At 40.0% G+C, this 72,089-nt stretch overlaps 2 long non-coding RNA genes and 1 pseudogene across 5 annotated transcripts; 1 reads left to right on the forward strand and 2 right to left on the reverse strand.

Annotated features, from left to right (window-relative positions):
• Window positions 1-23,854: 23,854 nt before the first annotated feature.
• LOC141637867 (uncharacterized) lies at window positions 23,855-28,171 on the reverse strand. 2 transcript variants are annotated; one of them, XR_012541933.1, is made up of 4 exons: window positions 27,639-28,171; window positions 27,434-27,478; window positions 26,285-26,437; window positions 23,855-24,233 (listed from the first exon to the last, which is right to left on the reverse strand). It is a non-coding gene; the product is annotated as an uncharacterized LOC141637867 (long non-coding RNA). The 2 variants fall into 2 exon arrangements; XR_012541932.1 differs by having other exon boundaries at window positions 27,434-28,171.
• A 1,409-nt stretch (window positions 28,172-29,580) lies between these two features.
• On the forward strand, window positions 29,581-32,713 carry LOC141637873 (potassium transporter 5-like; annotated as a pseudogene).
• A 10,493-nt stretch (window positions 32,714-43,206) lies between these two features.
• On the reverse strand, window positions 43,207-47,074 carry LOC141637881 (uncharacterized). 3 transcript variants are annotated; one of them, XR_012541936.1, is made up of 5 exons: window positions 46,151-47,074; window positions 45,714-45,764; window positions 45,285-45,351; window positions 44,116-45,053; window positions 43,207-43,867 (listed from the first exon to the last, which is right to left on the reverse strand). It is a non-coding gene; the product is annotated as an uncharacterized LOC141637881 (long non-coding RNA). The 3 variants fall into 3 exon arrangements; XR_012541935.1 differs by having other exon boundaries at window positions 44,116-45,351; XR_012541937.1 differs by having other exon boundaries at window positions 44,116-45,487.
• Between the last annotated feature and the right edge of the window lie 25,015 nt (window positions 47,075-72,089).

The raw sequence follows: 72,089 nt of genomic DNA on the forward strand, positions 1-72,089 counted from the left end.
AAGTTCGCCAGTTGTTCTGGTTCTGAATTTTTCGAACATCATTTCTCCTTCGGCAGGGAGTATAGGATTGTTATTCCTAAAGAGGGTCAGGCCGTCTGTTGCCCTCCCCCGGGTTGTATCGGCGTATACATGAGACACCTGGAGTATGGGCTCCGGTTTCCCCTGAATGCATACGTTGCTTTGCCATAATTAAAGCAATGAACGCGCGTGGCACACCGCATCCGTTGGCCATTAGGACGATTGTTGGCTTTGTGTGGCTATGCCGATTTAAGGGGAGGCCCCAACGGTGAACCTATTCCGCCGACTTCATCACCTTCGATTTGAATGTCCAAGGTGGCAAGGGGTGGTATAACATACAGACCGAGCCAGGTTATATCACCGTCTCTAAGCTTACTTCCTGCAAGGACTGGAAGGCACGGTGGGTATATGTTGAGGTTCCAGGGGATTATCCACTGCCCCGGTCCTTCCAAAGCTGCGTCAATTTGCGGTGTGAGAGTCGGGGGGAGCGTGAGAAATATGTCTCCCGGAATAAGCTTAAGATGGACGCCTTTAGGGTCCATCTCAATGAGGACGAAAGGCAGGCGATGAAGCTGTTTGAGGTTGAGAAGGATGGGACGCCGAAGGGATGGATGCCCCCGACGCAGATCATTCTTCAGGATGAGCTGCTCTGCCACGTCGGCCTCATACCGGCCCTCGAACAGGGTGAGTGGGGTCGGTGTGAGGCCCATCTTTGCTTTTTATGTTTCCGTACCTTGGCCTTGGTTTATCTTCTTTCGTTTAACTTTTGCCTCGTTTCTTTTACAGACCGTTTTGGCCCGGATCTGTCTGCGGATATCCTCAAGAGGATGGGACTTGACAAGGACAAGAAAGTTGTTGATTTGCATCCTAAGGCCCAGACACGTGATCGCAGACCGGCGCCAAACGACCTCATGGATCAGCAGTTGAAGTCCCTAGATGTGACGGCGGCCCAGGCGAAGGTTGCCAGTAAAGTGCCGCGCCGTAAACCAAAGGCAATATCTATGGCGGCGACGGCGTCAACTCCGGCTCCGTCTTCGATCCCTGTGGTCCAAAAGGAGAAGGTGGTGGTCGTCGACATTACCGATGAGGAGGTCACCGTTGCCGAGGAATCTCCTCTTTTACGTAAGAGGAAAGAGACACGTCTGCTGCCGCTGCCATTGCCATCGCTACCGAGGCCGGCAAAGAAATGGGTCCTCCAACCAAGAAGGCCAAGCCCGGTACAGATCTAACTTGTGGCTCGATTTAGCATTTGGTTCATTAGGCGTTCGATGACGGGCTCTCGGCATATCAATGAACGTTGACATGGATGCTTTCTCCGAATTTTTTGTAGATCAACCGCCGCCGTCTCACCGGTCCCTGCGAACGGCGTATTGAGAAGCGACTGCGCGCAGACGGGTGATAAAGATGCCGCCGTCGTCTCCTCCTCCCGAAGCCTCCCCCGCCCAGATTAGGAAGATCTTTGGCGAAGTGGGTGATATGGCGGTGCTCATATTATGGAGCAAGAAAAGGTCATGGTCGAAGCTGCCCCACAGCTTGAGCGGCTCAGGCTTGAGCTCGCTGCTGCGAAGAAGGAAGCCGAGAGGGCCAAGGTCGAGGCTGAAAAGGCGGTCCTTGCTGAGCGAAAACTTAGGGAGGACGCTGAAAAGGCGGTCCTTGCTGAGAGAGCCAAGGTTGAGGCTGCGGAGGCTGATGCCGCTAAGCTGCTGGAGGAGCGTGACAAGCTTCAGGCTGCCTTCGACTTCACTGTTAAGAAGAGGGAGGAATGAAAGTCCCTGTATACGGCCCAGGCGAAGGCGCATCGGAACACGAGGGCTATCATCGCCCAGAGGGAGTTGGACATTGAGACGCTCCAAAGCGTCGTCCTCCCTAACATGTGCGCCCAATACCGGGACCTGGCCGAAGAGGCCGCCAGGGAAGTGATCGGAGAGCTCTTTCCTGAAGGCTCCTTCCCGTGGCAAAAATATGACGAGCTGTTTGATGATAAGCTTGATGCTAAGGCGAAGGCCGCGGAGGCGAAGGCTGCGGAGGAGGCAGAGGTGAAGAAGGAGAGAGAGGAGGCTACGGAGAAGGCGGCCCATTTGAAAAGGTGAAGGCGGCCGGGAGGAAGCCGAGAGGGCAAAGGCGGTGGTGAAGCCGCCAAGTCACACGGGTCGCCCACCAAAGATGATGTTGCGATGTCGCCGGTGGCGAGCAAAGAATGAGCATAGGGAGACGGGCGGTCGTCACGAGTTCACCCAAAGATCTCGGATAGCTTCAATGTTCGGGGGCCAATTATTAAGCCTTTCCTCCCCGCCATCTTTTGGCACTTCATGTCTTATGTCCGTACCCTTTTCTTTTGTTCCTTCTTTTTTTGTAAACTTTGGTAGGTAGTGTTTAGGCTATCCCTATGGGGACGGCCGTCGACTTCTTCCTTGTATTACCTGTAAACATTTTTAATAAGAGTTTGTTTATTTTGCCTCTGGCTTGGCCGAGGTCTTTTTCTCATTTTTGTCTGAGTTGTCTTCCTTCGTTATTAATTGAGCGCTTTTTCTTTCGTTTCTACCTTCGGCTTTGGCCGAGGCAGTTTAGAATGCGTATCTCAACTGTACTTAACGTTTTTTTAAACATGTTGGCGTGTCGGTCGCTTCCTCCACCGCCCGAGGCAGTCAGATTTGCGTTTCCCAACCGCCGTTGTGAACATGTTAGCGTATCGGTCGTTGTGTCCCCGTCACTCTCGGTCTGGCCGAGGCAATCGGGGTTCTGCGCGACAAAGCGTTCAGATATCAGAGACGTGTTGATCGCTTCCTCTTTCACTCTCGGTCTAGCCGAGGCGTCCGATTTGCATTTCTCAACCGTACTTATACGTTCCTAATCATGTTGGTCGTTGTGGCGAGTAACAACTACTGTGGGGCAAGTCGCGTTTCCCTCGTCACCCCCGGCTTTAGCCGAGGTGATCGAGTTTACGTTTTGACTGCTGTTGTAAATATCTTGGTATGACTATGGGAGGGACACTTCATTTTGATAGAAAACTTGGAACATTCCTTATTAGATATAATCAAGCGTTGGAATGCCCACAACGGTCTCGGACACCTCCGCCGTTATACGAAGTATTTTCTAAGATTGTCGGTGTTCCAGTGGCTCATTAGAGGCACTCCCTCCATGTCTGTCAGCCGGTATGTACCCGGCCTCATTTCTTCAACCACCTTGTAGGGTCCTTCCCAGTTGGCCGTCATTTTGCCATGGATGTTTCCTTTGTTGGTGGCGGCTGACTTTCTTAGGACTAGATCTCCTACTCTTAAGTCTCTTTTGTGGACCCTACGGTTGTATGCTCTTCTCATTCGATTTTGATATACTGCCAAGTTAAGCCGTGCCGTGTCTCGGCTTTCTTCGACCAGGTCTAGGGAGACTCTCAGGCCTTCCTCATTCTCGACTGAGTCAAAGGTTTGCCTTATGAATGTCGGCACCGATGCTTCAATTGGCAGGACGGCTTCAGACCCATAGACTACGTGGAATGGACTGTACCCCGTTGCTTCTTTCTCCGTGGTTCTAAGGGACCATAGGACGCCGGGTAGTTCATCAGCCCACCTTCCCTTCAGATCTTCAACTTTCTTTTTCAGCCCGTTTAGGATTGTTTTATTAGTTGCCTCCGCCTACCCGTTGCTCTGAGGGTGGCAGACGGAGGAGTATGCAAACTTGATACCGAGCTCTTCTAGCCAGTTCATCACCATGTCACTCCAAAACTCTCGGTCGTGGTCAAATACCATGACTTGGGGTAACCCAAAGCGAGTTATGATGTTCTCCCAGATTACCTTTCTTACGGCCGCCGTGGTCTTGGCAGGTACCGTGACAGCTTCGACCTATTTGGTGAAGTAATCAACGGCGACGATTAGGTACTTCCTTCCTCCGGAGGCCGTCGGAAATGGCCCTAATAAATCCATCCCCCATTGTGCAAATGGTAGGGGGCTAAGTACTGGTTGTAAGTCCCGGGAAGGTGCGTGTATCACCGGAGCATGCATCTGACAATTTTTACACTTCTTGGTCTTAGCTCTGGAATCCTCAAGCATGGTAGGCCAGAAGTAGCCGGCTCGGAGAGCTTTGTGGGCTAGTGTTCTTGCCCCCATGTGATGTCCACAGATGCCTTCGTGAATTTTCACAAGATGAGCTCGCGTCATTTACCGGGCCGACACATTTCAGAAGTGGCCTTATTACGGACCTTTTATACAATTCTCCTTCAAACACGAAGTACCTTGCGGCGATCCTTCTTATCTTCTGGGAGAGACTGCGGTCCTCTGGTAACTCATTTGTTATCTTGTATTTCATTATCGGAGTCATCCACGTCGTCTCGTCTTCTATATCGCCCACCATGCCGACGGTCTCAGTGATGCTTTTAGCATTCCTGATATCTACCAAAGACACGGTTGGTGACATTCTTGATGGTTGAACTGGCAAGTTTTGAGAGAGCGTCGGCTCGGTTGTTCTCGGACCTGGGGATACATTGTATTTGGAAAGTTTTCAATTTTGCAGTGTGAGCTTTTACCCTTTCCAGGTATCTCACCATTCCGTCGTCTCGAGCCTCAAACTCTCCTCTGATTTGATTGGTCACTAGGAGTGAATCTGTCTTCAACACAATGTGTTCCGCCCGGCGACTCTAGCTAGCTCGACTCCGATTATCACCGCCTCGTATTCAGATTCGTTGTTTGAGGCCGAGAAGGTAAACTTCAAGGCATACTCAAACTCGTCCCCGTTTGGGCTGATGATAAGGATGCCGGCTCCTGAGCTGTTTGCCGTAGAGGACCCGTCGGTGTATACTTCCCATACACCGGGGTGTGATTCTTCTTGGTATGTGCACTCGGCTAGGAAGTCTGCAAGTGCTTGTCCCTTTATCGAGGGCCTCGACCTGTATTGAATGCCGAAGCCGGATAGCTCTACTGCCCATTTGATGAGCGTGCCGGATTGTTCAAATTTTTCCAATGCTTTCTCCAATGGATGGTCGGTTAAGACCGTCACGGGATGTGCGTCGAAGTAAGGTTTCAGTTTCCTTGCGGCAACGACGACAGCAAAGGCTATTTTTTCAATCAGTGGGTAATTTCTTTCGGCGGGCAACAATGTATGGCTGACAAAGTAGATTGGGTGCTGCAGCTTGTCTTCTTCTCTGACGATTACGGCACTGACCGTGGCCGAGGTAACTGCTATGTATAGATATAGCGTCTCCCCCAGCATCGGCCTGGATAGGGTAGGGAGAGTTTGAAGATGAGCTTTCAGTTGACTGAAAGCTGTGCTCTGTTCCTCCCCCTAGCTGAAGTCTTTATTCCCCTTCAACACTTTGAAGAATGGGGTGCTCTTGTTACCGACCGAGAGATGAAACGGGCGAGAGCCGCCATCCTCCCGGTCAACATCATAACCTCTTTTCGATTCCTCGGCTCCGGTAGGTCCATTATTGCTTGGACTTTCTCTGGATTGGCATTAATTCCCCTGGCACTGACAAGCACGCCGAGGAACTTACCTGCCCGGACACCGAAGTTGCATTTCATTGGGTTAAGTTTCATCTTGTATTTCCTTAGTGAACAAAACGTTTCGCTCAAGTCGGCCAAGTGCTCGCCGTCAGACTTGCTTTTTACAATAGCATCGTCGACGTAAGCATCGATGTTTCGCCCTTTTTGATCTTGAAACACTTTGTCCACCAGCCTAGTGTAAGTTGCGCCAGCGTTTTTCAAACCGAACGGCATCATTTTATACATGTATGTGCCGTGTATGGTGATGAATGCGCACTTAGGCATGTCTTCTTCGGCCATGAATACCTGATGGTACCCTGAGAAGGCGTCGAGCAGGCTCAGCATAGTGTAGCCTGCCGTTGCGTCTATTAAACTATCTATTCGAGGCAAGGGATAACAATCTTTAGGACATGCTTTATTAAGATTTGTAAAATCCACACACATCCTCCACCCCCCGATGACTTCCTCACCATTACAACATTTGCTAGCCACTCGGGGTAAGTACAAGGCATGATAAAGCCTGCCTCTAATAGTTTGTCTACCTCGGCCTTGATGGCCTCATCTTTCTCGGCCGAGGAGTTCCTCATCTTATGCTTGACAGGGCGAGCGTTGGAGAGCACGTTCAGCTTGTGAACGATCACCTCTCGGCTCACGCCTGGCATCGCGGCACGAGTACGCGAAGACGTCTTTGTTCTTTCTCAACAGTCTAGGAGGTCGGCTCGAACTTTGGCTCCCGAGGACATCGACACCGATTACGGTGCGCCCTGGGTCAATTTCTACTTGTTCGGTCTCGGCCCCCTCGACCATGCTGACGTTGTTGGTGCTCATCGGATCACCCTCCTGTCGTAAGGATGGGCTCTTCCCCTTCTCTGATTTCTTCGCCACTTTGAGGGATTGCATGTTACACCCTCTAGCAGATATTTGGACATTGACAGTTTCCTCTCTTTCGTCCTTTGAGACGAGCTTTTGCGCTTCCCCCCGGTCCGAGACATACATCAATGTCAGGGCTCGGATGGACATCACAGCATCGGCCTCACTCAAGGTGACTCGACCTATGAGGACGTTGTAGGCGGACGAACTGTCAATGACCACGAACTCAGAAAAAACATTCTTGGCCGCATCGGCTTGGCCAAACATCACCGGCAGTCTAATAGACCCCAGGGGTACCAGGCCGGCCCCGGAGAAGCTGTACAGTGGGTTGGTGCAGGGGCTCAGGTCCTCAATCTTCAGACCGAGATTGAGAAAGCATTCCCTGAACATGATGTTCGTATAGGCGCCTGTATCAATTAGGCACCTCTTGACCAAGTGGTTGGCTATGTCTAGGTGGACTACCAACGGGTCGCTGTGAGGGGCTACGACTCCTTCGTAGTCCTTCTTTCCGATGGTTATATCGGGGACGGTGTGAGCGGGGATCGCTGTGGTGGGCACAAAGTTAATGGCTTGGTAAAGCTCATTTAGGTGCCGTTTGTGCCCATTAGCCGACCCGCCGTTCTCGTTTCCTCCGATTACAACCTGGATCACTCCCATTCTCTCGGAATATTGATTTCTGTTCGCCCCGTCGGAGCTGGATTCTGGGTTCCCAGCTACGTACTTGTTGAGGGCCCCCTTCCGGATCAGCTCCTCGATGGCGTTCTTCAGATGCCGACAGTCGTCGGTCTTATGGCCGGGCTGGCCGTGGTAATCGCAGAATTGGCTTGTGTCGCCCTCCGCCCTCGTCTTGGGGGGTCTTGGCCATTTCTGCCCTTCACTCTTGCTCAGGGCAAAGACCTCGGCCGGTGATTTGACCAGGGGGGTGAGACCGTGATACCGCTTCTGGGTGTATGGTCCGAACTCCCCTCGGCGCCCGCCGAGCTCATTTCTGTTAGATTTTTCAGCCGTGACCGACACGTCACGACGACCTTCATCTTCGTTGTCTCGGCGGCTCCTCCTCTCTGGGTGCCCAGCTTCGCTGTGGCCTAACCAGGTCTTGTGGTAGTCCTCCACCTTTATGGCTTGGTCGGCCATCCTTCTGGCGGAGTCCAGGTTGAGGTCCCCGCACTTGATCAGCTCGTTTTTGAGCTCGCCTTTCGGCAGGCCTTTCATCAGTGCGAAGGCCGCCAATTCACTGTTTAGCTCACGGATCTGCTGAGCTTTTGCGTCGAATCTCTTCACGTAGCTCCGGAGGGACTCGTCTTCCCCCTGTCGGATAGTGAGGAGATCGGATGTCTCCACGGCCCTCCTCTTGTTGCAGGAATACTGGGCTACGAAGTTGTCTCTTAGGTCGGCATAGCAGTATACCGAATCGTTAGGCAGCCCCTTGTACCAACTCTGGGCCATTCCATGAAGGGTTGTTGGGAAGACTCGGCACCAGACCTCATCAGGCTGCTCCCATACGGACATGTAAGACTCGAAAGCCTCGGCGTGGTCGGTTGGGTCACTGTCCCCTTTGTACGATAGGGGCGGCAGCTTCAGTTTGGTCGGTACGGAGACTTCGAGGACATAGGCACTGAGGGGCTGTCTAAACACGTGCCGAATGACACGCGGCGATCGGCTCCTCACCGTCCTAGTCCGGCTTCTCTCCCTGTGGCGGGAAGGGCTTCTTGTTGTCCGACTTTGGAGAGTCGGACTTCTTTCTTCATTTCTTCGGGGGTGGCCTCGTTGTTGCCGCGGCGACGCTGTCCTCCCGCGAGGTGGGGAAGGACTTTGGTCTGCCACTGACACCACGGGCACCGCCGGCGTCCTTGCATGCTCAGCTCCTTGTATTGCTCCGGTCAAGTTGATTGGAGTCACTTTATTGGCCCTGGTCATCTGCGGGTGTGCTGCCGTCACCGTCGTTGCGGCGGGGGTGATCGGCGTATTACCCATCAGGTCCAGGAACAGCTTCAGTTTGGCTGCATCGACCACATGTGCCATGACAGTGACGTGGCCGGCAGGCAGCGGTGTTTCTGGTAGTATTGGCATCCCGTACGCCGGTTGAATGACTCGGCCGGTGGGGGACTGCCCAATCTCAGAATTATGGACTGTGTCATCCTGATAGAATGCAGTTTCGTTGGTCACAACTATTTCTTGTTGCTTTGACATCTTCTTAGCTTGTTGGGTGGGTTTTTGTTTTGTGTTTTTTTTTTTTTTTGTAAGGGATTTGACTAGCTTCTAGTGTCTTTCCCCACAGACGGCGCCAATTGTTCCGGGTATAATTCCAGAGCAGATTAGTTACCACGTAAGCTTGTGGAATGATGACTTTGCTTGACTCTTCCTTTCGGCCTCTCCTGAAACAATGAACAAACTGAGGGCTCGGCTTGGTACCGAGCGAACTCACTCCGACGCTCAAGTCAGTAAACTTAAAGGGATTAAGTTGTGTGTTCTTGGCAAAGTATATTGTAGAGAGATAAGGGAGTTTATACCAGATTAATTGTGGATTATTAGATTATTTTCGGATCCATTTCTCGTTGAGAGAAGTGGAGTATTTATAGACTTTCACCTTTTGTCACGTAGTGGCCAAGTGGCTAGCAGGTGGAAAGACTGTTCTACCCTCGGCCGAGGGACCCATGGCAGGCCGGCGGGCCCTGTTGACTCCATGCCGAGGGGTCTTGGATGTGAGTACGCGGATGTGTATCCCGGCTGGCTAGTTGCCTAGCCGAGACCCAAGTGACAGGCCGACAGGCTGCGTCGGTTAGGCTGTCCAAGGTGCTGACTTGCTGTGGATATCTTTGACCTTGCTCAATATGTTGACTCGGTCAGCGGGTGCAGAATATGCCCCATCACAATTTACTTCATATTATCAAAATGCCATATTATAACATACATCATGCTTTTCATTCATTTCAACATGCGAATCACACATCTTTCATCTGCTACTCCATATTTCCAATTTTCTACATTCAACATCCAACGATTCATTACACATGCCACTATGTACACATACAAACCAAAAGACAACACATACGACCCTGACACATACCCCATGTGACCGGTTCAAAATTGTAGGGCGAGTTCGCGGCTTTAGAACGTCTCCCAAGCCTTTTCATTAGCTCCTACAACTTCTACCCTGGGTTCATTTTAATTGACTCCCTATGTTCATTAGGTTCATTAGTTACAGGTTTCAGGATCGTCTATCTGATACCACTTTGTGACACCCCCATACTCCAAGTACCTTACCAGGACCACTCAGGTATAAGAACGTCACCATCTCGGTTTCCCGAGGCAATGATAATCAAATGACAATAACGAAACATAATTTAAATAGTAATAAAGTTTAAGTGATTACAAATCCAAATCCAAACTGATAAAAGGTACAGTACATGTTCTCAAAAACCAAATGTCTAAACAACTAAAACGTGATAGTGGAAGACTCTAATCAGCTCGTGGTGATACATCACAGCTAGCCCCAAAAGCCTCTAGTCAAACCTGCTCAACAACTGCTCACCATCCCCGAATGGATCACCACAGTTTTTAAAACAATAAACGGGATCAGTACTAATCACACAATACAATCACAGTAAGACAAGTAACAAAACAGCTCAACCGTCACATCAACCCAAACACCATAATCAACTCTTCATCACTGACTACACACTAAAGTGTGTAGCCCTGCCAGAGTACCCATCGCAACAGGTACTCTACACCGCCAGTGGGGGACCGCAGCCGTTCCCACCTAAGCCCCGCTCATCTCCATTGAGCGATAAACCAAAGTCCATTAATGTGCACATCCCTTCTGTGGTGGGTTCCACAGAAGGCGAATCATGGGCGTGAAGCCACTCCCGCAAGTGACTCCACTCAGCCAGGGACGCACCCTGAAGATCACAGACATATACAATCAACAACCATCAACAACGATAATATTCAACAACCGTCACAATACTAACATTATACTTTAACAACAATTACAATCAAATCACCAACCACATCATGTGACTAATACTGAGTAGGGAAAACCCTACCTGGAATGCAAAACACAAATGAGACGATCTTAGCAAACTGCCTCAAAACCTTTCCTCTACGAATCCTCCTCCTATCACATAATCATACAATTACTACATACACAACTAATCATAAAACCCACAATCCCATAAATTAGGGTTTAAACAATCTTAACCAAATGCTATAAATTGGTTTGTAGGACTTACCCTTGACGCAAGAATCACAAAGACACAAAGAACAATGAAATCCGACCTCTCAAGCTCCGGGATTTGCCAATAATGCGGATGAAGAGAACAACGTAGTTTCAATGTCCCTTATGAGTGTATTAGGTTTATAAAAGTGTTTAATAAAGATAATGACATAATATATATACTAATCCGTATTATTAACAAAACCCGTCAAAACATAACCCGTCAACCGAGCTACTCGATCGAGTAACTAACGTACTCGATCGAGTGCCAAGGCTACTCGATCGAGTACCCTACAGACAGAATACTATTTCGTAACTCAAAACACCCTTACTCGACAGACTAAGGCCCACTCGATAGAGTACCCAGAGACTCATAAAACCGTAGTTCTACAGTTACACTTATAACTCACTCAATTTACAATGAGTTGTGTTAAAATTTGAAAAATTCAAAATAATATTTCTCAAAATTTGTCGTACACATGCTTCAAAATTTCAAATTTGTCGTAAAACGCAAAATTTGACGTAAACTTGCTTCAAAATTTGAAATTTCAAAATAATATCCATCAAAACCGCTTTATTTTTGTTAAAGTTACACTTTTTTTTGTTAAAGTTACACTTTTAAAACAGTAAAAGTGTCATAAAATTTCCATAAACTTTCTCTCAAAAAAAAAAATTGTATAAACTTGAAGTATAAAAAGACAAAAGATAGTGTTAATTGTGTAGAATAATCAATTAGTGAATGTATAATCAAAGCTAGAGAGAGAAGTGAAATTAATTAGTGTAAAGAAAACTAATTAGTGTTAAGTGTGTTTCTTGCTTTCAATCTCAACCATCTATAGTGGAAGATCTAAGGGATGTAGTGAGGACTTAGGGACTCGAATATTAAGGTGGTGGACTTATAAGAACTTGACTCTCTCTCTCTCTCTCTCTCTCTCTATATATATATATATATATATATATATATATATATATGTATGTACTGTACCGAAATAGTATCTAATTTGTCAACTGGTAGCTAATTGTTTTGTTTATTTAACATGTCCATTGTATTGGCCGATGTTTGTGATAGCTATTGCGCCAACAATCATAGCAAGCTAATTAAGCTATGTTTTCGGGGACGTTCTCCATCATACAACAATCTTTGGCTCTAGAATGCTTCCCTCATGTCACTGTAGTTCACACATCGGACAAGGTTGAAGGACAACTTTACATTCCAGAAGTAAACTATCTCATCGTGGCCGCTAGTGTCATTGTGACATTGGCCTTTCGAACTCCTGAAAAGATTGGAAATGCGTAAGGTATGTCTTATGCACACTATCTCCCATCTCCTGACTTTTAGATTTCATACACATTTTGGTATATAATCGAACATGATTCATCATTGTGGTCTATTTGTTTAAGATATGGTCAATGTAATTTAATTTGTAATGCGGGAATTGCGGTTGTGGTTGTGTTTGCCGAGGGAATTACATCATCATTTATGATTCTTGTTATGCTAATAATATGGAAAACAAACATATTTTTAGTAATAGCCTACATCTGCAGCATCATGCCCGTAGAGATTACCTACTTGAGTTCAGTGATATACAAATTCCCTCACGGCGGATTCTTCCCTGTTGCCTTTGCATGCTTCTTGTTGTGCATAATGCTTACTAGGTTGAAAGCTCGTGCGTTACATGGGGTATTTAATTTAGTTATAATGAAAAAAATATTATAAGACTTTAATTTTTACATATAATTATTTGTTTACATACGATTACAATATTCCTTTCATTGAAAATAGAAGATAAATACATACATACCTACCGTTTATTATTTATGCGAGAAAAACAAATAATAACTAAATTTCGCTATTGTAGATATAATAATAAAAACTCTAATAAGAGACCTCTAAGACAATACTTAAGAGACTCAAACGATTTTAGGTTGTTGACACGTAAGTTTAAAGATGACTCATATTTATAATCATAGGAATATAGGATCACCCCAATTCGACTCTTTATACTTCATATAATAACCATATCTATATTATTTTTCAATGTTGGACAAATAACATACCAAAAAATATACCATCTTTTTCGTACTTAGTACTATACTATGTCCGTACGTTTTTTTTTTATCATAATTAAAATATGTGCAAATAATAGAAAAATATACTCTAATGGTACCATTTTTTATTTTATATTTGGGAATATAGAAACATGACTTGAATATAAATTAGGAAATATATACTATATACTATATACTATATACTATATACTATATACTATATACTATATACTATATACTATATACTATATACTATATACTATATATTATAATAATTAAAAGATTCTCCATTTTATTCTTTACATCAAAAATTATTATTTATGAAACTTTCCTAAATTGATTTTTGATGATGTGGACAACTTAGAATCGCTCGAAAAAAAATCCTCTTTTATTAATATATATAGATTTAGAACTATGTCTACCGCAAAAGGTATGACTATGAGGCCGAGAATAAACTTTCCCCGTAAAAATTAAGCGAGATTACTTGCAAGACTATTTCTATCGCATTCCGGGAATGGCCATCTTCTACTCAGACCTAGGAATTTCTACCATCTTTGAGCATTATGTTCAGAATGTTCCGGCTTTGCAATCGGTGGTTGTCTTTGCCATGGTCAAGACATTGTCGGTGAGTACGGTACCAATTGAGGAACGATTCTCGCTCAATAGAGTCAACTCTCCAGAACTATATGTCTTCTATTGCGTTGTTAGGTTTGGGTACATGGATTCTCTAAATGACGATGAGCCATTCGAGAAGCTCCTAGTGGAAATTTTACAAACTTTGTGAAGGATGACTCGATCCGTGCAAAACGACCAAGTGATGTTAATGTCGACCATGTTGTAGAAGTAATTGAGGAGCCACACGAGGACTACATGGACAGTAGGGTAATACGATTCTATTCTACAAGCTCTTCCCAACAGCTATCTGAGCCACACCAACGGCTATCCAAGCCACACCAACGGACACATCTTTGTATATTGGGCAATAATTGATATGACCATTATTTACGCACATTTAGTCCCCGACTTGAACCTATTTTGCATACTAATATAACATTCCATAGCCATTTTATCCGTCAAATGCTTCCTATTTTGCTTTCCTAGTACATTTCGTATGTTTTGTAGGAAAGAAGACAATTAGGCAGAAATTCCCGTCTCTCATGCACATTTAGAAGCTTTTTGACGATATTAGATGGACTAGTATGAAGAGGAGGTAAGAATGATGACCAAGGATGTAGGAATAAAGAGTATATAGAAGGATCATAGGGTTAAAAGTAAGAATGACGAGAGGGAAGGCATTACAAGAAGAAATTGCTCGAAACCCAAACTAAGAGTTGCTCTTTTGGCTCTCAAAGAATGCTAGATGAAACGGCGTCCAAAAATTAAGTGATCTAGGCTTTTGAATCACTGCAATAGGAGTCCGGATGAGAAAATGATGTCCGTTTTACAATCCGAGCTCAAACAAAGAAGTTGTCCGCCAATCCGCTCGTCCCGAGACCCAATCCTCTCGTCTCCTATAGGACGGGCATCTCCCCTTCAAGACGCTCGGATTTTTTGACAGACAAGAATGAAGAAAAACACTGCCTTAAGATCCGAGCGTCCCGTGCTTGATTCGCTCGTCTCACCCTGCTACTGGACGAGCGTCCCGACCCTTTGGACGCTCGGATTCCTGCACAGTCCCAGCACGTCTTTTCTTGCTCCACTAAAGATGCGCATATTTTTGAAAGACTAGCTAAAAGGAGACCCGCATCTTTTCTTGAGAGGAGCGATTCCTCAAGGACTTAATCGTCATTTAAGCCTTTAGTAACCCTAATTTGTGCACCTAATCCCTACTATAAATACCCCATTTGTAATAATCAAAGGGACCAAGCTCTCTTAGTAGGAAACTCTCTTAGATTAGATTAGGAGTAGATTAGAATAGATTAATCTCAATCTTTCCACAAAATTACACATTAATCTTTCCTTAATTATTGTTCAAGTTTATTATTGGGTAATTGAAGATTATTGGGTTATTATTGGAGGATTGGCAACCCTTCATCAATCAATCAAGTTCTCTTCTTTTATTCTTTGCTTTATTATTTGGATCATCTCAAGTTTGGTATAATTCCTTTACTCTTTGCCCTTTTTATTGTTTATTTCCTTAAGCTCTTATCATGTTTACCATGATAATAAGTGAGTAGTCTCTTAACTAGGATTAGTGGGTAATTAAGGGAGGTAAACATGGGATTAATCACGCTTAATCTAATATGTTTCCATGATTAAATTTGCTTGCTTGTTGTGATGTCAACCTATGCACATGTTATGTTTGATGAAATGCTAAGCCTATGAATCCTTGCATTTACAACCATCTCTTATCTACTCAACAAGACTTGTAAGATATAAACCAACTCGAGTCTTGTTAGACCATGCATAGAAGTTGAATAGGAGGAAAGTAAGTCGACTTGTAGGTGTTGTACAATCTACTCGATTCGGCTCCGGGACCCAACTCTTCCTATGAACCGTAAGACATAAACCAACTCGGTTCCTTTACAACATTAATTGCTTGCAACTTTGTAAACATGTTTGTATGATCAACACCACGAATCCCCTATGACCCCATGACATCCTAGTGCTTTTAGTCATTTGTTTACATTTCTTAGTTCATTGTTTGCTTTACTTTGTTACTTTCATTAGTTTAGAATACAATTACAAACCCCATCAATTGTGACACTAGCATAAATTGAGATAGATAGACTTAGAACCCAAAACACACCGTCCCTTGGATCGACCCCGACTTACCACTAACTAGTTGTTTGTTGGGAATTATAAATGTGTTTGATTGGGAGACCCAACGACAATCTACCCATCAAAATGGTGCCGTTGCCGGGAAGGTGCTATGTGATTAAGTTCATACTTGTTTGTCTATTTTTATTTTGCTTTCACCTTGGGGAACTTGTTCCTCAAGGATTGTTCTTACCGTTTTTGTGTAGTTTTCATGCTTGTAGTTGTTTCCTTGTCTTAGCTATGATGACTCAAGACTTGACATATGGAGTATGTGGTGGATCTTTTAAGTATGACTATGGGTATGGGGAGCTTGACAATCAAGTCAACACAAACCTACCTTATTATTTGCACAATGAAAATCCTAACCACTACCCCAAATTTTCCCACCAAAATCACCACATCCAATATCCACAACAACCACCCACTCTATAATGGATTTCAATTGTCACAATACAACTACTTTCACACCTACCCACAACAAGAAGATGAACCCATTTAAAATGTGATTCTCCAAATGATGGGAGATCAACAAAACTTCTTCAAACAAATGCTAGAGGAAAGCCAAAAGAGGGACAATGTTCTTCAAGGCATTGTTACCCAAAGTGAAGAATTGGAGATTCCAATTGCCCAAATGAAAGAATCCCAAGAAATCACTCCCCACCATTCTTTAGACATTGATCATGAATGTGAATTCGAATTAGTAACTTTTGACATGGAAAATGAAAAGTGGGAAGAGCCAACCTCATTGAGCCCTTGTGATTATGAAAGTGTGATGTTTGATGAAGAAGGCATGAGGTTGAGTAAGCCAAATACTCTTAGCCTTTGTGAGTATGAGGGTGTGTCTTTTGATGTGAACATTGGGATGTTGGAGAAAGAATTGCTTGAAGCGCCCACTTATGATTCATACGAAGATAACGATGATGACAAGACCATAAAAGAGGCTTATGAAGAATACGTGTTTTACAAGGACCTTTGGAATAGGGGAGAGGAATGGACTTGTGACATCACCTAGCTTGAGGAGCCTATCCTTGAGACATTCGAGATATCTTATCATGAAGATGAATGTCCTTTCCCTATTTCCCATGAAGACTACTTGACACCTACCATGGAGCCAATGATTATTGGAGAGGATATGGTGGACCTTTTTCAAAAGGTCAAAGTATCATACAGAGGGTACTTGGTGGAAAAGCTCAAAGAGAAACTTGCACGTGAAGCTACTTGTGGAGATTTGGCACCCACAATCTCAACTCTTAAGGTATCCGATCATCAATGTTATGAGAATTCTCCTTCTACCTTGGAAGGATTGAATAATCAAAGTGCTATCATCATCACCAAAATTGAAGAAGAAGTTGGTGAGTGGAAGTCTCCGGACGAATATGAGCCACACTTCATACCTTATGTTGACAAGAATCATGGGCCTATCGGTTTGAAGCATTGCAAAGGCTAAAATGCTAAGGGTAAGGTGAAGAAGAGAATGGATGACAAGCTCCCTTGGCCAAGCTTCATATTTAATTGGAACAAACCGTATTCATGCTTGTTTGAAGATTGTGCTCAAGCATTTGACCGGTTATTGAGAGCATTGAGCAACATGGACAATATCAATAATCATGGCAACAAGGAATGGGTTTGGTGGAGTCCTCCCTCAAACCACCATTTGTAAGATACCCAATTCTTTGACTTTGCATTACATTTACACTTGCATTTAATTATATACATATACTTTTAGCTTGCATTTGTATTATATTTCATATTACATTTATATTAGCTAGTTCATATAGTATAGTTGCATTATAATATGATTAGATTAGTTTACATTGTAATATATCTCACATGATTAGATTAGTTTGCATTGTATTATATCTCACATGATTCATGTAGTTATTTGCATATAGATTAGAATTCATGCATAGTCACTAATGGCCAAACCTATTCATTTCTACACTAGAAATAGTGTTTAAATCGGTTTGGGGAGGTTTGATCATAGGTGACTTAAGCATTAAGCATGCATCATATAATATAGTTTAGATTGCATTCATTTGTTATATATGTCATATAGAATTGCATTTAGTTAGAGCATGCATTCATTCATATCATATTGCATTTGTACTTTATTTCAAAAAATCAAAAAATTCCAAAAACATGTATTTCTTTTCCATTCCTACTCCTACATGTACATTGAGGACAATGTCCAAAATAAAATGGAGGATGGGAATTTATATTCCAAAAATGATAAAAATTGAAATTGTTTTTGAAAAATACAAAAAAATGTCTTTTTATTTCATAAATCATAAAAACCATAAAAATTTGAAAAATTCAAAAATCAAAAACATGTTCATTTTCTTTTTAGTGTAGTCTTGTATATATTGTGTTTGTTCATCCTTGTTCACATTGATCGACTACGCCACATCCGAGACATGAGGATATTGAAGACCGCATGGTATGATCTTTCCAATCTCCTTTTTCCTCTTTATGTTAATGACTATGTGGCTTTATTTTGATTGATGCGGTAAAAACAATGTGAATTTAGGATTGCATTTAGATTATTTGGCATACTAGTTGGTAGAAGCATATGCATTAGGATGTATAAATGTTAGTTGCATCATGGCATGTAGTTTGCATGTTAGAAAAATTTTGTGAAACCGTCTATTTGGGAAGCTTGACAAGTGTACATAGGCCCTAGTAGATGCTTTTTCTTCTTAAGACTTTGCTTGTTAGAATACTTGTAAAACACCCTAGGATACGTCATGCTAGTATCCTTTGACCCATGGATTAAGGCCTAGTCAAGAATACCTTGTTGTGTGATAACTCCTTGGCTACCGTTTATTCCAAGGTGACCCTTGAAACCATGCAACCATCATTCATCCATGTTCTACCACATTTTGTCATCAAAAAAGGAATGGGCACAAAAATTATTCAAATTTGAGTTCAAGAAATGAAATGAAAAGACAAAAAATTTGCAAAATGCATCAAATGAAAAGAGGAGCAAAAACAGACTCCTAATGCTTCAAATATAAGCACCCTCGCTACAAATGGGGTAGCTTTGAAAATGTTCAAAAGAAAATGCAAAAAGTTGAAAATTGTCAAGTATTGAAATGCCAAACATCAAAGAAATGGCAAAAAGAAAGTGTTCTCAAAGGTCAAATGCCACAAGAAATTGGGGGGAAAAACAAACAACAACAAAGCAAACTCCCAAATGAAACTCAAATACTATCGATCCCTTTATCCATCGTATCCATTTTTGTACATAGTAGAGAGGGGACGACCCTTCTTCTTGTCTAGGCAAGAGGGGGAATTCCGCGATCCTCCAGTGTTTCTAACACCATAGGGAGTCTATTCTTGACAAAAGCATTAACGATTGAGGACGAAGGTACCCTAGCTTGACACAACTTGGAGGTGATTTGTTGGTATCCTTCTAGGCTTAGTAGTTTGAAGAAACCATATCTATGAAGGAGTGTGTACCCTTGAATTGCTTCCCTTGTAGATAATTTCCGCCACTTAAATGAGGAAAGTGGCTATTCTTTTGTAGATGCATCCATTACTTGATTTTGTGTGCTTTAATGTTTGGATGTGTCGCCATTTTGGCAAGACCCACCTTGCCTTGAAAGAAGGCATCCTACCTCATGGTTCTCTTGTTGTGAGTTGAAGGGGCGGAGTGAGACCCGCTAATTATCTCATATCGGTTATATTAGTAGGTTAGCTTAAATAAAGGTCTAGTTTTTGTCACCTCTTTACTCGGGACGAGTAAAGGTTCGGTTTGGGGATATTTGATGTGACCATTATTTGCGCACATTTAATCCCCGACTTGAACCTATTTTGCATACTAATATAACATTTCATAGCCATTTTATCCGTCAAATGCTTCCTATTTTGCTTTCCTAGTACATTTCGTATGTTTTGTAGGAAAGAAGACAATTAGGCGGAAATTCCCGTCTCTCATGCATATTTAGAAGATTTTTGACGATATTAGATGGACTAGTATGAAGAAGAGGCAAGAATGATGACCAAGGATGTAGGAATAAAGGGTATATAGAAGGATCATAGGGTTAAAAGTAAGAATGACGAGAGGGAAGGCATTACAAGAAGAAATTGCTCGAAACCCAAACCAAGAGTTGCTCCTTTGGCTCTAAAAGTATGCTAGATGAAACGGCATCGAAAAATTAAGTGATCTAGGCTTTTGAATCACTCCAATAGGAGTCCGGATGAGAAAATAACGTCTGTTTTACAATCCGAGCTCAAACAAAGAAGCTGTCCGCCAATCCGCTCGTCCCGAGACCCAATCCGCTCGTCTGCTACAGGACGAGCATCTCCCATTCAAGACGCTCGGATTGTTTGACAGAAAAGAATGAAGAAAAACACTGCCTTAAGATCCGAGCGTCCCGTGCTTGATCCGCTCGTCTCACCCTGCTACTGGACGAGCGTCCCGACCCTTTGGACGCTCGGATTCCTGCACAGTCCCAGCACGTCTTTTCTTGCTCCACTAAAGATGCGCATATTTTTGAAAGACTAGCTAAAAGGAGACCCGCATCTTTTCTTGAGAGGAGCGATTCCTCAAGGACTTAATCGTTATTTAAGCCCTTAGTAACCCTAATTTGTGCACCTAATCCCTACTATAAATACCCCATTTGTAACAATCAAAGGGAACAAGCTCTCTTAGTAGGAAACTCTCTTAGATTAGATTAGGAGTAGATTAGAATAGATTAATCTCAATCTTTCCACAAAATTACACATTAATCTTTCCTTAATTATTGTTCAAGTTTATTATTCAAGTTTATTATTGAGTAATTGAAGATTATTGGGTTATTATTGGAGGATTGACAACTCTTCATCAATCAATCAAGTTCTCTTCTTTTATTCTTTTCTTTATTATTTGGATCATCTCAAGTTTGGTATAATTCCTTTACTCTTTGCCCTTTTTATTGTTTATTTTCTTAAGCTCTTATCATGTTTATACTTGTTATAATGATTGACACCATTAATGACATGTTTACCATGATAATAAGTGAGTAGTCTCTTAACTAGAATTAGTGGGTAATTAAGGGAGGTAAACATGGGATTAATCACGCTTAATCTAATATGTTTCCATGATTAAATTTGCTTGCTTGTTGTGATGTCAACCTATGCACATGTTATGTTTGATGAAATGCTAAGCCTATGAATCCTTGCATTTACAACCATCTCTTATCTACTCAACAAGACTTGTAAGATATAAACCAACTCGAGTCTTGTTAGACCATGGATAGAAGTTGAATAGGAGGAAAGTAAGTCGACTTGTAGGTGTTGTACAATCTAATCGATTCGGCTCCGGGACCCAACTCTTCCTACGAACCGTAAGACATAAACCAACTTGGTTCTTTTACAACATTAATTGCTTACAACTTTGTAAACATGTTTGTATGATAAACACCATGAATCCCCTATGACCCCATGACATCCTAGTGCTTTTAGTCATTTGTTTACATTTCTTAGTTCATTGTTTGCTTTACTTTGTTACTTTCATTAGTTTAGAATACAACTACAAACCCCATCAATTGTGACACTAGCATACATTGAGATAGATAGACTTAGAACTCAAAGCACACCGTCCCATGGATCGACCCCGACTTACCACTAACTAGTTGTTTGTTGGGAATTATAAATGTGTTTAATTGGGAGACCCAACGACAATCTACCCATCAATAATCTTCCTTGCCTTTCATTTAGCTACCTCTTAAATTTTTCTCTATGAACTATTGCCTTCTTAAATCTCCAACTCTCTCTTCATTTCCTCCTTATTGCTCAGATCACTTGCACCACCAAACCATAATTTTCTCTCTTTAATTTCTCAATAAAATTAAAATGAAAAAAAAAACGAAAATACAAGCAATAATGAACAAGACGATTTTAGTAAGATAAAAGGGAAGATTGGTCATGGCTTTAAGGTTTCTTCTTCTTCTTCTTCTTCTTCTTCTTCTTCTTCTTCTTCTTCTCTTTTCTTCTCGTTCTTTATATTTCTCGTTACGTTTCACATTTGTTCATTGTTTTTGTTCAAACTATCTCTAGTTTTTAGTTAATCCGATCTATAGAGGTTAATATAGAGTTAAAAACCAGTTTGTTCCCGTAACATAATGACTCGAAATATGAATGTCGCAAATTCATAACAATAATAATTTTATTTAAAAACAAGTTTTTTCAAAATCCTATAGTCGATCTTCTAAAAATATATGACAAGTTGTAAAACACAACATTAACATGTTAGTCGATTGTTATCGTAGATAATAAAGGACCCCAATATAATATGGAGAATATATTCAAGGATAAAAAAAATAGATAAAATACACTAAATTTATGAAAGAAGGGGAAAAATTGATGTACAATTTCTTTATATACGTGTAGTGATTCCCCCTACAAAAGATAGTTAAAAGAAAACTCCATGAGAGGTGTGAAGCAATGGTAGTTGATAAATGGGTATGATAGAATACATGAAAAAAATCGAATGGAAATGATATTAATGTCAATGGTGATTGAAATACATAAAAAATAAAATACAATGGAAAACATAGGTCATAACTTAATATAATCCAGTATATGTTCACTCACAAATTTCGACCATTCCTTTCGTAGTTAGATATTTCGCCAATAGCAGATACTCCCTCTATTCAACTCCAAATGGTACTTATCACTTTTTCATGTTTGTCAACTCGAATTTTACTTTGTAAATATCTTTAGTTACACATTTGTAAAAATTATAAAAGTTTGATATTTTAAATGTACTCCTAAAAACGAATAAAACAAGATCTCACATGAATTTATTTTATCTTATATATTGATATTTATGAAGGAGTTTGATATAATTTTTTTTTTATGGAGTAGAAATTAAAATTAATGTTAGCGGTTCTTGTTTTATAATTGTTGTTATATAGATGCACAAGTAAGATGATATTTGATCCATTCTGAGATTAAAACGGATAGATTCCTATTAAGCTAGATTAGTTGAAAAATTATATATGTAAAAATACGAATGATTCTAACAATATTCTTTCTGGAAAGTATATATCATATTAAACGTGATTATTTTTTAGAATATGTTGCAAGTTCTTTAAATTGCTGAAAATATATATTCACGGGATAAGTTGTCCCTATAAGATCACTTGGGCGGGAAAGTAAGAGTCTAATAATTTGACATATGTCTAACGGTTCTTCTATTATAATTATATACTAGTGTGTAGTCCGTCCATAAATGCACGGGTATAATATGAGTCTATGTATAAATACTTATTTATGTAGGTGACATATTAATTATGAAAATATAAGTATTTTGTAGAAATATGTAGATGTGTAAATATCTAACTAATACGGAGTAATTAGATGTATAATTAATATAAATAACATTACAAAAATTTAAAATTTTACACACATATGGTTACATATTATTAAAATAGATTATAGTATGCTTACTATAAATACTCAAATATTTATCGATAAACAACATTTGAAGTTAAGTTACGTGTCTCGGTTTCGTTATTCCAAATAAGTATTTTTAAATCTTTTTTATTGATCAGCCCGGAGATAGAAACAATTGGTTGTCATCGCAAAACATACCGTCACTGGAAATTGTCTTCTCTCAAACCTAACCGAAAATTTTGTTGAATCTGGAGGAGTTAATGTGATCTGAGCAATATGGACTTTATCTGCCTTGTTGGTGCCGGTTAATACAGTTACCCTAATAACGTGAGCACCAATATTTGATTAAAATTAATGTTAAAAACAACCACACACTTAGTATTTGAAACAAACCAATTATAAATCTACAGAAATAAAGATATAAAAATAAAGTTTGTATATTTTTTTGTTTATGTCAATTTTTATATATTAAACCTATAATTATCTATTACTCTATGATATTTTATGATTGATAGTTATTGATTTAAAACTAATAAAAGTTGGTTAACTTGAGTAACAACCTGAAAAAATAAATCAATGACAAATGTATTATGACGGGTAGATAAACATATATTAGCCTATGTTTTATGCACGAATTGTAGGGTATTTTGTTATGCACTAAGTTGTTTCCTAAAGGTACACGATGCGTATACACTTTGATATTGAGCGACGTTATAAAATGAGTAGGTCTCTTAAGATACGATCTTTCAGTCTATTTATTAGGAGACCAATTATAAATGGCAAATTTTTGTTTCAAACGACCATTTTGGTCTGAAATAATAAGACGGGTTTTGTGACCATTTTATGGTTAAATGTAACCACAATGGTACAACCAATGTTAAATTATGGTAACTTTTTTCCAATAGTGCTCACATTTAGCCGTAAAATGGTCACAAAATCACATCTTATTGATTTAGACCAAAATAGGTGGGTCGTCTGAAGAAAGACCAACTCATTATAAATTGATGGAAAAATGGTACAAAAGTAATAAAATGGGTACGTATACTATTAAACTGAGGTAATAATAAAAATGATTATAATATATGAAAAAGAAAAGTACGAAAAAATATGTAACGGGTCGTCTCTCCAAAGTTTTTTTTTGCTCTAAAATAATACTATGTAATATAAAGTTTCAAACATAACTTAAAAGATGCAAAATGTAAAATTAAAGCTGCGCATTGCACCTTGTGACCCAGGGTATGTTATCACCCTAAAAGTATGTCACTAATATTCCCTAAATCCTCACTAATTTTCACTAAATCCTCACTTGGAGTTCATTTCAAATATTAGCCGTGCTTATTTGCCAATTGTCGTCATATCATATTTGCAATTTCAGAAACAATGGCTTGTCGTAGACTTGTAGCGCGAGCACACGATCAGCAGAATGGTTTTTGCAAGAGAACGTAATGATCGTTCGACTCATTTTGGTCCTAAACAAAAAAGAGAATTAGTTATGCCATATGAGATTGGAAAAATATGTATGCAATAGGGAAGCTTAACAAACAAAGCGTATACAGAGTAGTTTTTCATTTATTTTGTCACATAGGTAAGAAAGTAATGAAACAAATTAAAAGAGATGCAGCATAATTTCCACTCCCCTACACTGGCTGATTGTGTGAGTGTATATTGTATTCTCATTTAGCAAATTCTAATATAAAGTTTTGCAAACAACCCAATATAACAATGTGAATTTTGTATATAACCCCCTTTTATGTACCATTTTTTACAAATAACCCCCTTTTAAGTTCATTTTTACAAATAACCCCCTTAAATATCACTTAATCCTAAAAATTACCCCCAATGTTGATTTCGCTAACGATTTTTATAAAACCCGATCTATATACGATATTACGACTCAAACTTATGTAACATACCTAAACTACCCTTACCTTACTCATAACACTACCCACTAAGAAACATACCATTCATTCTCTCATCTCACTTAATCGCAAATCCCCAAATTAGAAAATAAACACCAAATTAACTATCATGTTTTCAGAGTATGCGAATAACCATACACCCCAAATCAATCCATTAAACCCTAATTTCAACACTCCTTTCCCATTAAACACAAGGGGAGATGACCAGTAGAGGAGCGAGCAATTGTTGAAGACACGGTTTGCTTGTAGAGTTGTAGCTCACAATCCACGGCCTCTGTATATTCGAGCATCCCCATCTATAGAATCGCATATTTGAAGAATCGAAGATTGAGTCGCGTTGAGAAGGAGGGAACTATTGAAATTGAATCCCAAACAATTTGGATGTCATCAATAAAGATGGAGTAATAAGAAAGGGGAAAGATTGGAGCAATGATAGAAAGGGGAAAATGGGAGCAATGATGTTGGTCAGACTCGCTCAAAATCGCGTCCACATCCATCGCCATCACCCGCAACTTCCACCTTATCGTCTGACTCGCTCCAACTCCGTCGCCATCATTAGCAATTTCGCAGATTATATTTGTACTTGGGTTTCGGCTAATTAATTGCGTTTGTAAATTGAGAACTCCAGGTGGGGTGTGACTAACGTGCACATGTAACTTCAGATTTTGCAATTAATTGTGATGTGAAGATAATTGTGTGTTTGATTTTAGAGTACTGATTTGGTTATATTCAGATTGTTTTTTGCCCATTATTTGCGTTTTTGATTACAATTAGAAAGGGTGCGGTGGGTAGTGTTATGACACTTCTGAGTAAGGCAAGGGTAAGGGTAGTTTAGGTATATTACATAAGTTTGAGTCGTAATATCGTATATAGATCGGGTTTTATAAAAATCGTTAGCGTAATCTAACATTGGGGGTAATTTTTAGGATTAAGTGATATTTAAGGGGGTTATTTGTAAAAATGAACTTAAAAGGGGGTTATTTGTAAAAAAACGGTACATAAAAGGGAGTTATATACAAAATTCACTATAAAAATATATGAGTCACCAATTAAAGTATACAAAAAAAAAAAGTGAAATTATCACTCTGAACTCTGCCTAAAACTTGTACCCATATATGTATATCAATAAAATAATGTTAACTCTTATGTTGATGCAAACATAGACGCAAAAATATTCATTAAAAATGATAAATTATTGGAAAAGGTATAATTTTGAGCTAAAAATCACCAAGCCATAACATTTGTTACTCCCGATACGCGATAAATAATTGACAATTTTTGTAGATGGGATAAATAAACGACTATAGCATAATTTTAAAAAAAAGCGCATTTAAAAAACCAAATAAAAAATAGATGTACTCAATGAAATAGGCGAGTGTTTATTGTTAATAGCAAAGTTCACAACAGTGAGCGCACACCCCACCCGAATCTGGCGCATTTTTTTTACTGCAAAAAGCTTGCGATTATTCCTTTTTCAATGTGAAACTATTTTTTAGAATTTTATTTCCTTATTGTTTGGTAGCTCGAATCAGCCCCTAATCCTCCCATTGGAGAAAAGTTTTATCTTTGAGAAGTATGCTATCAAAAAACTGATACCATACCAGGTAATAGATGACAGTTTGGAGAAGACCACAATCACGTACAATTTGTCGGGATGAAAATATTATGCCTTTGTGCGCTTATTTCCTAATTGAAACCAACCATGAAACTTGCGTGATATTCTTGTAGGTAGGACTCGGTTCACAAATATTTACCTAGCAAAAAAAAAAGCTTAATTAGTCATCCACTCATCCAGGTTAACCTGAAAAACTTGGACTGCAGTCGAAAATAAAGGAATACTGAAAAACTAACATGATAGGCTTCAGATGTATAGGGTCTAGCAAAATATGTAATTAGAAATTTCCAAGAAAAACCAAGTTCATTATGACAGGTAATAACTATCTTCTAATGAGATTGATAAGTGACCCAAAGAGTCTTGGTTTTTAGAAGCTAAGTTAGCTTTGACAATGGCTTTACGTAGTTTGTACCAATGACTATGGATCCAAATTAATAGTTCTAACATTATCAAGTAAAGCCTATGACATTAACTTAATGAGCCTTCATATACGAAACCGTAGATATTTAACATCTAGATTAAATTACTCATTGGCATGAGTGACAAATGAAATTCCATTAAAACCAACACAGAAAAAGAGGTACCACGATGCCCTCCATCGTAAGCTTTTCTCAGCCACCACTGAAAAATTCTCTTTGGGTGTGGAAGCTCCAAAATACTTATAATTTACATAAACGATGTAAATGGGTATATGGCCATAAATGTATGGCCAAATAAGAATTATATAGACAAAGATGTTTATAAAACGACTATAGCAAAATTTTACCTAATATTAGATCCATGGACCCATTGATCGAGTTTGAGCAACATACGAAAGGTAATTGATCGAGATAGTGAAGGTTCAAAAACAAAAAGAAAAACTCCTAACAATTTCAAAATAGACGTCTTGAACGTGATGTTGCAAAACGAAAAGTACTGATATAGAACATCAACGATAAGATATCAAGTAAACAATTATGGTTGAAAAGCTAATAATTAAAGGCATATAAATAAGTAAATACAATCATCCCGATGAGGTTCAGAAGTAGAGAGTACACAAATATTGAAGGTTTTTACCCTTAAGAGTCGAATAACTAATAATAGTAACAACTATGAGCTATACAACCAAATTGTACAATAACCTTCAATCACTTACTCTTTATGTCTTATTCACCCATTGTAGAACGCTCACCCAGTTAGCCTGTTCAATATTAAATCGTCACTATTAGCACGTCTAAATGTCTCGACAAATATCGTTATGAATGAGAAATACAGTACTCCGTATAATACGAACGGGGCAAATAATAACTAAGATTTACTATATAAAAGCATAAATCAAAGTTATATGATGTTTACTTAACCGGTGTTTAGATAAATCCCATTTCACCATCAAATTGTCCCATACTCCTACCGAAAACTCAATACTCTTCACCGCCATTAACGTGGGTTCAATCCGCCAGCAATTTATGGATAAAAATCCAATTAAAATCAACAAATAATGTCGAAATCAGTTAATAAGAATCTTTAGAATTCCTTTAAAGCAAAGTATACCCTATAATACGAAACGCAAACAATTGAATCAGCGCAAATAATGTCGCCGTCATCCGAGGGCTTTAAAACCACCCAGGAAAAATATGAGCCTTACATTAATCCCCAACTTACAACACATCTACAAAAAAATTGTACATTAACTAAAACGACCGAACAGGAAAAAAAAGGGACTTATCTGGTTTAATCGGTGTTGCGGTTGTCTTTTAGTGATTCGCTTAACTCTGCGGTTTATGAAGTTATTCATGCGATGGTGATTGATGGTATTATTTCTGATTAGAAAAGGATGAGAGGTTGGAGAGAGGTTGAGGAATTGGGACGGAATAGAACAACACAAAGAGGAATAATGAAGGTAGTGGGTAGTTTATTTGTTTGTGACGGTTCCATATTTCTATATTAGTATAAAATATGTATGTATACATGTATAAAATACGGTAGATTGCTAACAACATAACACGTAAACATTTTATTGTATAGTGGCTGTTGCTTTAATATATTAAATGATGATAGATCACTAATTTTCATTATAGACGGACACTATCCGTCTATAACTATAGGCGAATAGTGTCTGTCTATAATGAGATATGCGGTAGATAGATATAGATAGATAGATAGATTTCCCATTTTTTATGCGCCTTTTGTTGGTACTCATATTATATTACTAATTACAAAAGCAAAAATTAGAAAAAATTTAACATATTAAGGTTAACTATGTTGATTACGTAATTAGTAGACACAACCCTTAATGACCTTACGAAGTACTTTATAATAAGCAGGGGCGAAGCTAGAAATTAAAATATAGGGTAGCGGAACTTTTGTAACATTTTTAAGATAATAAAAACACGGATATAAAATCATAAATTTCAGTAATAATCGCATTTTTCAACTTGAAAAAAGATAAATTGTTTTCGCTCTTATTGTGTTGAGGTTGTTAATTGTGCTTAAGCTCTTAAGTCTTAGTAGATTAATACGTAGTTTAATACTATAGTGACACTATTATATTTGAAGAATTCGTAAAATTATAACTTTACAAGTGTTACTAACAAAAGTTATACAACTTGTATTTACAACAAAAGTCATCAGTTCGTCTTGTTTAAGATTGTCTTAACTTACACAATATTTTAACCTTTCTTTTAATCATGTGTGATAGCCGTCTTAAGTTAAGACAATTTTGAATATGAGAAATTTATAATTAGTACTCCTATATAATGGGTAGTATTAATTTTTTTTTCTTTAACGTAAATTATTAAATGAGTTGTAATAAGAGGATATGGATTACGGAGTATAAAATTAGGGAAACACAAAGTCAATTGCAATTGCATGCACCAAATATTTTTAAGTGCGCCCGTAAAGTCCTATGTAATCCCGAGTTGGAAAATAAAATTAAAAATTCACTAGTTGTAGACTGTAGGAATCAAACCCAACCTGTTTATATAGAAGGCCAATGACTTATCACTAGAGCACTCGCATGCTGATGTTGTTTATGCAGTCTTATTTACTCTTATACTTTAGCAAGTTGTATTGGGGTAACTACCCCTTGCTACTATCTGGTTTCGCCTAAGGTAATAAGTGGTTTAATTATTCTTATCGGGACCATTGTACGTGTATAACTAAATTATTAATTCAAGTTATATGTGATTATATAACATAAAATGAGTTGGTTGGTTGTAAGGGTACAAGTGGTATGACATGTCATTTTAGTGTGTATAAAATTATCCGACTAATTAAGTTTGACAATATGTTATGCTATAGGAAATGAGCTTGGCTATCGTATTGTCGCTCGCATGCCAAAGCCTAGGGGTGATATACGGAGATATCGGAACTTCACCCCTATACGTATATGCAAGCACTTTTCCTAAAGGTATTAAGGATGGTAAAGACATATTGGGAGCCCTTTCGCTTATCTACTATACGATTACTCTGTTACCCGTAACCAAGTACATTTTCATTGTCTTACGGGCCAATAATAATGGCAAAGGTATGTCTTCTTTCTTATCTCTTGTTGATTTAACTAGGAAACAATGACTTTTATTTGATTATTTGTTAGACTCCATGTTTCAATTATTTATTCCAGCTTCTTATTTATTTTGTGCTAAAGACCAATTTTCTATTTTGAAACTGTTAGACCATCCCCAAGCATAGTTGGGTTAAGTTAATTAAGGATTAGTTAGTTAATTAGTATGACCCATTACTAAATAGGGTCAATTGGCGACCTCTTCTCATGGTATTGATTGACTAATGACCTAGTACGTGCTTGATTGTCATTGGCTAAGAAATGTAAGAGTGGCAACTATCTGTTGAAAATTATATAGGAAGGGGGATTGTCTGCAACCTTGCAGAAGTTGTACTTTCCTACCCTCTTCCTTCACTTGCTCTGCAAAAGAGAAAAGAGTAGTTGATTATAATAAGAAAAAACGGTTATATCCTTTGTAAATATCTATAAAATGAGCTCAATCTTAACATATTTTGGACAAGTTTTTTTTTTCTGGATATTTTTACCTAATATAATAACTTTTTCACATAAAAAAATATAACAAAAAAATTACATCAATTCCCTATTTCCAATTATATTATGGATTTTGATCTAAATTTGTCTCTAACTTATCATTAGTATCTAATTTGTCAACTGGTAGCTAATTGTTTTGTTTATTTAACAGGTCCATTGTATTGGCCGATGTTTATGATAACTATTGCGCCAACAATCATAGCAAGTGAAGCTATGTATTCGGGGACGTTCTCCATCATACAACAATCTTTGGCTCTAGAATGCTTCCCTCATGTCACTGTAGTTCACACATCAGACAAGGTTGAAGGACAAGTTTACATTCCAGAAGTAAACTATTTCATCATGGTCGCTAGTGTCATCGTGACATTAGCCTTTCGAACTCCTGAAAAGATTGGAAATGCATATGGTATGTCTCATACACTCTATCTCCCATCTCCTGACTTTTAAATTTCATACACATTTTGGTATATAATCGAACATGCTTCATCATTGTGGTCTATTTGTTTAAGATGTGGTCAGTGTAATTTGTAATGGGAGAATTGCGGTTCTTGATTTGTGTTTGCCGAGGGAATTACATCATCATTTATGATTCTTGTTATGCTAATAATATGGAAAACAAACATATTTTTAGTAATAGCCTACATCTGCAGCATCATGCCCGTAGAGATTACCTACTTGAGTTCAGTGATATACAAATTCCCGCACGGCGGATTCTTCCCTGTTGCCTTTGCATGCTTCTTGTTGTGCATAATGCTTACTAGGTTGAAAGCTCGTGCGTTACACGGGGTAATTAACTTAGTTATAATGAAAAACATATTATAAGGCTTTAATTTTTACATATAATTATTTGTTTACATACGATTACAATATTCATTTCATTGAAAATAGAAGATAAATACATACACACCTACCGTTTATTATTTATGCGAGAAAAACAAATAATAACTAAATTTCGCTATTGTAGATATAATAATAAAAACTCTAATAAGAGACCTCTAAGACAATACTTAAGAGACTCAAACGATTTTAGGTTGTTGACACGTAAGTTTAAAGATGACTCATATTTATAATCATAGGAATATAGGATCACCCCAATTCGACTCTTTATACTTCATATATTAACCATATCTATATTATTTTTCAATGTTGGACAAATAACATACCAAAAAATACACCATCTTTTTCGTACTTAGTACTATACCATGTTCGTACGTTTTTTTTTTATCATAATTAAAATATACGTAAATAATAGAAAAATATACTCTAATGGTACCATTTTTTTTTATCTTTGGGAATATAGAAACATGACTTGAATATAAATTAGGAAATATATACTATATACTATATACTATATACTATATACTATATACTATATACTATATACTATATACTATAATAATTAAAAGATTCTCCATTTTATTCTTTACATCAAACATTATTATTTATGAAACTTTCCTAAATTGATTTTTGATGATGTGGACAACTTAGAATCGCTCGAAAAAAAATCCTCTTTTATTAATATATATATATATATATATATATATATATATATATATATATATATATATATATATATATATATATATATATATATATATATATATTTAGAACCATGACTACCACAAAAGGTATAACTATGAGGCCGAGAATAAACTTTCCCCGTAAAAATTAAGGGAGATTACTTGCAAGACTAATTTCTATCGCATTCCGATAATGACCATCTTCTACTCAGACTTAGGAATTCCTACCATCTTTGAGCATTATGTTCAGAATGTTCCGGCTTTGCTATCGGTGGTTGTCTTTGCCATGTTAAGACATTGTCGGTGAGTACGGTACCAATTGAGGAACGATTCTCGTTCAGTAGAGTCAACCCTCTAGAACTATATGTCTTCTATTGCATTGTTAGCTTTGGGTACATGGATTCTCTAAATAACGATGAGCCATTCGAGAAGCTCCTAGTGGAAAAGCTTTCAAAGTTTGTGAGGGATGACTCGCTCCTTGCAAAACGACCAAGTGATGTTAATGTCGACCATGTTGTGGAAGTAATTGAGGAGCCACACGAGGATTACATGGACAGTGGGGTAATACGATCCTATTCTACAAGCTCTTCCCAACAGCTATCTGAGCCACACCAACGGCTATCCAAGCCACACCAACGGACACATCTTTGTATATTGGGCAATAATCTTCCTTGCCTTTCATTTAGCTACCTCTTAAATTTTTCTCTATGAACTATGATACCGTCGTTTAGTATCAAAAATAAACCTAATACTGATAACTGAAGCTAGCGGTAAATAAGGTCGATCTCCACAGGGAGGCTATTGTTTCTACTTGCTAATTTAAGTTTGTCAGATGTCACAGGATGAGGGTTTGAGTATTTGATCTAAACTAATAAGGTCAAGAGAAAGAAAGAGAGCAAATGAGTAGAGAGTAAATAAGTAAAGAGAAAGCAGCTAAGACAGTCGGTTCACCATGATTCTCAAGTAATGTAGTCTAAGGTCTCAGGTAATGCAAGTCTAATCTACGGAGCAATGAATATCTCCTTCCGGTCTCAATTCGCCCTAAGACAATAATAGCTTAATTTCCGCCCTCACTACGTGCCCTAATGTTCGCTACAGGTCTTACCCCTTCCAATCTTCCGATCTAGGTCAAGGTGTACCGCGGTTTAATGACTAACTGCGTCGACTCAATTAGACAAGAACAGTTAAATCTAGCGATTAACAACGTAGATCAAATTCGCGTTAAACCTAATTACTTATTTCACGATTCCCTTAAAATCATGGCTCCCCTATGTCTTAGCAAGGGAGAATTAGCTAAACATGGCAAGAATAAAACTAATAGCAATAAGAACAACTAAACTCGACATAGCAAAATATGGATTTAAATAAGAAGCAATAACTACTACTTGATATAATAACAAATAGTAACAATAAGTAAAAGAGCAAGGAATTACGAGATGCAAAAATAGTTAAAACTAGAATTAAATTAAAGAGAGACAAGGGATTTCGTAGTTAGATCTGGAAAAATAGAGAGGGAAAAGTGAACAGTCGAGAAGTGATGAAAGAAGTCCCCCCTTTATTCTAACCTAATTATCTCTTATATACTAGAAGAGATATTTATTATAAGATAAAACTAAATATAAGATAGTCTCGACATAAGATAAGCTGCGCCCGACTCGATTAGCTCGATCGAAAAACATAAAGGACTCAAGGTGGTCGATCCAAAAGAGCAGCTGGTCGATCGAAATGTGTATATTTCAGAGTTCTCGATCGAGAGCTTCAGCGCGTAATTTCCTGCTTTGCGCACTGAACTTCAAACGGCCGCCATTTCTTCGTTACTTGTAAGAATCAAGTGATTTTCATGGCGTTGGAAAGATTAGAGGATAAGCTTTCACTTCCAATTGGAATAAACTGATTATCTGTTGTAGAACTCGAGATATGGCTCTTCAAAGTAGGCATTAGTAGTTTGAAGCTCTTCCTTTGTCCGCTAAGCTTCCTTACTGCTATGCGCATCACCAAAATGGTAGTTCCTAAGCTCCAAATCTAATTGTCACCTAAATGCAAGCTTGGAAGACGGTTTTAGGCTCAATTCCGCATCTTTAAGCACATTTCTGCAATTAGTATAAGAAATCCCAAAGTACGCAATTCGGGGGCATATTCGTAGAAATAACTACTATAATAGCATAGAAATGCGTGCATTAATTTCCTAAAAAGACTATATAAAATGCACGCATCAAACTTCCCCAAACCAAACCTTTGCTTGTCCTCAAGCAAACTAATGCAACTAGCTAGGACTAAATAGGTAGGAGTAAAACATGGACAAGCTGAAAACCGTCGACTCAAACCATTTAATGCATATGAATCAACTACTAATAGCTAAATGTCAAAGCAAACGAATTTATACATATTTCAAAAAGATGTTGAACTTTTGACCTTGAAAGACTTTTAAGATCGGACTCTCCCGGGTCACTGCTCTCTCATCAAAGCAAATGGTAAGCAGATTATATGTAAGAGAGAAAGAAGTAAAAGTCGCTCACCTAGACTTCGATCAACATGATCATGCATGCAATATAGTATGATAAGTAATTCTAGCTACCTTACACATACATTCCAACCGTTCAAGATCTATCACATGCTGAATACTTGCAAAATTTGGATAAGTGAGGCTATGGGTAAGAAGGGGCAGAAACAATTATGGAAGAGAAGGTAAAGCGTCAAGCTAGCTACCTATTAAAACCATCTAACAACATCCCAACTTCTAACTCAATTAAAATAAAGTACAATGCCGGAACTGTGGCATAAAACTCACTAGCACCAAATAAAAGAGTCGGAAACCAAAAATAATTAGCTTATGAATAACCCACAATTCCCAAAAATATGTGAATAGAGCGCGGGAATACAATTAAACTTCTCTTTTTTTTCTTTCTTTCCTTTTTCTCTTTGTTTCTTTTTTTTCGTTCCATTTTTCTCAACTTTTTTTTTCTATTTCTTTTTTTTTTTTCATTTCTCATGATATTCAGCTAACTTCCATTAATACCAATTCCAACTCCAAATCTCCAATTTCTCCAAATACCAACTCCGATAAAATGATACGAACCAAAACCGATACAAGAGCACATGTACCACAATAAACAACACTAACTAGCTCAACGCAGGGTAGGCTTAAATTTGGGTGTAGTTTATGGGTCAACCGGCAATTTTGGCTAAAGGTGGAGTTAATGGGTAAAATGAATAAAAGGGGATTTTGCAAGCATTCTCCAAACATATAATACCATCCACAAACCCGAACGTATGTAGTCAATAAGCAATTAAATATCATACTTGTGCATTTGATATTACACGACATGCAGGGAGTAAACTACTCACAGTCCTAGATGAAACCGGTCATGAATGTCACCAGTTTATAAGGCTCTAATCCTCGTAAAGTTATTGTAGTTTGCCAAAATTTTCAAGTCAAGTCTACTAGTTCAACAAATTTTGAAACAAAATTCGAGATATTACTTTGAATTTTACTAAAAGATGTGATAAATTGTAAGGCTTAAGCAAAGAAACAATTTACAAAGAACGAAATACTCAATCGACTCAACCTAATATGCAAATTAAACGTGATTTTTCTTTGATTTTCGAAATTTTTTAAATTTTTGTGAGTTTTTAATTTCTTCTGAAACGAAACAACAATGCATGTGAAAATTTAAACGTGCAAACAAAAAATGCAAAAAAACAAAATGCAGACACTAAGATATGGATGCATTACCCTCCCCAAACCAAATTGTACAATGTCCTCATTGTACACAACAACTAACAACAGCAAAAAAAATGGGAAAGGGAAAAATGCAAACTAAGAAGATGAAGTAGAAAAGGAGCTAAGGAACTCACAGGATAACGCGAAAGAGGGAAACGTGGACCTCCCCAAACTAGCCAACAACAAGGGAGGTCGCAGCTAGCGGCTTCAGAGCAGCTAAATTGCGAACAGAATGCAGGAGTACCTGCAAATTCGCAAATAGCAACCGCACAAAAGTATTGCCAAAGCAAAGAGAGCTAAATTGTTCATAGTCTATAGTCGAGTAGGCTAATTATTAAGGCACACAACAAAACTAAATAAAATGTTCAAAAATAAATAAAAAGTTCTAAAATTACGGGCTGCCTCCCGGTAGCGCTAGATTAGAAGGTCCTAGCTCGGCCCTCTTTTGTCAACCAGCAACACAAAGCAATTGCTCACTACTAGGCCTCTGACTGGAAGCAATAACTTCAGCAATCGTCAAATCTGCTTCCGGCCTCCACAGCATGGCAACGGAAGAACAACAGCTCCTCCAATCATCGGGATCCCAATCTCTAACGTCGGCACGCAACAACTTCCTAGACAGCATAGCTTCCTCAAAACCTCCTCCAGGTATCTGGGTAGTTCCAGACTCCAACTTGAGAGCACCCATCTCACCTCCCGGGTCCTCGAACCTGTCAAGACCTGTAAAAAGAGAAACAAAATAATGTTCCTCCAATTTGCTCCTAAACTAGGGCGGAGGTGTTATAACAGCAGCAATATGTGACTCATAAGGAATATCAGATGGTATCTCCACGGACTCTATAGGAGGAGTAGCATCAAAGAGCATGGCTCGCATGGGTTCCATACATGCATTAGACTTGGTAAAAACCAAATCCTCTCCTCCTACCTGAAAGGTAAGTGTCTTAGCCCCGACATCTATAATTGCACCAGCAGTGCACAAAAATGGTCATCCCAAGATAATGGGAGTGTGACGGTCTTCGGGTATATCTAAAACAACAAAATCAACGGGAATAAAGAATTTCCCTATCCTGACAGGTACATCATCCAAAACTCCTTTAGGCCGTGATAAAGAACGATCGGCTATCTGTACAGTAATGCTAGTACGCTTAAACTTACTCAAACCTAATCTCTTAGCAAGAGACAAAGGTAACACACTGACACTAGCACCAAGGTCACATAAAGCATTGTCGATTAATTGGGTCCCTATATGACATGGTATGGAAAAACTACCTGGGTTAGACAACTTAGAAGGGGTCCCAGTCTGAAGAAGTGCGTTGCACTCTTCAGTCATAACTACAGTCTCAATAACACTAGCATCCCTCTCACAACATAAAGTCTGCTTAATAAATTTAGCATAAGAGGGTACCTGGGCCATAAGCTCATTATAATGCTCACCGACGTTAAGAACCCATATAAGATCCAGGAATCCGTGGTGCGGCAACAACCTTCGTGGAAAAGGAACTTGAATAAGATAGGCTTTAACCGTATTCTCCTTCATATCGTCATTCGGGATAGGCATGGGTGACGATTGAATAGTTTCCGAGGCTACAGGGGCTGATCGAACAGTGTCATTTCTCGATCGAACATGTGCAAGCCTTCGATCGAATGAATCCTCTGCAATAGTGTTCGATCGAACATTTTTGTTTCAGCATCGTTCAATCGATCACTTGAGTCCTCTCGATCGAACGTCTTAATTCCAGCTTTGTTCGATCGATCACTTAGTTCTTTTCGATCGAACGCTTTCTCAATACATTTGCTCGATCGACCATCAGCAGGGGGTCGATCGAATAGTATTCCCTCCATAATGTTCGATTGAGTACTCGGGATGTTACGATCGAATTTAATGCTCAGGTCAGCACGTGCATCAGTACAAACTGCAGTACCAGCATCAACGGACAATGGAATACTCTCGGTATGGATTGCATACGCCGTCTCATACTGGTCTTCCCCAGCAACTAATTGATCAAACTGAATCTGTAGCTTCTTTATACGGATGTCAGTTTCCGCATAAGACTTCTGCGTCGTTAGTGCAAATGCCCCTATCATTGACTTCTGTTCAGGAAGCTCAACTTTTTCGATAATCCCATTTACTTGGGCCTGCAACTTCTCAAGACGGATGTCTTGAGCTTTGGATTTTTCCACACTCGAAACCAAGATATTTACAATTGGGAACAATTTCTCGAACCATTCATTCTTTTCAACAGGAGGGGTGTGTTGCGGTGGGTTAGCATAACAAAGCTATTGAAGACCTTGTTGTTGCAGCGGTTGTGGTGGCACCGGTATAGAAGGAGCAAAACCTTGGCGACTTCCACAACCCCAAGACTCTTTCCTCTCCCAATTATCAGTTCTGACGGTTGGAGCTTCAAAATGGGCTATAAGTTGGGAGACGGACCTCATCTTGGCTAAAGAATCGAAGGTACTCAAGCCTTACCTTCGATAATCTCTCTCTGAAATCTGTCTAATAGACCTGTAGACTTATCAAAATAGCACTAAAGAAAAAGATAAAAACTGCCTCAAGGAATAAATCCCTTGAGGCTAAAGACAAACAAAAATAAAGCAAGCAAAAAGCATCGCCTCCCCGGCAACAACGCCAAAATTTGATACCGTCGTTTAGTATCAAAAATAAACCTAATACTACTAACTGAAGCTAGCGGTAAATATGGTCGATCTCCTCAAGGAGGCTATTGTTTCTACTTGCTAATTTAAGTTTGTCAGATGTCACAGGATGGGGGTTTGAGTATATGAACTAAACTAATAAGGTCAAGAGAAAGAAAGAGAGCAAATGAGTAGAGAGTAAATAAGTAAAGAGAAAGCAGCTAAGACAGTCGGTTCACCATGATTCTCAAGTAATGTAGTCTAAGGTCTCAGGTAATGCAAGTCTAATCTACGGAGCAATGAATATCTCCTTCCGATCTCAATTCCCCCTAAGACACTAATAGCTTAGCATCCGCCCTCACTACGTGCCCTAATGTTCGCTACAGGTCTTACCCCTTCCAATCTTCCGATCTAGGTCAAGGTGTACCGCGGTTTAATGACTAACTGCGTCGACTCAATTAGACAAGAACAGTTAAATCTAGCGATTAACAACGTAGATCAAATTCGCGTTAAACCTAATTACTTATTTCACGATTCCCTTAAAATCATAGCTCCCCTAGGTCTTAGCAAGGGAGAATTAGCTAAACATGACAAGAATAAAACTAATAGCAATAAGAACAACTAAATTCGACATAGCAAAAGATGGATTTAAAGAAGAAGCAATAACTACTACTTGATATAATAACAAATAGTAACAATAAGTAAAAGAGCAAAGAATTACGAGATGCAAAAATAGTTAAAACTAGAATTAAATTAAAGAGAGACAAGGGATTACGTAGTTAGATCCGGAAAAATAGAGAGGAAAAGTGAACAATGAGAAGTGATGAAAGAAGTCCCTCTTTATTCTAACCTAATTATCTCTTATATAGTAGAAGAGATATTTATTATAAGATAAAACTAAATATAAGATAGTCTCGACATAAGATAAGCTACGTCCGACTCGATTAGCTCGATCGAACAACATAAAGAACTCAAGGTGGCCGATCCAAAAGAGCAGCTGGTCGATTGAAATGTGTATATTTCAGAGTTCTCGATCGAGAGCTTCAGCGCGTAATTTCCTGCTTTACGCACTGAACTTCAAACGGCCGCCATTTCTTCGTTACTTGTAAGAATCAAGCGATTTTCATGGCGTTGGAAAGCTGAGAGGATAAGCTTTAATCTCCAACTAGAATCAACTGATTATATATTTTAGAACTCGAGATATGACTCTTAAAAGTAGGCAGTAGTAGTTTGAAGCTCTTCCTTTGTCCGCTAAGCTTCCTTACTCCTATGCGCATCACCAAAATGGTAGTTCCTAAGCTCCAAATCTAATTGTCTTCTAAATGCAAGCTTGGAAGACGGTTTTAGGCTCAATTCCACATCTTTAAGCACATTACTGCAATTAGTACAAGAAATTCCAAAGTACGCAATTCGGGGGCATATTCGTAGAAATAAGTACTATAATAGCATAGAAATGCGTGCATTAATTTCCTAAAAAGGCTATATAAAATGCACGCATCAAACTATTGCCTTCTTAAATCTCCAAATCTCTCTTCGTTCCTCCTTATTGCTCAGATCATTTGCACCAACAAACCATAATTTTCTCTCTTTAATTTCTCAATAAAATTAAAATGAAAAAAAAAAAACGAAAATACAAGCAATAATGAACAAGACGATTCTAGTAAGATAAAAGGGAAGATTGGTCATGACTTTAAGGCTTCTTCTTCTTCTTCTTCTTCTTCTTCTTCTTCTTCTTCTTCTTCTTCTTCTCGTTCTTTATATTTCTTGTTACGTTTCACATTTGTTCATTGTTTTTGTTCAAACTATCTCTAGTTTTTAGTTAATCCGATCTATAGAGGTTAATATAGAGTTAAAAACCAGTTTGTTCCCGTAACATAATGACCGAAATCTGATGTTCGCAAATTCATAACAATAATAATTTTATTTAAAAACAAGTTTTTTCAAAATGGAATATATATATATATATATATATATATATATATATATATATATAGAATCAGGATCTCGTGCGAACCTTTTTACGGTGCGAACCGTACGAACCCCTTCTAAGCCCTCAGATCAAACAAATCAAGGGCTAATATTGACTGCCTTATTAGGAATAGAGATTTCATTTTATTGTTCCCCAGACGCTTAACTCTTTCTTACATTTCCTCTCCTTCCAACCCCATAAATCCTAACTACTCAACTTCTTCACCCTTATTCACCAGATCACCACCACCATGCCACCGCCGGAGCTCCGGTAACCACCTCATCGGCGTAGCAGCATTGCTCCTCCATCAGTTCTCACCCGTCGCCGGCGATATTCGCCCTCCCCTCTTTGTCCTTCTCTCTTTTTATCGGAGATTTAATCAACACCGCCCCTTTCTTCTCCATTTTCTTTTTCCTCTGAACCTTGTCAAGTCGCTAGCCTGGTTGCCGTACCATCACCACACTATAGTGATTTACGGCTAAAACAGGAACTATTTGGTTCGAAATATTCCAATAATGTCATCCGGGGACGACTCTTTCCTTCTCTTACTATTTCCCCAATCCTCTAATACTTCCACCCTCGACCTGCTGCCGGCGACGACAACGAGCACCATGACGTGATAATCAAACAATTGACAATCTGAATTGGGTTTATTCCCTATAATTAAATCAGCCAGATTTTAAAATTCATGCATATTGATATCTTAATTATCTGATTTTGAAGTAATTTAGGGTTTGAATTTGATTAATTTTGGAGAAATGGAGGAGAGAAATTGTTGGCAAACATTGGATCTAATGAGATCAGAAGAAATGCAGTTAGGTGTAGTGTTTTGAGTGCTGATGGTGACGTCTGGGGTAAGGCGTCGACTGAGGTGGTGCTGGTCGTCGGGGATGAGGAGTGGTGCTGGCCGTGGGGATGAGTCCTGGTCGAAATAGTCTATTTGACTGCGAAATCTTCTAATAACCCATAGTGACGAGGTGATGTGAGACTAAGCAACAATGGAGTTGTAGGCGGTGGTAATTTATGATTAAGTGGAGTGAGTGGTGGTGGTCATGGGAGTGGCTGGGCATGACTAGCGATGATCAGTGGCGTCGCCGACGACGTCTGGATAATGGCCGCTGATAGTGTCGACGAAGGGCTCATGGGAGTGGGAGTGAGACGAGTAATCTGATGGTGGAAATGTGGGTAGAAGGGCTGTTGTGTGTGACGGTGGTCGGGAGAGCCACCGAAGGCGGTGGTCAGCGGGTCATGTATGGTGATGGGTTATGAATTAGATGGTGATTGTTGGTGGATAGATAGAATAATACTCTACATACACCAATGTATTCTTCTGGATACACAAGTATATTTGCGTATCTACAACAACGGACTTGTGTATCTACAGCAACATATTTGTGTATCTAGGCTCTTATTTCGAATAGAAGATGACATGAATGGTGTTTGTTCATGAAATTGAGATTATAGATAGATTTTGATGTAGTAGAATTTCTGTTGTACCGAAGGTAGGATTTTAGAAGTTGAAGTATACTCCCTATGCTTTTTACTTTCTATACAGATTATTCAACTTCTTACCTTGTTGTGACTTTAATTCAACATTACTCTTATTATTTATTGAGTACCTGAATTATGAGACTTTAATTAATTACGATGTACTCCAAGTCTGTATTATTTATCAAGGTACCCAATTTTATAGTATGTCATAAACTCATACGGAGTAATATTGATCTCAATTACACTTAGTTTGCGTATATTCTATTTGTGGTTTACATATTCCATACGACCATGCATGCATGAGACAACTAGAATAAATAAAAAACTATTGGCAAACTTATCTTATTTCACTTATTTGTTTACCTTTGTTTAAAATCTCTTTCACGGAAAAAAATGAAAGTAAATAGTTGACTAAGATAAAAGGAGTATTACGATTAAAATTTCTATAAACTCAAGATCATTAATGTCTGACACATGCAAATAACATATTACCATATGATTTTTTTTTTGTTACGGAGTATTTTACCAAATTAATTGAGCAACTTCAGCGGCCCTGGGTAGCGGGTCGCCTAACCCAATCATAAGTCCTTTTCCGTCCCGAAATTTCGATTACCCGCCCCCTTCGTTTGATCCCATTAAGTTGCTGGATACAAACTTTTAGCATGTTAAATACACTTGTTTAAGGTTCTAGATACATACATCTAGCTAAACAGCTAGCTAGATACACTCCCTTAAGTTTCTAGATACATATCTTTAGCTAGCTAGATACACTCTTTTAAGTTTCTAGATATATACTTTTACCTTGCTAGATAAATACACTTCTTTAAGTTGTTAGATACTTATCTTTATTTATTTAGATACATTTATTGTCTTCTTTAAATAAACCTTTACCTCGCTTATATATACATACTTTTATCTTCTAGATACACACCTCTGCAAAAGTAGATACACTCTTTTACTTTGTTAGATACATTCATTTGCTTTACTTAAGTTCGTTTCATTTACTTTAGATACACTCTTTTACCTTACTAGATACATCCTTTTACCTTACTAGATACACATCATTATACGTGGTCCTTATTTGTGGTCGGAGGGAGTACTAATGTACTATCTATACAAAGGTCAAAACAACATATATCTGTGGTCCTGAATATACATTGTTATAGAAAAATGATGCTTCTATTAAGATTCCGCTTGAAAGTCCATGACCTTCATTAAAATCCATCCACTTTTTAAGTACCCATCTTTGAGACCAAAACTTGATGCTGCATTGATATATTGAAGCTATGGTTTGCTTTTGAGTTATGTCTACTTCTCTTCTAAGCAATTTCATGCCTAATCAGCTAAGCTTCAGTATAATTTGAAAATCTGAATCTGAATGTTCCCTAATTAAATCTTCAACTCTTCATCTGGTAGAACTTAAAAATGACTTAAACTAAAGAAGGTAAATAAAATGAAAAATTATTGAAGCTAATGGTGGCATGTCACATTTGTTTAACTCTCTCTGTGCATTAGAGGTGTATTAAAAGCACATATGTAATAGATCATAGAACTTTTGCATCAGAATATTAGGAAAATGTAAATCAAAATTCACACACCAGTACCAAATACACAAATTCACACTGTAGAGTTGATATAATACAACTTCTTTCAGTTACCCTGATGTCTCTGCCATTTGTCTCTGGCGACGGAGCTTACTTCCTTTTTCCCATATCAGTAAACTCACGTTTCCCCTAAGTCTCAGCAGATCCGACAATGACCAAATTGTAGTTCACCACGACACCAGTGCTTTCAACCACGCGACTTTTCCTATCACCGGTGGACTCAAACTTGAAGATTGCTTCAAGTTTGTGTGAGATGTTCAGAAGCTTGGAATATTATATTCCATACCAAATGATGATTCAATTTTCGGTTTTCAAATGAATGTAGATGTACATTAACATTAATAAAATACCAGAAACCGACACGATGCTGGTACATTGAACACATTTGATCACCTAGCTAGTGAGACTTCTTGTCTTCTTATCATATACTATATCCTTTGTATTCTTCTTTACAGTGTGAAGCCACCAATATCACTTTATACGGCAAAGGTGTACTGACTCTGAGGAACAACCCGAATTCAGTTCTCATTGCGTTTTGTATGAGCAAGAACGAAAAGAGAACAGTCTTCACATGACCACAGCAATCCTATAGAAAACCTGCAAAATGAGATGAAACAATGCTTAAACAAGAGCAAATATGCTAAATCCGGATCACATTAAAAAGACAAATGCAGAGCAAACTGCTCGATGCCTCGATTTCTTACAAGTCTCGTATGAGACAATATCACATGTGAAACAAATTCAAATACTTGCAGCACTCATTTAATTGTTTGGCTATTGATTTGACTCACATGTAAGACCGTCTCTCCTAAGTTTGTGTAAAATTTTGGAACATAATTCCTCACCTTTATAATCTCAAACTATAGAAAATGATGCTCACACCCTGCTAGACATTGCCCAGAACAATCCCTTTTTCCCTAATAGACGGGCTTTCTAAAGAACAATCCCTTTTTCCCTAATAGACGGGCTTTCTAAAGCTGATTTATTGCTCTTTGATCCGAACGAGAAGTGTCGCTTCAAGAAAGGCTTTGCTGAAGGAATATTCAATCTAGAATTATTACTCAGCTTAGGACTCTGATTCATTGCTAACATTACCTAGATACACATATTACTTATCCAGATACACGTATTAGTGATGTTAGATACATAAATCATACATGTATCTAATAATACTCATACATGTATCTGGTGACAGTACTTCATGTATCCACCCCCAAAGGCACAAACTATGAGCTACCAGTACCACCATAACCATCCCTCCACTACCACCACCACCACCATAACCACCCTAGCACCACCGACTAACACCACACAATACCACCGCCATTACGCACTGCGGAGGAACACCATACCCACCACTCTTCAATCTTTGCCACCGCATCAACCACCATAACTAAACACTCCCTGACGCCGACCAGTCAAGTGTATGGCTTCACAACCAGTAGCGTTCAGAGTCTCCATGTGACATACACCACCATCCTAATTCAAAACCTTGAATCAACTATCAAAGGCAATGTAAAACAACAATATTGTTATCCCAATGCTTCAAAGACTCTTGCTTGTTCAAGTTCAGGAAAAATTGGCATGCCATCTGACACAACTTGGCCGGGATATAAATTATTCCGAGCTCAGCTTTCACATTCTCAGGAGCACTTGGTTAAGCAATATGAAATAAGCCGCGTGAAGAACCGCTAGCAGTAAACTACCAGTCAGTAGCTAGTCTCAATAACTCAATAAGACAACAACTTTACTCCGTGTAACACAAAGCTGGTCCGACATAACCCTGACAAATGACTGACGTCACATAATGTAACCCGCATACAACACTGTATAGTCATATTCTACGAGACAGTCCCGAATAAGCTAACCCAAGCAAGAGCGGTCATGCACAGAAGGGAGTAAAATACTCCATTTTACGAAAATGAAAGAGTGGTCATACACCACCACTGCTATCACTATGTTTCAAGCTAACCCAAATCGGTCATAAACTCAGTCTCGTGCGACTGCGAAATACCTGAATGCAGGACAAAGTATATTCCACATTGTTTGCTGTTATTTGATGGTGGGTCATGATCCTCATCCTGTAAAACCTTCGCATTTAGGTGTTTTACATAGACATAAAGAAAAATGTGCAACAAGAGTCGCTGGGAGAATATTGCTTCCATGATAAAAAAAAATCGTTGACCCGACAATGACAGTTCCAAGGCGCACCCAAACCTTTGGACAAGCATACATTTTGTTCAATGAATAAGAGCAAGACGTAACGCCGCAGTATAGATACACAAATACTTCTGTAAAATTGCCTTGCACAAGGTAAGTTTGTTTAATTAGCTTTCCGATTTTAAATAAGCTGAGTTGCGTAAAAATTAAGAAGGTTGGTTACAAGGTTTTCTGATGATTAAAAACTTGGGATTGATTGCCATAAAAACTGAAATATAATTACCAAAACTGAATCTGCTGCTTGCACCAATCAATCTACATGAAAAGCAAGTGCCTGTGAAAAAAGCGGGATTGTTAAAAAGAAAGAAAACGAGAATAACCATGAATTGCATAAATAAAGATGGTCAGTTTAAGACAAAAATCGACCACAAGTACTGCAATACAACAGGAATTATGGCCATTTTAAGTTGCGGAATGATGGCAGATCAAGGAAATATAGTACATGCATTGAAATTATGGCCCTGATCTGATCAAAATAGCATTGCTGCATTTTGACAGGGTAAGGGTGTGTGTAAAGTTGTAAACCAGGTAAAATTGACCCGATCCCAACACAGAAAAAAGTAACTGGGAACAAAAACATCAATGGCACAAGACTTCAACCAGAAATGACCTGAAAATGACTTAATTAACAAGAACTGTAACAACTAACCAGAAACTAACCCGAAAATCATAAGGACCCTATCATCGTCGCCATTCTTCTTCCGGCACAGTTCCTAGCTTTCTTCACAGGCCTCGTTAGCCACAAACATAATTACATTCTAAGTCCAAATGTGTAAATACACATATTACTACCGAGTACATATGGAATTACTGCCGGATACACATGATATTACTACTAGATACACAATCGATTTGTGTATCAAGTAGTAATACCACGTGTATCCGGGATACTATTTTCTGTATCCAAGTTCTAAAGATCAACTACTACCACCTACCGTTATCACCACCACCACCATCATCGCTAAACTAACCCCACAACCAGCCCCGTTCCCACCATCAGCCCCGATAGCCCCTTGAATCTGTATCAGCAACTATGATCGAAATCAAAGTTGCGCTAACCACTAAATCCACCGATTCAACATACCAGACCACTACATAACATTCAACACATTTCCTCACCCATTCTGCCACCATTCCGAGCCACTCACAACCACCCACAAACACCACATCATCGTCGCCTATTTTCCTTCGTCACCTCCAGTAGACTCTTATTTGGCCAATAGAAACATAAAACAACTCTAAATCTACTAAATAGGTTGTTATTACAATTAATTTCTCGAATTATTACCTCGTTTATAGTATATATGCAATTAAAACTCCAATTTTCTTAAACTAACAGCCTCGTCGGAGAAGGGAGATGCGATGGGAAGGGGAGTAATGTTTTGGTGCTTGGAGAGAAGGAAAGGCAAGATCGTCGGCGAAGTGATAGCTAGCGTCGGAGTACGTCAGCGTTACCGGCGTCGGAGCATCGTCGAGGAAAAGTATTAGAGTTGAAAGTTAAGGGCTGGGAATAAAGTTGCATGCGAATGTGAGTATGTTTATTTGGTGGGCCTGGTTAGTCTTCATTATGTTTGAGCGCCCCCTTTTTTTTTAAATTGGTTCGTACAGTTCGCACGGAACTCAAGTTCGTACGGGATCTCGCCTATATATATATATATATATATATATATATATATATATATATATATATATAGAGAGAGAGAGAGAGAGAGAGAGAGAGAGAGAGAAGAAGGATCAATCGAGCCCACCCAAATTCATTGTCCATGTTCTCTTAAGCGAATATAAAAGATAGGATGGAGGGTTGAGATTGAAGGGGAAAAGGGAGGGATTAATGCTAAATGGAGGGGATTGAAGCTAATTAATCACTTTCCCTCACTACCTTCACTAATCAACCACTAATTTTACTATATATCATTTATTTTCCACTCACTTCTCTCTCATCTCACACAATTACATTTCTCTCATCTCTCTAAAAACACCAAAAAATTCAAAACCAATCAAAATTTTTTTTCCCCCTCATTCTCCTCCTATCCTCATCAGTCATCACCATACACCACCGTCATACCACCCACCACTCAGACACCCGCCGCCATCACGACGCACCACCCACCAGTCACACACCCGGCGACCACAACATCACGCAGCCTTACGCCACCATCCCCCACGACCACCACCACCTCCCATCATACCAGATCTACCACCACCAACCGCCCAACCCACAATTCCACCACCCCTGTATCCCCTCGACACCACTTAACACCACCACCACATCACCTCGACTCACGGTCCTCCCCACCCCAACACCAATACACCACCACGTACCTACTGACATAACCACAACCTGACTAACCGACAACCACAACCCGACAACCTATTCTCCAAAACTCGACTACCCGACAACCACCACCAAAACAGTTCTACATCACCCCCTTCCTCCTTTTCTGTCACCCACAGCCACCACCAAAAACTAACCCTGCCGCCCTCCCACAATACGATTGACCACCACCAAAAAACTCCCCTGCACCTTCTACTCGATTTAAAAAAAAAAAACCCCAGATTTGCCAACCGCCACCTTTCTCTCGTCCTTTGCCGCGGCTGCTACTGTCGCCCTCCACCACCACAACTTTTCTCTCTTTCTCTCTTTCTCGTTTTCCTTTTTGTTTTTTTTTTTAAAGATCGGAGAGTCGTGTATTTGTGGGTGGTAACCGCAGGTTATGGGTGTTTGGTTTTAGTTTGGTACATGAAATGAGAAAAGTGATCAGTGTATTTGTGTGTTATTTGTTTTTTTTCTCTCTTTCTCGTTTTCCTTGTTTTTTTTATATTTTTTTTTTGTTTTTTTTTTTTCTTATTTGTGTTTAAAGACAATTACCACATTTTATTCTTAGATTAAAAAAAATATATAGTAGATTATTGAAAAATAATCATATTGTCATGTTTTTTATTATTAGATCTAATAAATATATTTATTTTCAGATTTACACTCGTATTCTATACATTTTTGTCAGATTTACACTCCTAATTCTTTAAATTTACACTTGTATTTCCTCACATTTACACTCGTTTTTATTTAAATTTACACTTGTATCTCTTCACATTTACACTCGTATTTCTCTTAAATTTACAATTGTATCTCCTCACATTTACACTCGTATTTCTTTAAATTTACACTCATATTTCTTAACATTTACAGTCGTATTTCTTAACATTTACACTCGTATTTCTTTACATTTACACTTGTATTTCTTTACCAAAGGTGTACTACATGGTGATTGATATGAAGTGACTAAAAAATAAATTTTTTATGGATATTTACACTCATAATTCTTTAAATTTACACTTATATTTCCTCACATTTACACTCGTTTTATTTAAATTTACACTCTTATTTCTTTACATTTACACTCGTATTTCTTTACATTTACACTCGTTAAAATTATATAAATTTCCACTCATATTTTTTGTGGATATGAGTTGGTGGGGAAGGACGATGATGGTGGCGTTTTTTGGTAGTCGGACTAAAGTTTTACTCGTAAAGGACAAAGTTATACTTACAAAGGACTAAAGTTACACTCGTAAAGGACTAAAGTTTTACTCGTAAAACATCAAATTTACACTTGTAAAATGTTAAAATTATATAAATTCAAAATTTCCGTCACAAAAAATCAAATTTACACTCTTAAAATGTTACATTTACACTCGTAAAACATCACATTTACACTTGTAAAATGTTAAAATTATATAAATTCAAATTTTCCGTCACAAAAAATCAAATTTACACTCTTAAAATGTTACATTTACACTCGTAAAACATCACATTTACACTTGTAAAATGTTAAAATTATATAAACCCAAAATTTCCGTCACAAAAAATCAAATTTACACTCTTAAAATGTTCCATTTACACTCGTAAAATATCAAATTTACACTTGTAAAATGTTGAAATTATATAAATTCAAAATTTCCGTCACAAAAAATCAAATTTACACTCTAAAAATGTTACATTTACACTCGTAAAACATCACATTTACACTTGTAAAATGTTAAAATTATATAAATTCAAAATTTCCGTCACAAAAAATCAAATTTACACTCTTAAAATGTTACATTTTGTGGACAAGGCCCTCGGGAACTGCGTCCGCGGGATCCACACCTGGCATAATCGACTCGAGGTTCTTTCGAATCGAATTAAGACATATTAGAGTCGCCACCAAGTTTTTTGGGAACTTGGAACCGTTCAAGTCAACTTTACACCTTTCATCGAAAAGCATAAATCCCATCGACTACGAGTGATTAAAGATAAAGACTTGTACCCTATATCACTCGATTTGAATGACTCTCGTAATCCAATGGTATTTAGACGGATCCACAAACCATAGATCTTGAGTAAGGGGTGAGGGTACGTGTTGGGAAGCCCATAAGGACACCCAACCCCGCCCGTCGATAACGGCCTCTACTAAGTCAAGTGTCGAAGTTCAAACAAGGTCATAGCTACTACGATGTATGATATGCAAACGTTGTTTTAACCCTATCATGTGACAACAATTTCTATGTCGTTTTAGATGCAACTAAACTAACTTTGTCAAAGTTGTAATTTAGCATGTGGGTTGATTGATCTAGCAACATTCAAACGAAACAAACAAGGCTTGATGGGGAATGGGGGAGCCGTTGGGATCTACCTATTACAAACCAGGCATTTCATGCCGACGCAACGACAAATTAAAGATACAACTCGATCTAAATACAAATGCTACATACAAAACAACACACGACGACACACACGGCCGTTTGGCCTAGAAAACCGTGCACATGAGGGGCGGCCCACGACTCACATGACCCACGGCCTTAGGTCACTCCTCGTAATGCGTGCTCGCGCTTAATCTCATCGAATTAGACATAGGGCTACGCACCAAAGCATGCATTAGCATAAACCGGGCCATGTGGCTTTAGACAACATGCGGTTTACTACGCTCCTACAAGCATTGGGGAACAACCGTCTAACCGAACAAGACCAAGGTTTTTGAAGAGGTTTTGACTCAAAAGAAGTAAAACAAACTCGAAAATTACAACTCGATAAACCAACGATAAATTACAAACAATGAAACAACGAGAAAACAAACGGTATAAAAACAAAACGAGAAAGGTAAAGAAAACGGCCACCTCACGGCCCAAACCAACGGCCACCCTCACGGCCAAGACGAGGCCAACCTAGTTCCTAAGTTAAGTTCATTGGTTAGATCGAATGTTTGCGAAAAGGGATAGGAAACAAGTTAGAAAACGAGTTAGAAACAAAGTTGATTGATTGTCGCGCAAAGTGTGTTTCACACGGCTTAAAGGGTCCAATTAGGTCAGATATCATAAGATTAACGCTTACTCGTCGAGTGTTAATAGGAAGGTGCTAATCACGCACTCCTATTCTAGCGAGAAATCAAGTGATAAGAAAGATGCGTTCAATTATTTACAGAATTGTTAGTTGATTTTTAAAGCTACGTCGATGCACCCTAATGTGTCTAATTAGGTTATTAAATTAATTTAATGTCATCTAAATACGTCATAGGTTAACAATCAGAGGTTAAACTAACATACAACGGGTCCTAGGGTATGTCGATTTGGCCGAAACAACAAGGGGGTCGAAAGCGAGGAAAGTTAGACAACTCGTTTTATTTATGCCCTACCTTGAACACGAGGATATGTAAATGAGACGGGGGTGTACGACCGACTGATGTAGCAGTTTCTTTTCCCATCTCAAGTCAACGCGGGTGTTCATGGTGGTACTTTAACTCATACTCGGACTAACTAGTTTCATAGTTAATTTAAAACAATCGACAAACAAACGAAAAACAAACAAAAAAAAGACAATAAAAAACGAGCATAAAACAAACGAAATAAAAGGGAGAAGAGGAGGATTTGATGCACCCTCAACCTACATGTATCGTTGACACCGTCTTGGGTCGTAATCGATGGTAGATTTTATCTCGAGAGGCCGTCGTCGACGAAGAATAAAGCAAACACGCGTTTTGGAAACTTTCTGGACAGCGATTTTCAAACGATGATATCTCCCTCGTTTCACGACGAAAATTCGATTTGAAAGATGTTTTGAAAACTAGAAAGAGAGGAGAACAGGAATCTTAAAGCAACCCCTGCTCGGTTTGGGTTATTGGGCACGAAAAACGAGCACAAACAGAACTGGACAGACAAGAAGAAACCGCGAAAACAGAGTGTTATTTCACTCTGTTTTTCGAGGGATTTCGTGTACTCTCAAGGGCAATTTGGCTCGTAATTCTTTGTCTAATGTGTAGATGGATGTTATGTGGTTAATTAGGAACAAGAAAATCGAGTTTTGATGGAGGTTTGAGGGAGGAACGAATTGTTTTTCGAGGAGGACACACAAACAGTTCAGTTTGTGTGTCGGTTTTGTTTAGGGTTTTTGAAGGATGTTTAGGGTTTGTTTCTGAGGTTTAAAGCTTGTGGGTGATGGTAGGATGTATGGAGAACTTAGAGGAATGAATGTATGGTGAAGGGGTGGTATTTATAAGGAGTTAAAATAGGTTAAAAGAGAGGGAGGGGCAATCGGGCTTCATCCCGTATGGCTGCTGTCCAGCCGTTTTTGTGAGGGTTTGAGGGAGGTTTTCTTGGTGATTAAGCTAGGATAATATGGGTAGGATACTAGGGTATGGGTTAGGGTTAATGGGTACGGGTCTTGGTGGTATTTGGAGCGGGTTTGGGCTCGGGAATGAGCTGCCAAAACAGGGGCTGCTCGGTTTATGCGTGGGCTGGTTGGGGTTGTTTGGGACGAGAATTTGGGCCATGGATAGGGGGTTCGAACAAGGGTGAATGGGTATTGGTCTAGGTTGGTTAATGTACTCGAGATTCGTGCCAATTCGCAAAGGAAACGGGCTCAAAAACCGAGCTAAAATCGAGCTCAAAAACAAGTGTTCAAAACGAGTTCTTTTCGATTTTCAAATCGATTTTTTCAAATCAATTAACCCATTAAAATAAATGACTTTTCAAATCAAATATACTCATAAAATGATTTTTAAAATCAATTATTTATTTTATTTTCAATAAAATAAACTTGGGAAAATAAATTCAAAATAAAATAAAATAAATTGAATTTACCTAAAAAACCAATATTTAAATATCATTTAAATTAACAAAATGAACTCACTAAAAAACATTAATTTAAATATCATTTAAAATAATAAAAATGAATTCACTTAAAAAAACATTAATTTAAATATCATTTAAATTAATAGAATACTTCATCGACGACGCCCATTCTAATCGTAAAACGAGCTCCAAATAATGACAATGACAACTAAAGAATACATGTGTCCTATCATCATCGGGTGTTTGTCGGGTTCTCTATAAATTCCAATATCGACGGATACGGGTATCTACAGAGCCCCCACTTTGACTGAGGCTTGGACAAGGCGAAAGTCAAAGTATACCCCAGGTCCCTCTCGACCTGAGGATTCTTCGGGTCGTTTATAGTCCATTAGACTTGCGTATATAAGCTCGCTTGACCATAAGAAGAGATCATACCGAAACTTCGTTGGGGATTGACTCTTGCTTCGTTGTATCAAATTATCGTCGTTGGTCGTCGACCCATAAATTGCATATATGGTGGATTGAGCCTTATCCTTAGGCGCCTACGTATCCGTTTCTGACGGAATCAAACCCGCGTCGTAGTTCGGCCGCTGCTGACACATGCCCAAAGTTTATCATCTGCTGGCCTTTGTCCAAAATTCATCATCTGCTGACATTTGCCCAAAATTTATCATCTCTTTGGCGCTTGTCCGAATGGGACGGGACTTTCAAGGAGGTTGCCGCCGCTTTCATCATTTGCTTTCGGCTACGGAATTCTTCCATTTCTTACTCTTGTAATTGAATCGAATTCTTGGTGGATGTCATCCTCTACATCTTGATAATGGTCTCGAAGCCAACGGCAGAGCCTGATTTGTGATGGCTCTAAAGTCGAAGACTTTAGAGCCCCCAGTTGAAGCATATCCTGCTATATTTGAAACATAGAAAATGTACTAGCAATAATCATCACACAAGCACATTTGGATCATCGATCTTAAAATTGGATCATTTGAAATACTGGGTCATCGACCCGAAAATTGAATTTGAAAATTTTGAATAATTGGGCCATCGACCCGAATTTTGGATTTTGACATCACTTAGCATGTTGGGCCATCGACCCGCGGTTTGAAGTTGAAGTGTTGGAATGCTGGGTCGTCGACCTAAAATTGAATTTGGAAGACTGGGTCATCGACCCGAAATTTGAACATGTTGAAAATTTGAAATCGAACCTTGATGGGTGAGCATGAAATGCGACTCAGACATTCTATACGACCGGTAAACAACGTGGGCGTAGCCCGCTACCGCAAAACAAAAAAAGAAAATAAAACCGTAAGTGTGCACGGGCTTTAATTCAAATATGGACTTGTCGAGGGTAGAAAATGTAAATCGGCCGTTCCGGCGCTCCCCAAAACGCGATAGATGTGCGAAAACACGATGCATCGTGCCAAATACTGGTGTGGACTGGGGCGGGCCTAAGAGGCGCGCGACCCAAGGCCCACACGGCTCAAAAAACGGTACCCTAGGGGTGTCCTCCTAGGTGTTTCCTTCCCTTATACTTTCTAAATATAAGGAAGAGCTGTATTGCCAAATTTATTCTGCTTTCTTCCAAATAACATAAATCATTATGAATAATCTAGCGAGTGCTATGCGAGCGTGGGAGACAGACTTCACTGGCGCAGAGAGACAAGAATTAAAGACCGCTCAACTGGCGCAATTACTTCCCTTACGCCAGATCCCCCTTCAACCTGCGTTGTTGGAACACTGCCTTAGCTATTGGGATCCTCCGAACCATGTCTTTGCTTTTCCCGAGGGGGAGATCGCCTCTACCCGAAGAGTTTTCTCGCCCGGGAGGATGGGATGCTGAGGCCATACCGGCTATACCTAAATTTCATTCAGGGTGGCGTGGAACATATCTAGACTGCCTTGGCCTTTCCAGGACGGAGTCTGAGGGGATAGTTACTGGTGACGAAGTCAACCTTTTTGCTATTCATCGGAAATTTTGTATCTTGCGAAACAATACTTTACTGCCAGCGTACTGCCGCAGGGCCTTTGGATTGATCATGCTACACCTCTATGTCTTCGAAGGTAGGATGAACAAGACAACGTGTGTAGGACAAGCGAAGCTTTTGTCCATTGTGTCTCAGATGGAGACGGGACATAACCCTTCCCGGATTATTTCTCACTGAAACTCTCCGGGGTTTAGATGCTAAGAAAATGAACCCTGGTGCCGATTGGTCGGGATGCTCCCGTCTATTGCAGGTAACAAAATCTATTCTCCTGATTTTGCATCCTTGATTAATTTTCCTTTTATCACAATTCTTGTGTTGTTGCCATGTTTTTGTTGCATTCTGCCACGATTTTGTCACGATTTTGCTGCATTCTGCCACAATTCTTGCCACAATTCCGTTTTTTTCCTTCTTTTTCTTTTTCTCTCTTTTTTTTTCGTTTTTTTTTGTCACGTTTTTTTTCTTTTTTTTTTCCTGTCTTTTTTCTTTTTTTTTTTTTTTTTTTCTTTCGTCTTTTTCATTTTTTTTTTCTCTCTTTTTTTTTTTCAGGTGTGGCTTTGCGAGAGATTTTGGCTCTTCGCCCCGCCGCGTGAGCCCAGCTCGTATCTCGCCCGTATGCTGACTATGCGTGCCAAGCGGTATGAAGACGAGCATCAAAATGACCTTGCATATTGGCGAAACAAACTGACAGGAGGGGAAGGTCGCCCTCTTTGCTGGTTCATGCCTTGGCTTCGCCTCAAATCCTTTACTATCCTTCCGGAAGATGACAAGACCAGGCGTTTGCGACCTCGGGGTTAGAGAGGTCTATTCACATTTACCCACGACCGCGCCCTGCGTCGGATGGGCCGCAGACAAATAATTCCCAAGTGTGAGGCATTTCTGGGACGAGCAAGAGAGCGAATTCCTCTATATGTGACGATTGGCTCAAGAGGTGGCACCAAAGGCGTCTTTGGTACGTCTCTGCGCCCTCGGACTACCCGGGGTATCCCCATCTTATACTAAATGGCTTAAAGAGAAGACCGAATCGGGTAAGGACTTGTGTCGGAAGGATGAGCTTGTCGACATCAAATATTATGACAAAAGCGTAAGCGATCACGACTTCTTTGTTAACGATCTTTAAATCCCGCATCCGGACTCGAAACTAATCCGAGAAGACTCCTAAGACCGACTCACAGGCGACAGGTGTGTGGAAACGGTTGGGTTCAAAGGCACACTCGGGCTCAGCCTTAGAAGGGAGGCTTGGTCCTCGCTTGAGTGTAAAAGATAGGCTGGGCCCTCGGGAAGAAATGACGATTCCTCCTAAGAAGCGCGCTAGACAGAACGCAACTACCCCTCCCCCACAGGAGCCTCGGTCACGTGACCCAAAAGGCAAAGGGAAAAAGAAGATGTAGGAGCCTTCGACTCCAATCTATTATTTAATATTACTACTTATTATTTGTTGCTAGCTGTTTTCTCTTTTTTTTTTCTCTTTTGAAGGATGTAATGGGCATCGCCCGATCTTTAAAAAGACTTACTATCTATTAAAAATTCCAGTTTCTGCATAAAATTTCATTTTATTCAAGGAAGGGTCGGTTGTACTCTTTTAAAGAGCTGCCTACGTATCTGTTATCAACAGAATCAAACCAAGCTCGTAGTTCCACAAAACAAACGCGCTACAATCATCGATTTATAACGCACAAAAAGCAGCGAAGCAAAAATGCCGCGGCTTAGACTCGCTCACGAGCACTGCAATTCAAAATTTTTATTTTACGACATTGAGAATGAGTTCTACGGATAGTATTTCTTTAGTTGATCCAAATTCGTCGGATTCGCAAAGTCATTTCCATCTAGATCTGTCAATCTGACTGCGCCTCCCGATAATATCTTCTTTACCAGGTAAGGACCGGCCCAATTCGGCTTGAATTTTCCCCTCGGGTCAATAGGTAGTAAAGCGCGGACGGACTTTAGGACTAAATCCCCATCCTTTATTCCTCGAGGTTTCACCTTTTTGTTAAATGCCCTTTGTATCCTTTTCTGATAGAGTTGAACATGATGTAGTGCATTTAACCGTCGCTCGTCGAGCATGACCAAGGAATCATACCTGGCTTTGCGGCCGGTCGGCACCGAGGACGACTTTCTAACAGGATCCTTAAAGAAGGTACCTCTAATTTGATAGGCTGAACTGCTTCCATCCCATATGTTAAATAGAACGGAGTTGCTCCGTGTTTGTGCGAATAGACGTTCGTATCCCCACAAAGGTCGAACGGTATCTTTTCCGCCACTCGCGATAATTGTCGGTCATCTTTCTGAGAATCACAGTGATTGTCTTGTTAGCGGCTTCCACCGCCCCATTTGTTTGAGGTCGATAAGGTGACGACTTGTGGTGTTTGATTTTATACTTTTCAAGTATTACTAGTTTCAGCCGACTGGAAGTGAGTGCCATGGTCGCTAATGAGCTCATGCGGCACCCCATATCTCGCAAATGATTTCATTTCGAATGAACTTTGCTACCGCTTTGCTTGTAGAACTTTGTATGATTTCACCTCTACCCACTTCGTGAAGTAATCGATGGCGACTAGCATGAAGCAATGCCCATTGTTCCGGATGGGTTGACCTTTCCAATAATGTCGATTCCCCATGTTGAGAAAGGCCATGGTGATGTCAAAGTATATATGATGATGGCGGCACATCGTATGTTTGCGAAGATCCGGCAATTGTGGCAATGTTTGACATATTGGCGACAATCTGTCTCCATCGTTGTCCAATAATACCCTAATCTCATGATTTTACGAACCAAAGATATGGGCATTCATGTGTGGGCCACACTCTCCGTCATGGACTTCTTCCATGACTCTTTTCGCAATTGGTGAGTCTATGCATCGCGAAGGACGTTTTGTGATCTTCTTGTACAATTGTCCGTCATTGGTTCTAACGAACTGAGCGGCTAGCATTCGAATAGCGCGCTTTCCGCGGTTATCCACGTCGGGTGGATACTCTCCTGATTCTTTAAACTTCAGAATAGCATGATACCAGGGTTCGGCCTCGGTTTCTTCTGTGTCTCCGATTACATTAACATAAGCGGGTGATGATCTTCGTTCGACACATATCGGCATAGTATCCATATGATTAGGTATGTTGATCAGAGCAGCTAGCTTTGATAGTGCATCAACAAACTGGTTTTCGTCTCTGGGGAGGTGCACGTACTTGACCTCGGTGAACAACTTTTCTAGTTCTTCGATTTTTGCTTGGTACGGAGCCAAGCTATCACTTCGGGTTTTCCACGTCCCGGCCACTTGATTGATCACTAGTGACTAGTCCCCATGTACTACAAGCTTTTTGATGCCTAACTCGAGAGCACTGTGCAAACCGAGTAGGCATGCTTCATATTCGGCCGCGTTATTAGTGACGTTAAAGTCCAACTTGATCGAAATAGGAACATGTTCACCTTCCGGTGAAATGAGTAGAACTCCTATCCCGTATCCCCTATAGTTTGATGCTCCATCGAAATAGAGGTCCCACGTATCATTGTCTATGTGGACGATATCTTCGTCGGGAAACGACCATGTATCCACAACCTCAGTTTCTTCTATCGGATTATCCGCCAGGAAGTCTGCAACCGCCCTTCCCTTTATCACTTTCAGCGGTACATATTTCAGGTCGAACTCGGAAAGCATTAGAGTCCATCTTGACACCCTGCCGTTCAGAACCGGTTTTTCAAACAAGTATTTGATTGGGTCCATCTTCGAGTGGATGCAGACACTATGACTGAGCATATAGTGCCGTAACTTCTTTGTCGCCCATACTAAAGCCAAACATGTCTTTTCGAGCTGAGTATACTTGATTTCATACTCCAAGAACTTTTTACTAATGTAGTAAATTGCTCTTTCCTCTTTATCGACTATCTCTGCGCCAAAGATTGCCCCCATTGCGTATCCGAATCGTAAGATACAACAAAAGTGGTAACCCAACCGTTGGTGGGCTAAGCACAGGAGGGGAAGATAGTATTTCTTTGATCTTATCGAACACAGCTTGACAGTGATCATCCCATACGACGTGCTCCCCGACCTTCAATTTCTTGAAAATTGGCTCGCATATCATCGTTCGCTTCGCCACGAACCGACTTATATATTGGATTCTTCCCAGGAAACCCCGAATTTCCTTCTCGGTTTTCGGGTGAGGCATTTCCATTATGGCCTTTATTTTCGATGGGTCCACCTCGATGCCACGGTGGCTGACGATGTGGCCCAACAATTTGCCGGATGTGACTCCGAATGCGCATTTTTGTGGATTCAACCTCATGTTATACTTGCGCAATCGTTCGAAGAATTTGCGTAGTGTACCAAGGTGGCCATCACGCTCCTTTGACTTGACAATCATGTCGTCGACATAAACCTCGACCTCCTTGTGCATCAAATCATGTAGCAATGTTGTCGCGGTCCTCCGGTATGTGGCCCCTGCGTTTATCAACCCAAAAGGCATTACTGTGTAATAATAGGTTCCCCATTGCATTCTGAACGCAGTCTTATACATATCTTCTTTCGCCATCTTAATCTGATTATAACCGGCGTATCCATCCATAAAGGATTGTAACGCGTGTTTTGCCGTGTTGTCAACCAGGATGTCGATGTGAGGTAATGGGAAATCGTCCTTCGGACTTGCCTTGTTTAAATCCCGGAAGTCCACACAAACCCGAACTTTACCATCTTTCTTAGGCCTTTGGGAACGACGTTAGCCACCCGGTCCGAGTATTTCGACACCTTGATGAACCCGACTTTGAGTTGCTTGTCGATTTCTTCCTTGACTTTCAAAGACCAATCTGTGTGCATTTTGCGCGCTCTACCTTGGCTGATCGCTTATACCCCGGCTTGATTGGGATCCTGTGCTCTGCAATTTCCCTATCGATGCCTGGCATGTCTTTGTAGGACCATGCGAAAACCTCTTTGAACTCATGCAACAAATCAATGAACCCCTGTCTTTTGGTGGGACTTAAAGTAGTTCCTATTTTAAGCTCCTGTGGTTCTAAGGTTGTACCTACATTGATGGTTTCGGTATCTTCGATGACCGAGGTTTTCTGTTCGTACTCTTCCAACCCTTTTATCAACTGTAGAGGTGGTTCCATTTCTTCTTCTTCTTCTTCTTCTTCGACCAACTGTTCATCCTCGACCTCAGTCTCAATGTCATTATTAAAACAATCATTTTCAAAAATTGAATTGCAATGTAAGTAAGACGAGTCGTAAGCAAACTGGTTCATATTATTATTGATTTGAAATTGCACGAAATGCGCTAACATTTGAGCCAACTGGTCAGAGCTCAGTGACGAGATAGGGGTATTCGGGACAGGCCCCGGAATACCACCATTAGGAAAAGGTGCATAGGAAGGGAAAGCTAGGGGAGGGGTATTTTCAACACCTGACTCCTTAGACTCAATCTTAGGACCTAACTCAGACTCAGACTCAGACTCCGACTCAGACTCAGAATCGGTAACATCATCTGGCTTGAACATCTCTCCTTCTCCCGTTGTCAACTTGAAAAGAAGTCCTTTGTTGTCAGTCCACTTGATTGTTTTCCGCCATCCCGTGTTTGTCCTAAGAGGATCCACATCGGTGATGAGGGTAGATGGGTCGAACCGCTCGCTTCTCAGGATCATGCTTACCAAATCTTCGTTTGGTATTGGTGATTTCTTTTCTTCACCGAAAAGGAGACCCATGGCTTTCTCGTCATTCATTGGATCCGGTTTGGTCTCTATTGGCATCACGGTCAGAATGTCTTCAGGGATGTAGTAGCAGTCTTGGAATACTTCGATTCCTGGGACCATAAGATTCTTCTTTGGGTCAAAGATAGGTTCGGGGAAGTCCATGCAAGGGAGCTCTTCCCCAGCTTTCACGAAGTGACCGTTTAGAGTTAGGTGATACGGTCCCATTTTAATATCTCGATCTTCGATCGTTCTTCCCCTCTTTTCCCGTAGATCTTTCTCAGTGGGCTCATGTCCAAGCCCGAAGGTTACTCCTTTGGCTACGGGTGGTTTCAACTTGAAAGCCTCCTCCTTTCTAGGATATAAAGAGAAACCGAAGTACTTCCCGAGTTCGAGAATCACCTACATGAGACATGACTTCCCGTATATAGATCCATATTTTACGCCGGAGTTGGCTCGATCATGTTGACAATCTCGAAACCACATGCGTCATTGGCGTTTCGACCCTTACTTCGAAGTAATGTCTCCTCCTGCCACGGTAATTGGCGTGGCGTCAATGGTGACGGTTTTGCCATTGAGTGGGACCTTGATTTTTCGATGCAGCGTTGATGTTACGGCCCTTGCAGCATGGATCCAGGGCCTTCCCAACAATAAGTTGAAGGATGAGCAAATGTCAATTACTTGGCAATTTATTTTCTTTTCCACTTGCCCAGTCTGTACTACTAGATCGACAAGTCCACTTACTCGACGCACAGTGCCATCGAATGCCCGACCGTCGTGTAGTGGGGATGAAGTCATTCTTCTCAAGCCCAGAATATGCGCCGTTTTCGGAGGGAGTACGTTGACGGCCGATCCGTCGTCAACCAAGGTCATAGGGATGTGCTTGTTGAGACACACGGTAGCAATATAGAGGGCCAGGTTATGTCGAGGCCCGAACGGTGGCAAATCTTCGTCGGAGAATGTCACAGCGTTGGTAATCCGAGGCCGATTAAGGCGATGTGAGTGACCATGTCCGCAGGAGTAGTGTTCGACGACACGGTCATGTTCATCAAAGCTTGTAACAAAGCTTGACGATGTTCGAAAGAGCTCAGGATAAGTTGCCAGATAGATATGTCGGCCTTAGTCTTTTGGAGTTGCTTGATGAGGGAATCCTCGGAGGTCGACCCTTCACCAAGAACTTCGACCACTACTGGCTCTTTGAGAGGCGTCTTGTTCGGGGTATCTTTAGCTTTCTCCACACGATACGGGCGTCCGGATCTAGTCAAATGGTTTGACTCTAGGGCGTCTTGCCTCACCTTTAAGATTTCTTCTTGGGTGTGAGGAATTGTCGCACCTTTGACGAGGTAAACATCATGCTCGTCATCGGCCCAAACGCCATTGATTTCATTGCCGCTTCGGAGTATGTAGGGAGTACAATCGACAACAAAATCCCCGAATGTAATCTCGTTTCTCGAGCTTGGTAGGAATTCGGAGCAATCTACGAATATTCTTCCGACGAAAACCCCTTTTAGACGACATGGGCGAATCAAGTGAGAGTAATCGACACTATCTTCGGTAGAGACAAAGTTAGTGTGGTCGCCAAACGGATTGGTGACGTTGTTGGGCTTTATGGCCGGGATTGGGAGCGTTTCGTTCTCAATCATATCTTGAATTTCGTGCTTTAGTCTAAAGCACCTTTCGAGATCGTGTCCCTTCCCTTGATGAAAGGCACGAGTAGGCATTCGGTTTATACCATTTGCCTTGTTGTTCAAGCAGTGGATCCGGAGTTGGACCAATGGGCTTCAACTTTCCTTGGGCCATGAGCCTTTGGAGAGCATAGGCGTAAGTGCACCCGATATCGGTGAATACCCTCGGAGCTTGGCGCGGAGGCCTTTTTTTGTCCATCTAGGAGATTGACAGTTTCAACAAAGTGGGCCGCTGCGGGCGCTTTTGCTTTAGATGACGAAGCCCCTTGGTATCCCTTTGGCTTCTCAGCTTCAGCAATTCGGACATCGTCCTCTACCTTTATCCCGATCCTTATCAATTCTTTGAAAGAACCAAAATTTTGGTATTTCAGAGCATTACGGTAAACAGGTCGTAAATTCTTCACGAACTTATCTACCATTTCAACTTCATCGGGCTTCTTAGCTAACTTCACGCTTTCAGCGCGCCATCTTGCGAGGAATTCGGTAAAGCCCTCTTTCTCCTTTTGCGTCATCACCTCCAAAGTTCTTATGTTGGTTTGAATCTCAACATTGTCAAGCATAGTGCTTACGTAGAACTCCACCGTAATATCTTCGAAAGTGGGGAAGTTCTTAAGGTCAAGATTGTAGAACCACGCCTTCGGGTGTTCTCCCAGAGATTGGGCAAAAATTTCAGAGAGCATATCAGCAGGTACTCCCTTGGTGCTAAGTACCCTTTATAGGCCTTAACATGGTGGATGGATCTTGGTGCCCTTGAACTTTGGGATGTCGGTGAGTACCATGTTCGTGGGCGCTTATCGAACCAGGGGCATAGGCCCTAGCATTCTCATAGTGAATGTTCTTCCCCGGGAGAGCTTTAAACGGTCCTCAATGAACTTGAACCGTTTTTCCGGATCGGTCGAGGTGGGGTAGATGAAGCGGAGTCTTCACCTAGCTTGGACTCGATCGCATCCATTCGGGTCATCATGAGGTTCACGGCCTCAGTAAGCTTGTTAACAGCATCTTCCATTGCTTGACGTCGGGTTTTTGGCGGCCTTTCTACAAGAAAACCCCGTACTGAGTCAATATTTAAAGTAAGAGCCCCTGCACACTTAAGGACACAACCCCAACTTGACTCAAACAAAGACTCGACTTGAGATTGACTAAACAAGGGTTCGACTCACGGTTTGATTTAGGCATCGGTTCATTTTAGACTCGACAAAACGACATGACTCAAACTGTCATAACTCGGTTCTAAACTGGACTTGGTGTGACTAAACCCGTGATTGGGCTAACATAGCCCATGGGTTCGTGTGAAACGTCCATAAGGGCCTAGCTTGGACGTTTTTTGTGGACTATCCTAGACCAAAAGGTCGACCAACATGACTCAAAGCCCAAGAGGTGAGCTTGGGTGACCCAACAAGGTCGTGTTCTAGACTCTTGGACTGAAAAAACATCTAGCCTAACACGGCCAGGACCCGGACACGACTCGACGCATTTCATGCTTGGTTGAGGTTCGAGAAACATTTTGGATCGGATTTGGAAAAAACGAAGGATTGATTTGAAAATGAGATTTGAAATGGGCAGCATGCCGGCTATAAAAGCTCATTTTTGGGCCGAAAATTCTAGTCCTATTTGGGCAGCATTCCGCGTTTTTAAAACCATGCTAGTTTGAAAGTAAGTTATTCAAAAGTTCGGTTTTGAAAAGGACATGGGAATTTTCGAAAAAAGACTTGGGAAAACAAATTGCACATTGTCATTCTCATGTTATAAGGATGTATGCTCCTAGACATATCTAAGTCTCGGCAAGTCTTCTACGAGAAGGTCTATGCCCTCCATCCTTTTGCGGTCTTATAGAGCAAGGTGTCTTAAGGTAAAGTACCTAGAAGATCGTCCCCACCATCAAGAACCACGCGAGGCGAAGTGGAAGCGAGCAATGTGCAGCTTCCTGGCATAGTGGGACGTCGCCCCCCACGCATCACGAAGAAACGCTGGGACGGCCCGGGCAAGTCCTTAAGGGTTTATGCATGAATCGTAGCACTATGAGTAATGTTTTACTTTCCAACACTTTCTTTTCAAGTTTCACCTCGGAGGAAAAGACCCTAGAAACACAGTGTAACTAGTCCTCTTTTCCCCAGCTGAGTCGCCAAACTGTGGACAAGGCCCTCGGGAACTGCGTCCGCGGGATCCACACCTGGCATAATCGACTCGAGGTTCTTTCGAATCGAATTAAGACATATTAGAGTTGCCACCAAGTTTTTTGGGAACTTGGAACCGTTCAAGTCAACTTTACACCTTTCATCGAAAAGCATAAAGCCCATCGACTACGAGTGATTAAAGATAAAGACTTGTACCCTATATCACTCGATTTGAATGACTCTCGTAATCCAATGGTATTTAGACGGATCCACAAACCATAGATCTTGAGTAAGGGGTGAGGGTACGTGTTGGGAAGCCCATAAGGACACCCAACCCCGCCCGTCGATAACGGCCTCTACTAAGTCAAGTGTCGAAGTTCAAACAAGGTCATAGCTACTACGATGTATGATACGCAAACGTTGTTTTAACCCTATCATGTGACAACAATTTCTATGTCGTTTTAGATGCAACTAAACTAACTTTGTCAAAGTTGTAATTTAGCATGTGGGTTGATTGATCTAGCAACATTCAAACAAAACAAACAAGGCTTGATGGGGAATGGGGGAGCCGTTGGGATCTACCTATTACAAACCAGACATTTCATGCCGACGCAACGACAAATTAAAGATACAACTCGATCTAAATACAAATGCTACATACAAAACAACACACGACGACACACACGGCCGTTTGGCCTAGAAAACCGTGCACATGAGGGGCGGCCCACGGCTCACATGACCCACGGCCTTAGGTCACTCCTCGTAATGCGTGCTCGCGCTTAATCTCATCGAATTAGACATAGGGCTACGCACCAAAGCATGCATTAGCATAAACCGGGCCATGTGGCTTTAGACAACATGCGGTTTACTACGCTCCTACAAGCATTGGGGAACAACCGTCTAACCGAACAAGACCAAGGTTTTTGAAGAGGTTTTGACTCAAAAGAAGTAAAACAAACTCGAAAATTACAACTCGATAAACCAACGATAAATTACATACAATGAAACAACGAGAAAACAAACGGTATAAAAACAAAACGAGAAAGGTAAAGAAAACGGCCACCTCACGGCCCAAACCAACGGCCACCCTCACGGCCAAGACGAGGCCAACCTAGTTCCTAAGTTAAGTTCATTGGTTAGATCGAATGTTTGCGAAAAGGGATAGGAAACAAGTTAGAAAACGAGTTAGAAACAAAGTTGATTGATTGTCGCGCAAAGTGTGTTTCACACGGCTTAAAGGGTCCAATTAGGTCAGATATCATAAGATTAACGCTTACTCGTCGAGTGTTAATAGGAAGGTGCTAATCACGCACTCCTATTCTAGCGAGAAATCAAGTGATAAGAAAGATGCGTTCAATTATTTACAGAATTGTTAGTTGATTTTTAAAGCTACGTCGATGCACCCTAATGTGTCTAATTAGGTTATTAAATTAATTTAATGTCATCTAAATACGTCATAGGTTAACAATCAGAGAATAAACTAACATACAACGGGTCCTAGGGTATGTCGATTTGGCCGAAACAACAAGGGGGTCGAAAGCGACGAAAGTTAGACAACTCGTTTTATTTATGCCCTACCTTGAACACGAGGATATGTAAATGAGACGGGGGTGTACGACCGACTGATGTAGCGGTTTCTTTTCCCATCTCAAGTCAACGCGGGTGTTCATGGTGGTACTTTAACTCATACTCGGACTAACTAGTTTCATAGTTAATTTAAAACAATCGACAAACAAACGAAAAACAAACAAAAAAAAGACAATAAAAAACGAGCATAAAACAAACGAAATAAAAGGGAGAAGAGGAGGATTTGATGCACCCTCAACCTACATGTATCGTTGACACCGTCTTGGGTCGTAATCGATGGTAGATTTTATCTCGAGAGGCCGTCGTCGACGAAGAATAAAGCAAACACGCGTTTTGGAAACTTTCTGGACAGCGATTTTCAAACGATGATATCTCCCTCGTTTCACGACGAAAATTCGATTTGAAAGATGTTTTGAAAACTAGAAAGAGAGGAGAACAGGAATCTTAAAGCAACCCCTGCTCGTTTTGGGTTATTGGGCACGAAAAACGAGCACAAACAGAACTGGACAGACAAGAAGAAAGCAAAAAAGCAGTGTTATTTCACTCTGTTTTTCGAGGGATTTCGTGTACTCTCAAGGGCAATTTGGCTCGTAATTCTTTGTCTAATGTGTAGATGGATGTTATGTGGTTAATTAGGAACAAGAAAATCGAGTTTTGATGGAGGTTTGAGGGAGGAACGAATTGTTTTTCGAGGAGGACACACAAACAGTTCAGTTTGTGTGTCGGTTTTGTTTAGGGTTTTTGAAGGATGTTTAGGGTTTGTTTCTGAGGTTTAAAGCTTGTGGGTGATGGTAGGATGTATGGAGAACTTAGAGGAATGAATGTATGGTGAAGGGGTGGTATTTATAAGGAGTTAAAATAGGTTAAAAGAGAGGGAGGGGCAATCGGGCTTCATCCCGTATGGCTGCTGTCCAGCCGTTTTTGTGAGGGTTTGAGGGAGGTTTTCTTGGTGATTAAGCTAGGCTAATATGGGTAGGATACTAGGGTATGGGTTAGGGTTAATGGGTACGGGTCTTGGTGGTATTTGGAGCGGGTTTAGGCTCGGGAATGAGCTGCCAAAACAGGGGCTGCTCGGTTTATGCGTGGGCTGGTTGGGGTTGTTTGGGACGAGAATTTGGGCCATGGATAGGGGGTTCGAACAAGGGTGAATGGGTATTGGTCTAGGTTGGTTAATGTACTCGAGATTCGTGCCAATTCGCAAAGGAAACGGGCTCAAAAACCGAGCTAAAATCGAGCTCAAAAACAAGTGTTCAAAACGAGTTCTTTTCGATTTTCAAATCGATTTTTTCAAATCAATTAACCCATTAAAATAAATGACTTTTCAAATCAAATATACTCATAAAATGATTTTTCAAATCAATTATTTATTTTATTTTCAATAAAATAAACTTGGGAAAATAAATTCAAAATAAAATAAAATAAATTGAATTTACCTAAAAAACCAATATTTAAATATCATTTAAATTAACAAAATGAACTCACTAAAAAACATTAATTTAAATATCATTTAAAATAATAAAAATGAATTCACTTAAAAAAACATTAATTTAAATATCATTTAAATTAATAGAATACTTCATCGACGACGCCCATTCTGCCTCGTAAACGAGCTCCAAATAATGACAATGACAACTAAAGAATACATGTGTCCTATCATCATCGGGTGTTTGTCGGGTTCTCTATAAATTCCAATATCGACGGATACGGGTATCTACACATTTACACTCGTAAAACATCACATTTACCCTTGTAAAACTCGTACAACATTACATTTAAACTTCTGAAATCTGAAACTCAAAACTGATTAATTAGGGGCTAGAGAGAGAGAGAGAAAAATTAATTAGTGTATAGAAATTTAATTAGTGGTAATTTTTTTTTGGTAATTTTCAATCTCAACCACCCATCTCAATCCAACCATCCACATTTTTTTCATTTTCTTTTTAATAGCCCTTAATCAAATGCATCTCAACCATTCAATGAGTCCATCCAAAGGCCCTTAGAGGGACTTATGGACTCAATTTGAGAGGAGGACTCATTAGAACTCCTCTCTCTCTCTCTCTCTCTCTCTCTATATATATATATATATATATATATATATATATATATATATATATATAGGCGGGATCTCGTGAGTTTGGTTCTTATGGTGAGTTTGTGCTTTAAAATCTGGACCATTGGATAAGTACAAGTACACGGCTGAGATTGGCTCTAATACTAATAATAAAAAGCACGCGCTTTGTTTTCCTAAACACATGTTACACATCTCAAACCTGACCTCATCTCCCCTTCCACTATCATCACCACCCAGCCATTCCCTCTTATTTAATGGCTCGGATTTATTATATTCATTTGATTACCCTGTTTTCTTATTGATTTTAACTACCGTTACACCACTTTTTGCTCAGTATTCACTCTTGTGTTTTCCCCCAAATTTTCAGCCCTAAATTGAAATGACGATGTAATGGTGTATGAACAGATGCGGTGCGCGAATCCATGGTTGGCTCAAGTTGCTCGAAGATGGTGCTACTTTGCATGCTTTGGGATGAATGGGGAGTTGATGAGTCAATATATTGAGTTTGTTGCAGACAAGTTGTTGGGAGCGTTAGGGTGTGGGAAAGTTTACGGAGTTTCTAATCCGTTTAATTGGATGGAATTGATTTCGTTGCAAGGGAAGACTAATTCATGCTTGTCATCGATCGACGGGCGACAGTGGTTTTGTAGTGTTGCAGGTAGGTGGAAGGGGACGACAGAGTCTGGTTGCTGAGCATGAAACCATTCGGTGGTTGGGTGGCTTGGGTCTGGTCACGGTGGAGAGCAGATGAGCTCGAGTTTGCTGTTCCGAGCTCGGATTCAATGTGAGACTTGTATTAATGGACAATGGTAGCGGGTTCGTATCGTGTTTTCGCATTGTGAAGCGCGTCTACTGTAACACCCCCATACTCCAAGTGCCTTACCAGGACCACTCAGGTATAAGGATACTACCATCTCGGTTACCCGAGGCAATGATAATCATAAGACAATAAAGAAACATATTTAAATAGTAAATATAATTTAAGTGATTACATATCTCAAACCAAAACTGTCAAAGGAATTACAAAGTACTCAATACGTCTACTGATAAAACTATCAAGCTACTAGACATCGTCTGACGCAACGGAAGACTTCTAACTGCAACGTGATGACTCATCCCGGCTATCCCGTACGCATCATATCATACCTGCTCAATAACTGCTCACCACCCCCGAATGGATCACCACAGTTTTTAAAACATTTAAACGGGGTCAGTACTATTTACACAAGTTATATATCAACAATACATCAACCAACACACTCAAGCAATCATACACAATCGGCACTCCACTCCATCTCCGTCACCGATCGTCCTTTGGACCAGCCCTACAGTGGGGGACCGCACCGTTCCCATCTAAGCCCCGCTCATCATACCGAGCGATAACCCTGTCCCATTAATGTGCACATCCCCTCCGTGGCGGGTTCCACGAAGGGCGAAACTAGGGCGTGAAGCCACTCCCGCAAGTGACTCCACTCACCCGAGAACGCATCTCGAGAACCAGAGACAAACAATCACAATCACAATCACAACATCGTCGAATCAACCAATTATACTAATTACAAGACAACACCACACCACATGTAAGTAATACCGAGTAGGAAACCCTACCCGGAACAAAGAACACAATCGAGGACGGTCTCAACAGCTGTATCAAAATTCCTCTCCTACGAATCCTCCTCCTAACATATAATCATGCAATTGCTACCAATCAAGAAACATAACAAAAACCCCCAATCCCAAAATTAGGGTTTAACGAAACTTAACGAAATACTATAAAATTGGTATGTAGATCTTACCCTCGACACAAGGATTACAAAGGTATAAAGAACGATGGAATCCGACCTCTCGAGCTCCGGGATTTGTCAGTAACACGGATGAATGCGAAGAACGTAACTTGAATCTCTTTTCAATGTGATTAGGTTTGTAAAAGTGTGTTGTAAAGATGACGGAAAGATTTATATATATTAATCCGTGTTATTAACAAAACCCGACAAAACATCACCCGTAAACCGGCTACTCGATCGAGTAACTGGCATACTCGATCGAGTGTCGGCTACTCTATCGAGTACCTAAGGCTACTTGATAGAGTACCCTACAGGTCAGAAACTATTTTAAAAATGCAAAACACCCTTACTCGACAGAGTAAGGCCTACTCGATAGAGTACCCAGAGACTCATAAAACCGTAGTATTACAGTCTTCCCTCCTTAAAAAGAACTTCGTCCCCGAAGTTCAACCCATACATAAAAACAAACATACTAACTCGGTCCCCGAAGTTCAACCCATACATAAAAACAAACATACTAACTCGGTCAAGACGCAACAAAGCTACTAAGAACTCAAAACAAAACCCCAACTTATAAAATATGAAACCATGAACTCTTAACACCAACTCTACCAACTATTCCTACCTCCACACCTCGCTCACGATGTCGTATCAACTACATCATAAACTCTCCCGACACTAACTCCATACATAACCAACTACATAAACATCAAACGGAATGTTACATTCTACCACCCTTAAAAGGAACTTCGTCCTCGAAGTTTACTCACACTCATAACCTCATCATCCAATTGTCAACACTATCGAAGTATTCTCGCATTCCTAACATCGAACTACTAAAAGCACGTCCATGACCTTTCAACACTATCAACCACAACATATACAAAACCATACCTTATGCTACACCAACACTCTACTTCCAAATATACAACCATATGTAAAACCATCAAAATCTCTTTTATCGCATCCTACTCCTCTTAAGATAAATGTTACGTCCTCGTAACTCACTAATACTAAATCCTAGATATATCTTTCCGTTTTCTCATCACCACCGCATGTCAAAGATAATCACCTATAACCTAAACACTCGCCATGCACATATCCAAGGCTTTCTTACTTAAACATTTTTCATACCTCAACTCATACGGCACACCACCTAATCTATACCATAAAACGCGTGGCAAAAACACCATACTAACTCTCCATTCTTCTTTCGCAAAACAACATACCTCTCTATGTAAGGCACCTATCTCCCAAAAGCATAACTCACGATCTACACTCGTTACGTACACTCACACTAGATCCTCAAGTTCTTTTTTTATTACCGCAAAACTCATACAAAACTTAACATGACACTAATTCCCCACACCCTACACTCACTGTCCCAAAATCTGATTATGAACCACCTGCAGCGTCCAGATCAGTACAACTCATGTTCCACCAATCACTTACCATGATTATGTCTAAAGCCTTATCTTAAAACAAGATCAAAAGTATCGTAACAACTTCGACAACCGTGTCCCATCAACAGAATGTCACTATACCATGACAACAACGAAAACATATACAACTCTCTTCCATATCATACTCTACCCTCATACCAAAACTTAACTGGTAAGAAACATCAATAAACAAAACAACTGTCTATCTGTACAAACTGAAACTCACAGTAAGCAACATCAAACAAAACAACAATCTATGTATGACTGGTATGAACTTTCGAAACTCGAATCATAATCATCCCGCCTACTCCACCACAACCGGTGACGGCATCGCAACACCGCCACCAACAGCCACACCACAGTGCGAAAATACCCGCATCACAATACTAAACACCGTGCCCGGATCACCACCCGAGGCACCACAACCACATCGATAGACATCACAGCTACATACAATTCCCACAAACACTGACTCAAAATAACTTCTCAGACAAGAAAAACTTATTCAAATCCACTTTACTAAATCACATCGCAACATATTGTATGAATTAAACAGATAACCTCATGAATATCATCCCCTTACCATATCACAGATTAACATGTATCATGAATACATACAAGCATAACAGTCATGCAGATCACTCGAATTATTACCTTTTTGAATACCATTCAATTAGATTAGCGTACCCAACATGCATTCTGAGAACATTCCAATATGACTTTATAATAATCACACTATACCACTTCTTGTGAGATCAAAACCTCACACAAACATTTATACACATCATAGACCAGTAATCACATCCAACTGGTCAGTCCTGATCACGTAAGTTACCACTCAACATAGGTTACCTGCCGCCCGAGCTTAACTCGTATGCCCCTCACAACATTTTCCCCTATTCGCACAACCATCACTTCTTGTCAAGTATAACCATACCATTACTATTCAACTATTAGCATCCGCCTCATCTAACCACATCTTATACCTTCTCACAATTATACACAACAATCAGGTCCCTACCAAATCAACCTCTTTTGAATTGCTACCTTTCTAATATACCATCACTCTTAACCATTAGTCACAAACCATAACACCACCACTTTGTCCAGGACATCAAACCTCTTTCACTCATCTCTAAACATCACGATTTCTTTC

This window comes from Silene latifolia, unplaced genomic scaffold (assembly GCF_048544455.1).
Source record: "Silene latifolia isolate original U9 population unplaced genomic scaffold, ASM4854445v1 scaffold_154, whole genome shotgun sequence".
NCBI classification, from domain to species: Eukaryota; Viridiplantae; Streptophyta; class Magnoliopsida; order Caryophyllales; family Caryophyllaceae; genus Silene; species Silene latifolia.